General features: G+C 39.3%; 3 protein-coding genes and 1 long non-coding RNA gene across 4 annotated transcripts; all 4 read right to left on the bottom strand.

Annotated features, from left to right (window-relative positions):
- Window positions 1-21,569: 21,569 nt before the first annotated feature.
- On the bottom strand, window positions 21,570-25,059 carry LOC146521650 (uncharacterized). Its single transcript, XM_085141710.1, has 5 exons — window positions 24,774-25,059; window positions 24,568-24,615; window positions 24,073-24,150; window positions 22,816-22,869; window positions 21,570-22,726 (listed from the first exon to the last, which is right to left on the bottom strand). Exons 1-5 carry the CDS (start codon window positions 24,906-24,908, stop codon window positions 22,526-22,528), a joined length of 516 nt encoding a protein of 171 aa, XP_084997836.1. The 5' UTR covers window positions 24,909-25,059; the 3' UTR covers window positions 21,570-22,525.
- Window positions 25,060-25,459: 400 nt separating this feature from the next.
- On the bottom strand, window positions 25,460-26,889 carry LOC146521649 (uncharacterized). The gene is made up of 3 exons (XM_085137942.1): window positions 26,678-26,889; window positions 26,446-26,499; window positions 25,460-26,299 (listed from the first exon to the last, which is right to left on the bottom strand). The coding sequence occupies exons 1-3, from the start codon at window positions 26,792-26,794 to the stop codon at window positions 26,015-26,017; spliced, it is 456 nt and encodes a 151-aa protein (XP_084994068.1). The 5' UTR covers window positions 26,795-26,889; the 3' UTR covers window positions 25,460-26,014.
- An 8,846-nt stretch (window positions 26,890-35,735) lies between these two features.
- On the bottom strand, window positions 35,736-42,337 carry LOC146521648 (uncharacterized). Its single transcript, XM_085138753.1, has 3 exons — window positions 42,170-42,337; window positions 41,580-41,633; window positions 35,736-41,411 (listed from the first exon to the last, which is right to left on the bottom strand). Exons 1-3 carry the CDS (start codon window positions 42,299-42,301, stop codon window positions 41,121-41,123), a joined length of 477 nt encoding a protein of 158 aa, XP_084994879.1. The 5' UTR covers window positions 42,302-42,337; the 3' UTR covers window positions 35,736-41,120.
- Window positions 42,338-50,173: 7,836 nt separating this feature from the next.
- On the bottom strand, window positions 50,174-52,749 carry LOC146521647 (uncharacterized). The gene is made up of 3 exons (XR_014870272.1): window positions 52,037-52,749; window positions 51,524-51,601; window positions 50,174-51,415 (listed from the first exon to the last, which is right to left on the bottom strand). It is a non-coding gene; the product is annotated as an uncharacterized LOC146521647 (long non-coding RNA).
- Window positions 52,750-56,373: the final 3,624 nt, after the last annotated feature.

Raw genomic sequence — 56,373 nt, 5'->3', positions numbered from 1 at the left:
CACCCCTGGCCACTGTACCAGTGTTTTTCCATTGTGGGGGTGTTTACTGTAGGGGGTGGAAATCAGAGGTTACAACTGTAACTGTGGAATTCTTTAGTTCAGCCTTTAGCATAGGACTGCATAGAGATTGACAGACCACGTGACTTTCGCGAATTGCATGCCGGATACTAGTGGCAAAACAATCAAAGCAATGCATCAAACGCATTCTCCGGTTCCAATACCTTCTTGCTTTTTCTTTGCCCCCCAAAAAAGTTATGTACAAAACGAAGGAGAACAACGCCGGTCCGTACAAAGACAGACTTAGTGAAAAATCAAAGAAAAGATACGAGGAAAAAATCAAAGGAGTGAAAGGGTAAGACCCTTACGAGCACACTGAGTGGACAGAAGACGTTAGCGTGCTCCCCAACTTTCACCACTCTCATATTTATAATTATACGGTTCTTGGAGTGAGTGCATACACTCATACACTCAAGTTTTTAACAACAACAAGCCCAGGTACAGTTTACCGACGGATGGGTACAGGACCTTGAAATGCACCGTGTAGAACGAAAGACCATCGTACGAACAAAGGTAAGTTTACCTCACAAATCGGCTTCATAAATACACATTTGTTAACCGTTTATTAATAGGACCTTTGAGCTCAACGGTAATTAATTATTGGTGGAAATAATTTCTGGTTCGCATTACAGAAATGTAGCAGTGACAATAATACTGTATGCTGTAATCGTACCGGGCAATTAGTGAAACAAAAAACCTGTTTTATCCTGTGAATGAAAGTATATGTTTTTGTCAATGCACCATGGTAATAACAGAAGCGAAACGCAATATTGTGTCAGGACAATTCACTATTTATGCACAATAAACAAAGGAGCATAGCGCGACAATTTCTGTTCAGCGCCAGACTTGCTTGTAACCTATATCACCAATTATGTTATGAAAAATAACGTATTAACTACAACAGAAGACTGACCTTTGTGGAAATGCTTGGAGCAGACTAACATGTGAGCTGGAGTGTTCTGGGACGTTATATTTTGTCTTTGAATGGCTGCAATCCAGGCCATCCGTCGCCTCTTTGTTACTTCGGAAACATGACTTGAACAATTTCTCTTCAACGATGTAATCCGATAACAACCGATCTCTTTACCCGTCGGCTTCCCGTGGCTGTCATGCGACCGGCTATTGCAGTTAATAATACAAAAGCTTCTTGCCATTTTTTGTGTTTCTTTTTATTGCTGTGTGACATGTGAGTCTGTGTGAATGTTTTCATGTGAAAACCTGCGTGCGCTAGTACCGCTTGACACTCGTTCCCAGAATCGTTTGCGGTTTTACCCCTGAATGACGTCACATTTTCAATCTCTATAGGATGCAGTGTGCTAATCCCCAGATGCAACTGTAAAGAAAATATGTAATAAAAGGATTGTGTAAAACATGGAAACATCTCTGCGTGATCACTACCAAGACAAAAAGAGAGAGACCGGCGTTGTCTCCTTCCACAATTTGGTGCCGTGACCCAGATCTTGGTAGTTGATCTCCATTTGGACCTTGGCTGAAGCGGAATGGACACTGAGGGTATTGCTGGCAAAAAACAAAGTAAGCAGAGCCTGTTTAATCAAATTTGCATATTGGAAAGTAAGCTAAATTTCACCCAAAAGTGTCCTGAATGCAGAAGTGCGTAAATTTAGATAAGAGATATGTGTGGAAGAGAGCTGGTTTCTTTAAAAGTACGGGTTGGAGTCCTGGAAAGCAGGACTTTCTAAATTACATTGTCCTTGGAAGTGGCTGCCCCCTCGTATGAGTTGATGAATTCATAGGCCCAGATGGCGTTTCTCGCACTAGGACTGAGGCCTAGGGAGTTCAGGAAAGCTACTAAAACGGTTTAAGTCCAAGGGAGTAGATTGGTTAAATATTCCTCCCTAAATTCTACTATGTTGTGAGTTTGCAGTTTGTGAGTTAGGTTTGCAAAATGTGATTGTGGACGTGTGCGTCGAGCAGAGAGTAATGTGTGGCTGAATTTATTTGAGGAACAAATGGTGTGTGTCTCCATGTGGGCTCCTGTAGGAACAAAGGGGGTAGGTGTAGGTGTGTGTGTGTGCACGTGTGTGTGTGTAAGCAAATGGAGGTGAGAGGCAAAATGGTGGTGTGTGTGTTTCTTTGAGGGGCAAAAGGGGAGACAGAGCAGATTACAGTGGATTGTTGGTGAAACAATAATAGCAAAGAAATAATAGTAATAATAATAAATGAATAAAAAATAAACAGTGGATTAGTGGTAAGATAATGATAAACACATCAATAAAATTAACTGAGAATTAAAGGGATCAAGTATATAAGGATGGATGGAGAATGTGATCACAAACTAGATGAGGACAGTTGGAAGAAAGGAAAAGGGAGGTTGGAGAAGTGAGTTAACAGGTTGTGCGGGTGTAAAATAATGGGGTAAAATAAATAAATAATGAAAACAAAGAAAAAAGAAAAGAAAAAAGAGAGTGTGGAAGTGTGAGAGGGGAATTGTCTCCAACTCAGGGGGTGATACTGCAGGTCAGAAAACAGCTGTTGATGAAAATACGCAATAATAATAATAAGAGGGTTTTGTGTTTCTCAGTCAAGAACAACTAAAATATCACTTTCAGAGTTTTGAGACAGAAGAGTTCAAAAACAGAAGTGAGGGGAGATATGTTGCTTCAGGAGTGATGAGAATGATAGCAGTGACAGTGAATGATCAAGCTGTTTCAGTGTGTCACTCGCAGGTAACATCATTAGAAACACCCAGGTCGAATTTTGGCTGAATTTTTTTTTGCAGCTTTACTTCCATGTGTTCCTCATCCTGAGGAGCTCAAGGACGCTATTTTCTCAATGAAGACAAGAAATGCAGGTCAAGAGACAAGGAAACCAGGGTGGAAGAAGGAGCAGGTGAGGACACAGAGGAATGCTGTTATTTAGTGTGGGGAATCAAATTGGGGTAAGGAATCTTGGGTTACAAACGACTGCCTTGGAGTGGAGGTTGAGAAAGTGTCCAGACTACCACCAAAGGGGGTGGGAGACAAGCATAGAGGTATACAAGTGTACTGCTAGACAGAACGGAAAGGCGACACCCCACATGCACACAACATTTACGAGGGGTAGCACAAAATCATACATAAGTGGCACATATCACAAGAGGGTACATGTAGAAGGGGTTAACAACACACAGCCTGGTTGCCTATGTTAACTTGCAAAGCATTAGGATTTAGCTGTGCCTGACTGATAGAGATTTTTTCATTTTTATTTAGGTGTTTCTGAAACAAAAAGGTGGAGCAAATGGAGTTTTGTTTCAGAAAAAAAGGGGAAGGTACGATGGCTGGGAAGTGCAAAGCGCAACAAATTAAAAATCTGGAACAAATTAAAAATCAGGAACAAATTAAAAAACCACAACAGATTCTGCATGTATTATAGTAAAAAATGTATTTTGTTTGACACAGGACACAAACATGGAAGCAAGATATATAATTAGGATTATTTCTAATAAATATGAATAAATAATTGCAATTTCCTTAACCATTGAGAATAACTAAATCCTTCAGGACAATGTCACATCAATGCACTGAACTCACTATGGCTACACTGCTGGTCTTAATGCTCAATTCCGATTTTTTCATTTAAATTTGATTTTTTTTGTCTGCTTGTTCACACTACAAATAAAATGTGACAGCAAACACACGCCTTTGTGAACCCTCAAAGTGGCCCGCATACGCAAAAGGTCACACACAACACGCTCTGTTTAGACCCAGACCAAACAGTATTGTTTGACTGAATATTGCCCTTAATATAAAGACTTGTTTCAGACTTTACGTTCCCCAATTTTGCTTTAACCTCCTAAGACCCGAACTCTTTCACGGCATGCATTTTTAATTTCTCTTTGATATTTGGGCTGATTGAGACCCGATGAATGTAAAAACAAAGAATTACCAGATTAATTTTTTTACCTGATTTTTGTTTCTAAGAAAATTGAGAGCCACATATGAGGATATTTGTTTAAAATTTCGATAGAACAGTAGCAGTATAATGTCCTCGTTAGTGGATATCAGGCCCCTGTATAGCACAATTGAGTATTTTGGTCTAAATAACCCAAAATGTGATGTCCACATATGTGGACGCCAGGTCCTAGGAGGTTAAGTTATTTATATATGGCCTAATAATTATCCTTATTGCCGTTTTAGAGAGGAGCGGTGCTTCAAAGGATATGCAGATTTTTGTCAGAATCTGCAGATTATACAGTATAAATAAAATGTTCACGTTGTCTTACCAACAGTTTCACTAACATCTACACGGGATGGACACGAAGCGCTCATGTGTTCTCAATGTCTTCACGGATGCTTCTCCAGCGCTGATAATTGGCATATGTTTCCTGTCAGTGACATAAAAGACAGATTTAATGCGACATGACCATTCAAACAGCAGTTGCTTTCTAAAACATCAGATATGTATCGGATTCAGTACCACATACGAAAGTGACCCAGATCGGATCTGAAAATATCGGATTTGTGCTGTTTTTACACTGTCATAGCATGATTGGATATGGGCCGCATATGGTCAAAAAAGTCCGATTTGATGGGCTTTTGCCTGCAGTGTGAACGTAGCCAGAGCCTCCACATGTTCTCACTGTAATTTGTCCCTCATGAATGAATTTATCATTGCACTAATTTGAATGGCACAATTTGAAATCAAACGCATTTTACTCACAGTACCCTACAAACGTCACTGCTGTCTAGTTTTTCTGTCTTCATTTATGTTGGAGGTGATAGCAGAGCTGTACGTTTGAATTTGTTTCCAAAATCCCTCAGTTAGGACATGCTATATTGTATTTAGATGGAATCTAGCGAGCTAACGTCCTGCTAATTTCGTTTTCATGGATGCCTGGTTGATAAACTCAATTACCAGGAGAGTCTGTCAGTGGATCTCTCAGTGGAGAGCTCAAAAGGGGGATTGTTGAGAAGATTCCTTAATATACATCAGAGTTGAAGAGAATATAGTTTGGGATTGCTTATAATATTACAATATGGCGGTTAATGGGTATACAGAATAGAAAATAGAAAAGAGTTACTGAGGGTGAGGGGCAGACAAAGGGCAAACGGACACTACCCTAAAAGGAGATGGGGGTCAGGGTGTCAACACCCCTGGCCACTGTACAAGTGTTTAAAATTTGAAATGCATGACCGTGCTTTTTGACATCACATTCAGGAACAAAGCTTTGCAAAAGTGGTAGTAGTAGTAGAAGCCTCAGATATTGCTCAGTTAAGTGATTCATCCCTTGGTATTCCAGTCAGTCCTTGACGGCATTTCCTTCCTTAGAAAAAAAATAAATTTTATACATTACATTTTGTTGTTCTATAAGCATTATATACAAATCAGGATACCTTTTTTTATTTGTGTACATGGCACATACCCTTAGCCTGCATTTAAATCCTGTCTTCAAGTCTTCACTTGCTCTCAGATGAGCTTATGGAACTTTAAACATTAATTTAATTAAACACTCATTTGTTACTTATCAGATTCTCCCATTTTTTTAATGGTTAATAAGAAATGGGAGTCTGTGAACTCATACAAAACAATGGTATAATACGGATATCATTTGCAGTTTAATCGAAACACTTTCTAAGCAGTAGTTTCACATTACAGTAAACTTCAACATGTGATTTATGTGAAAGTGAAACTTCAGCGATGGCTTGAGACTGGTCATGTGCACAGCTCGTGGATATCAGAAGTGAGGTACCACATATCACCAATGTGGTTGCAAGTCTACATAAAACCACTGCGTGTTGTGCCACCTCTTCAGTTTTTTGTTCATCAGCTTCTGTTTACATTACCCATAAGTTAGAAAACTAAGAGTTACCATATCATAGTTCATTTTATAGCTCCTAATTTCTTTTTAAAAATCAAAATGTTTTCTGTTCAGCTTCAGTTTAAAACATTTGGTTTACAATTGTTTAACGTCTCAATTGTGAATCTTTCAGTTAGAATATCTATTTACTGGCATTTAAAAGTTCAGGTTCTTTTTTAAAAATGTATATATTTTTATTTTATTTTATTTTTTATATTTTATGCCTTACAATTTAAGTTTTAATGTTATTTACTCCAAACAGTGATGGCAACAGCAGTTTTGGCCAGAAGCAGAGGGGTGGCTGTTTTCAGCACCACCAAAGGCCTGTTCCTCATGTTTACCCTGCTGTGTCTGGTTTGCCTTTCAACTTCACTGACAAACAAGAACCAACTGGTAAACTGATTTTCCATATTTTAATATGCAGCTGTTATGTGTTGTACTATGAAACTATATGAAAACGTCTGTCAGCCAATTCCAAACTATAACCACATGTTCACTGTCAAGGTGCAGGAAGTGTTCAATGAATGTTATGAGAAAGCACAAGAAGAAATGGATGAACTGATGGCAGTAAAAGTTTCTCACTGCATATAAAACATTCTGAGTTTGTCCCTTGTGTGCGTTAAGAATATTATCATGCATGAGTTTGTTGTGCATTTATTTATTTATTATATATATATTATTTTCATATTAGGAGGAAAAGTCAGACATGCTGAAATTTTCAGAGCTGGTAGATGAGTATCTGGCCATCATGGACCCAATGATAGCAGTGATCAAGAAAACTAATGCATTTGTTGGTTAAATAGTTCCTGACACAGATTTGGTGGACCTTAAGGTTTTATTAGGAGAAGTCAAAGAAGAACTACATATCATAAATGAAGAAATTACATCCAAGGAAAAGCAACTGAGGAAAATGACGACATTGATCGAATACATTGAGGAGCAGTACTCTGAATTGTAACTTTAATGTCTACCGATGAAAGTTACGATTCACGTGCGCTGCACCCCTTTAGTTTTTACTAAAACTTCCTTTGCCTGTTTGACAACTTCTATGGAACTTTGATACAATTTAAATGTAACTTTCATAGCATTTGAAAAATATGTCCATGTATGTCTCTTTAAACTATCACAAAATAGAAACATTTTCCTTCTGTTAATGTTCTATTAGTTATGTCAACAACAGACAAGAATAATTTTGTGAAATCCTAGTGGTATTAATACATTGCTGTTTTTCCCTATTGTAATTTATTGTACTGAATTTAATTCAAGTCACTGAATTGAATTGAATTAATTTCAGCTGTGAAAATGGTCTGCTCATGAATAACTAAGTCAAGTGTTCCTTTTTATATTAGATAACAGAAATGGGAATAAATTTTATTGTTTGTCTACTTTTAAAGAAATTGTTAAGAAATTATATAAATGATTAGATAAACATCACGGTGCTGTGAATAGATGAAGATCTCATGACATTGCATAACACTTTTGACACTGAGATTTGAAATGTAAATTTTAATTCTAACTCGAAGTTAGCATAAGCTATATTTACTTGCATTTTCAGATTCTCTCATAGTGAGAGGGAGGGGGGGGGGGATTTTTGTCCTGTAGAGACATACTTCATTTGCCTGAACTGGAGCCCAGAGACCCTCTAACTGCTTATCCCTCTGTGGCTGACAGAGCATTCACTGTAAATAAATGTATTGAACTTAATCTTGTCCACCAGCTTATCTGTTAGGACACAAAACCTAAAGTGACATAATTATTTTTTATTAGATAAAGCAGATATTGACAAAGTTTAACTTTGAGGACATAATTTTGCAGTTTAAAAAATGATTTTTGTAAATTGTAAATATCAAAAAACTCATCAAAAAACTATGCAATAATATTGCAATAGTATTGCATAGTTAACAGTCAAAAGTTACTTCAATTCAAGTCATTCAAGTCCAATGAATAGCTTGGAATGGTACAAAGGTAAGTGGTGAACTGTCAGAGGTTAAAAAAACAATAAGGTTCAGTTCAGTTCAGTTCAGTTCAGTTCATTTTTATTTCAAACATTTCAAACATGAGCCTTCACAATCATTACAATATATTATTCCATTATTTGTTTGAAAAGGAGTAGGTAGAAGTATTTACTTATTTGTCCCTACCCCCTCACGTTTTAACTCTCATTCATAAATTTTCTTAAATTAAAACAAACAAAAGGTTACCCAAAACTGAAAAATAATGTACATTTCAGAATTATACAAAAAGGCCTTTTTCAGGGAACCCAAACTCAGTTAACAATTTAAAGCTGTTCTGCAGCAATTGAGGTTGATCTAGCCTCAAAAGCTGGAGCTACTAATTCCTACATGGGTTCCTGTTTGGATTACTTACAACCCCTTCTGTCTTCATAAAAGCAGTGTTGGAACACACTGTGGTACCATACCCTTCTGAGCATACGTTGAACACTATTGTACTGCAGAAAGTAGTGTGTTGCTACTAAAAGTGGTGAGAAAAAGGCAATTAACAATGGAAGAGAGACAGACCATCACAACACTTTAGAATGTTGGTATTTCCTACTGAGAAATCGCAAAGAAAGGCAAAGTATCAGTGAGTAAAGTTTCCTTCACCATCAAAAGGCACTCAGAAACTGGAGCACACTGACAGGAAGAGGTCTTGTGGACCCGAAGCCACAACTGAATTAGAGTTCATAATCAGAATAAAAGTTTCTGAGAATTAGCAGCTTGCATTATAGGCGGCTCACGTGACAACAGCTTCAAGCACAGCTCAAAAGTGGTCATAGTAAGCAAGTCTCAGTTTCAACTTTGAAGAGAAGACTTCGAGCTGCAGGCTGCAAGAAAGCCATTGCTAAGACGTCAGAGTAAGACAAAGAGGCTTGCCTGGGCCATGAAACACCAACATTGGAGTACTGGAAGAAGGTAATATGGAATGATTAATCAAAATGAGAAATCTTCAGTTCATCATGCAGGATCTTTATACGGCATCTTTATGTCAAAAATGGAGGAGGAAGTGTGACAGCCTGGGGCTGTTTTGCTGGATCCAGGGTCAGTGACTTGTACAGAGTGAGAGGCACCCTGGACCAAAACGTCTACCTCTGCACTCTGCACGTGAAAATGTCTCAGTCACAACCTGGATTTGATAACAATACAAAATTCTAGATAACTGGGAAACTTTCTGGGAAAAATCTGATCTCATTAGTAAAGACGGCAACCATCCCACTTCTGGATGGAGCAGTACTCATTTCTAGAAATCTGGCCAAATTTATTAAGCACCTTGAAATAAGACTATCCAGAGCTGAGACCAGGAAGCATGTTTGCAGTTGTACACACTCCTCTGCAGCTTCTCTCTTCCTGTCATCCCTCTACTACATTCCCTCTCAGGCATTGGTCTCCCCTGCAACACTCGTATTTAACCTCTCTCAGAATGGATCAGCTACTCACCTCACCTACCTACCTGCCATCCATCCTACCATGCACCACCTGGACTCCTTCGAGTTCTCACTCCCTGTCCAGACACTCCCAAGGCTACCCTCCTGAAGTATCTCACACTATGTGTGCAAGTAAGCAAAATACCCCTCAGACAATATTCACATGTAGATCCACTCTTCTGCCTCTCAGTCAGTAACGGGCCTTTCCTGTGTTTCAGAGCTCCTATCAGAGGCCTCCTTAGTATTAGTGCTGGGTGGGATGTACCTGTACACTGCTGTAATGTGCACAGAGGTGAATTCCCGAGGTAGATAAAAAGGTCTGCATCGAACAGTCATAAACTCTAACAGCGATGAGCAGTAATTTGAAACTAGCACAGAGTTCTTGCACCTTTCCGAGCTTATGTAGACACACAAGCCACCACTGCGAGTCTTTCTGCACAGAGCTGCGTTCTGTCGGCAAGAAATGTGGTGAGCCAGTGTAGCTGAATGACTCTGTTGCTGAGCCATGTTTCTGTAAAGACAAAGACGCAGCAGTCTCTAAATTCCTGCTGTGTGGTCTCCTGGAGTTGGATGTAGTCCAGTTTATTGTCCAGTGAGCAGATGGTTGAGGGCAAGATGGATGGAAGGGCTGGCCACCGGCATCAGGCATGCCGAGGACTGAATGCCTGGTTTCTGTAGCAACCCGAGGACGCTCATTACTTCCGGCAGTTCTGGGTCAGCTTTTGTGTGATGCTTGTAATTTGGAAGTGTTTGCCATTGGTAAACATGAACACCAATTGTTCTGGTGTCCAGAGGTCACGATGAAAAGGTGATAGAAAGCAAAAAACACAAAAATGGCGCCATTCGGTCGGGAGTGGCCGCTGCTTGCTGCTGCAGCACCGCCAGCTCCTCCTCTAAGTCTCTTCACAGATATCTGCCTGATTCACACACTACAGCATAATGTGTACATAAATTATTGTCACTGTGAGACATGAAATGCATAAATGACTACCTGACACAGACTACCTAACACCTTTTTTGGCAAAGGTGCTTTATATTGTAAGTACCCTATGATAATACAAAGAAAACTGAGAAATTGAAGAGAGAATGAAAAAAAGTGCTAAAAAGTGTAAAACAAAAAAGTTTAAGTTGAATCCTCGTGGTCTTGATTTTTACGATGCTTAACTGTGCTTTTTTTGCTTGATAAAAGTTTTGACCTCAAAAAATATTCACTAATCCAGCAGAATGTAAAAAGTCGAGAAAAGGTTATTACGCCATATACACATGTTGTGCATGGCATCCTAAGAAAATGTGTTGTCTTTCACTGCATGACAAACTGTTTTACCTTTTGTTTCACTCTGAGGTCCCAAATACTTTTTTACATCACATTTATAGGAACAAGGCTTTGCAAAGGTGATGTTTTATGGCCGTGGCAACACTCAGTGCTGACAGTCACAAAACCAAGTGACTCACTTGGTTTAAGTAATAAAAATAGCTGGAGATATCACAAAAAGAAAAATGACATTGTTGATCAAAATAAAAAAGATTCTCAGAATCTCCCTTTCTGCTTATTAAAAAAAAGTTGTCACTATACATTAAACCCTAAGACAGTAGAACGTAGAAGGGGGAAAAAAGGGGTATCACACCATATGCACATATTGTGTGTTGGATCCTGAAACTGATGACAATACCTTTTGAGATCACATTCATAGGAAAAATGCTTACATTAAAAAAAATAAATACAATATTAAGCCTTACATTTTGTTGTTCTATAAGCGTTAATACAATACAATACAATACGACTTTATTTATATAGCACTTTTAAAACTAAAGGTACACCAAAGTGCTTCAAAATAATGTAATAGATTAAAATAAATTACATAAAAGGCATTAATAAAATATGAAAATACACTAGCACTAACACTAACAGATGGGAAGCAGTAATTAACCAAAAATGCGGGATAAATAAAGTAGGTATCAGACCACAATTTGAAGACTGGGTCAATTCATACACATAAAATATCAACAAGGAAGCTAAACAGAGATACAATAACAAGATTAAAATGATATGAGGACACTAGCTAGTCTGGAATGCCAAATTTAATACGTAAGTTTTCAAATGTGATTTAAAAGATTGGATAGAGTCCAAGGCACGAATAGTAATAGGAAGGCTGTTCCAGAGGTTAGGTGCAGCTTAGGCAAAAGTACGATCGCCACTGGTCCTCAGCCGAGCCCTAGGTTCCACCAAGAGTAAGTGACCTGATGATCTTAGTGCTCGACTAGGAGTATGCAGGCTGAGAAGGTTAGTGAGATAGCTAGGTGCAATATTATTTCTAATTGTAAAAGTAAGCAACAACATTTTAAAATCAATACAATATTTAATGGTTAGCCAATGCACGTCGGCTAGAACTGAAGTGATAGAAGCAAACTTTCCAGTTCCACTTAGGAGGCGAGCCGCAGCATTTGAACAAGCTGTAATCTGTAAAGGATTGGAGACCAAAGTAAAGGCAATTGAAGTAGTCTAATCTGGAAGTTACAAAGGCATGGATAAGTTAAACAATATATAAATCAGGATACTTTTTTGTATTTGTGTACATGGCACACACTATTACTCTATATTTAAATCCTAAATATCAACAATTGAATAAATTCAACTACTCTTGGAAAACTACAAACAGACTCATCTCATGCACCGCCATTCTGAGATAACAGGTAAGCATTCTTTTATAAATATATCAGATAGCAGACTGACATCTTATGGCAACATTTATAGCACAAATGTCATAGTCCTCCAGTGCTGGCTCATCATTTCTCTCTTTTCTCTTCATCTTCTAGCTTTCACCTTGTGTGTGTGTGTGTGTGTGTGTGTGTGTGTGTGCGCGTGTGCGCAATAATCACAATTTTTACACCTGTTACAGTGGCGGGTCCTCATTTTTCCTCTGAATAGTTTTGGCTTAAAAAAAACCTTAACTCAAGATTTACTTTACCAAAACTTGATCTAAAGGAGCTCAAATGACTTGGAGCAGAAAGTTCAGCTATGTACAGAAGAAGTGACGTGAATGAGACAGAAATCTTCAAGTTTGAAAATGCCGGTTTGTGTATATTATTCCTTTTTTAGAAAAAGAAAATGTGAAATCACAAAATAAAAATACTTTAAATAAAAGTTTCCCTTTGGTACCAACAGTTTGTCATTAACAACCTTGTTTTACAATCGCAGTGGTTACCTTAAAGTCTTACCCGAGTGCACCCTTCTAAATATACAAATCAGGTTTCAGTTCAAAATAAAACAGAGTCTCAGAGTCCAACAGCTTACATCAATTACGACACAAAAAACTAGTGGCAAAAAGTGACAGAACTATATTTTATTGGGTAAAGCAAGTAAAATGATGAAATCTCCATTCCATTGACTACACTGGACTGAGACACCATATATAATAAAAATAACAAAAATAAATATCCCTCACCACTGATTAGCTCTGCTTTTAAACCTGTTTGAACCTAGAGGGCTATAGTGTTGACTAATTTTGAGATGAGATGTGCTAAACATTGTCTTACAATTTTTAGCACACTTTTGGAAACATTAAGCAATGAGTTGCATATTTATTTATTTATTGGTTTAAGCCAGGTCGGAAAGCCTGGGCACGCGTGCCACAGCTGGCACGTGAAGGATTAACTGATGGCACGACAGGTAGTGAATTAATCTGAGAAAGTGCATTAAAAAAAATAAATTGCCGGGCCAGCAGTGCACATCGCAAATTACTTGCGTAGACACACACATTCTCAATGACGGCATCTTAGCTAACAACCCCAACTACCAGATTCAACTTGTAATTGCTACCTAAGTTGATCTATAGTGTTACATCATATTCTATAGGGATGTTATCCGTTTGTATACTTTCTGCCCAGTTTGACCCATTTAGCAGAAGTCAGCCTGTTTAACCCTGGAGAACCAATGGGGTCAGAGCCGACCCCATTGGTTTACTTGGGAAACCATGGGGTCAAATTGGGTGTGTGTGTGTGGGGGGGGGGGGGGGGGGGGGGGGGGGGGGGGGAATGGATATGTCTGTATTCACATCGCTTATGTTAATGAAAGTGTGGGGAGTGAGTTGGAGGGCGGGGTGGGGTGGGCTGCTTTTAACCATGTAAAGCACTTTGTGCTACATTTTTTTTTTTGTATGAAAAGTGCTTTATAAATAAAGATTGATTGAATGATTGATTGAAATTTGACCCCATGGGTTCTCCAGGGTTAAGGCTCTGATATCTATTCTGTATGACTTAAAGCAGTTATGACATGGTATGATTTTCTCACCCAATAAAGGCATATTTAATATATCAGTCTACTCTTCATTCTATCAGACACAGTTATCACAGCTCGTACATTTTCTTTCTTGTAAATATTGAGCCAAATGTAATGTATTGCCAACATATTAAACGAACAATATTTGTCTCTTATGTATAATACATCTATATATACACTGTCAAAGATACTTGTCTTTGAGTGAAGATTTAAGGTGATAGGAAATATAAATAACTGCAACTTGAATCTTTGACCCAGAGTTCAAGCTCACTGCTGTAATACATCCTGTAACACACACACACACACACATATATATATATATATATATATATATATATATATGACAATAAATATAATATTGGCCATATTATATTTACATTACCACAGTGAGATGATTTTAATCTCATGAACAACATTAGCTAATAGTTATTTACTAACCAATATTAAAATGACTGTTCAGTACAGAAATGAAGCCCAACAATCATGTTTTACAGTCCCGTGGTCTCAGCCTCAGATACTCAACTAATCAAAGTGATGTCATGACAAAAATGAATGACCAAAAAAACATTTTTTCTCCTTCATTTCTGTCACACAAAGCTGTATGAAACGTTTCTCGCAGTTAGTATTATGGTTGCTAGGCAACCTGAACAGCCTGACGAAGGCTAGACCGTCCCATTTCACAAGCCTCTCACTTCCGCACTTCTCGTACTTATAGTACGCACCGTACGTAGTACCCGTAGTGCGCGTACTTCAAGCGTGCGGTCTCTTAATTGGGACAAAGCCTACCTTTTCAGGTGAGCATCCGGAATAGCCCAAGTATGGGGTTAACTAATCAAAATGAAAACATAGCCCTCCACACAAAGAAACATACAATAACATTAAAGCACATAACAAACATATACATATTTCCAACACGTACTATAAACAAACCAATAACATAAGCTTCACCCCTTACTATCTAAATTAAAACCCTCCTTAATCATACTCCCTAACCTGGCACACTGGTCTGCTCCAGGAGCTCTTAAGCAAGTGATTGAGCTGCTTTCACTCTTTGCAAAAGGAGCGTTGACTAAAAATAAGACTGAGATGGAAATTAAAAGCAGCGGATCGGAAGCAAAAGGTATTGTTTGGAGGCAGGTTGTTAAGGAGTGGCAGAAGCGGTGGGATTCAGAGAGTAAGGGCAGGAAATTGTATCATCTTAAGAAGGAGGTGGCAGGGTATAGGGGTAATAGGAGAGAAGAGGTGGTCATTACCAGGCTTAGACTGGGACATTGTGCATTAAATAAAACACTACAGATGATAGGAGAGCATGAGATGGGGCTTTCTGGAGTGTGCCAGGAGGAGGAGACGGTAGAGCATGTAATACTGCGGTGCAAGGGTTATGATGTGGAGAGGAGAGTTCTGCAGAATAGATTGAAGAAGCGGAGAATTGGGTAATTTAATCAGAAGAGTGTGTTGGAGGGTATTAAGGCACAGGTGAGGGAACTGGTGGGGTTTCTGAAGGATATAGGTGTTTATGAAAGAGTGTAAGTTTTTTTTGTTTGTTTGTTTTGTTTTTTGGATACAGATTGTAAGCTCACTGTCTGACCCATACTCCGGAACAGTAGGAGGCGGTAATGCTCCTTTACGTTGGTTGCCAACCGCCGTTAAACACAAAGAAGAAGAAGAAGAAGCTTTCACTCTTTTGCTCCACATCCTGCAAGAAGCAACCAGGACAGGTGAGTACTTTTACAAATTCTTATTTTACATATATTTAGGTTACCAACAAATGATTAACTGTCAGCAGCTCTAACTTTGGCTCTTTTCTGACACAGGTAGGATGACCAGTCCCCCTGTCTCTCCACCTTTACAAGCTGTCAATTCAATCCTATGTCAAATAAACCTAATAAAGAATGCATAAGAACTAGTGTGTTTTCTTTATTATGCTATTTTAAATTCCCAATCCATCAATTAATCACTACCAATGCCAACAAGGTAATGGAATCCCTGGTCTCCATTACAAATGGAATAGTCCAAATCACCAAAGTAATCTGGACTTGGGCTTGTTGCAGGGATCTGAAGTTACTAAACATTTTGTGTGTATGCACTCACACTTAGGACCATAAATAAATATGTGCGTGATGAAAGTTGGGCAGCACACTAACGTCCTTACTGCACTCTGTATGCTCGTGTGGGTCTAACTCTTTCACTCCTTTGATTTTTTTCCTTGTACTTTTTTTTCTTTTTTTGCCTTTTCGTCAAGTCTGTCTTTGTAGGGACCTGCCGTGTTCACCGTCATTTTGCACGTAACTGTTTTTGGGGCAAATAAAATGCATGTAGGGATTAAAACCGCAGAATTAATGATTACCGGTGCTGGAAATGCTAGCGTTTGATGCAGTGTTTTGATTTTGTTGCCACTCGTACCCACAATGCAATGCGCGAAAGTCACATGGTCTGTCAATCTCTATAGGACTTTGGAGTTGACGTCACGCCGCAATGCATTGTGGGAGCGCGGCACCATTTTCGGGGTCTACGAATCAAAACAAGCACACTGTGTTGGAACAACGATTACAAGATGCTTAAAAGCAGCTCAAAAGAAAACGGACGGTATAGAGACCGATTTCGTTCAGAGGCAAAGCAGCGGTACTTGCAGAAAATAGCGTGCATTGGAAATGTGGACCCGTATGAAATACGGCCGTGGAGTAGAAACCCTGAAGACCAACCGCTATTGACGTAGCCTGACATATTTTCGTACCTTATCTGTGGAGTCAGCGCGTACAAGTCGTCATTCAAACAAAGGTAAGTCAGCTCGAGTACTGGTGTGAAATGCGTTTGATTTCCCTGCAAACATTCACATTAGTGCAGCATAAATTCATTCATGAAGGGAAATTACAGTGAGAACATGTGGAGGCTGTTAGAGGGAAAACATAGTGAGTTCAGTGCATTGATGTGACATTGTCCTGAAGGATTTAGTTATTCTTTATGGTTAAAGAAATTGCACTAATTTATTCATATTTATTATAAATAATCCTAATTATACATCTTGCTATTATTATTTATTTTAGTTTTATACATTGATTAATGACCTGCAGAATCTCCTTATAATATTAAGTGATTCATAATTGTCACTTTATGCTTTCTCCATCTCTAAAGTGATGACATCCTTGCATTATATACTTTAGGTTCATTTTCTGCAGGCAGGTTTCTGACAGAGAACAGGCAGATTTACACTATAACATGCAGCATTCTATAGATGGACACATAAAGAAATGAAAAATTACATGTATGTGCTAACTTACTAAAAACTTTGTTACATTTATGATAAAGTAGTCTGCCTTGGCTCATAGTTCTTGTCTTTAAATTAACTTTGTGTGTTTCAGGCCCTGCACTCTCAAAGACTGAATGAACCAGCATTGCAGCCATGGGTCACTGTGAGCATCACAGGGAAGGTTGAAGCCGCCCACTGCAGCGGCCGGAGTCGTGGAGACCTGCACCCATGTCACTGCTCTTCTGTTTAATGTAGAAGCAACAGTGTTGATCTGTGGCACAAGGACTGTTACAGATGAACCTGCATACTGGGTTTTGCTGGGTAATGTGACCAAGATACAGCCAGAAGTTGGCCATAAGATAGACTTCTCCTCTTCAGTTGCCCAAAAAAAGGCTCTTGATCAAAACATAAACAGACCATCCGTATTGACAGGTAAAAGGAGCCGTCCTCAAAACAGAAAAATCCCACCTGCTACTGTGGAGGAGTTGTCACTGCTATTGGATACTTTGCTGGAACACAGTAAAGCTGTGGGTTGTGGGAATGACCCATAATGTTTTATCTAGGGGTCTAGATTTATGCCTGTAGTGCACTGCCATGTAAATAATTTGCATTTACTGAATATGTACTGACTGAGTCCCACTGTTCAAAAGTTGAATAAAGAAACAAACGAATTTTTGCCTCTTTTTTAAAAGAATTAGAACCACTTTATAGAACATCACATCAGTTACAGTGTAGAATCCATGTCCTTTATAGTTTACAAGTGACAAAATGTTTACATAAAATCATGACAGTGTTTACATGATATCACCCACTACTAATATTACTTTATTTACTGTATCTTTTGAAAAAATACCGCTACTTATACAGCACAAGACTTAAGCATATTTAACAGGAGCAAGTTTCATTTTTCCCTGGTTTTATTATCACACTGTTCACCAAACGCAGCAAGGGTCACCTCTTCACCCTCACATGGAAGAAGTAATCTGATTGGCATGGTGGTATGTTTGAAGCAGGTCCCTTGTGTAGCGCTGGAACTCAGTCATGATGTTTCATCCAATTTGTGCATGTAAATGGAGAGTCCTCTTCACACACTGAGGTTAATTATGGAGTTCCACAGGGTTCAGTGCTAGGACCAATTCTGTTTACATTATACATGCTTCCCCTAGGCAGCATCATTAGAAGACATAGCATACATTTTCACTGCTATGCAGATGACACCCAGCTCTATCTGTCCATGAAGCCAGATAACACACACCAATTAGTTAAACTGCAGGAATGTCTTAAAGACATAAAGACTTGGATGGCCACTAACTTTCTGCTTCTTAACTCAGATAAAACTGAGGTCATTGTACTCGGCGCTGAAAAGCTTAGAAATATGGTATCTAACCAGATTCTTACTCTGGATGGCATTACCTTGGCCTCCAGTAACACTGTGAGGAACCTTGAGTCATTTTTGACCAGGATATGTCCTTCAACGCACATATTAAACAAATATGTAAGACTGCGTTCTTCCATTTGCGCAACATCTCTAAAATTAGAAATATCCTGTCTCAGAGTGACGCTGAAAAACTAGTTCATGCATTTATTACTTCCAGGCTGGACTACTGCAATTCATTATTATCAGGATGTCCAAAAAACTCACTGAAAAGCCTTCAGTTAATCCAAAATGCTGCAGCAAGAGTCCTGACAGGGACTAGAAAGAGAGAGCATATTTCTCCTGTTTTGGCTTCCCTTCATTGGCTTCCTGTTAAATCCAGAATTGAATTCAAAATCCTGCTCCTCACATACAAGGTCTTAAATAATCAGGCCCCATCTTATCTTAATGACCTTGTAGTACCATATCACCCTATTAGAGCACTTCGCTCTCGCTCTGCAGGCCTACTTGTTGTTCCTAGAGTATTAAAAGTAGAATGGGAGGGAGAGCCTTCAGTTTTCAGGCCCCTCTTCTGTGGAACCAGCTTCCAGTTTGGATTCAGGAGACAGACACTATCTCTACTTTCAAGATTAGGCTTAAAACTTTCCTTTTTGCTAAAGCATATAGTTAGGGCTGGACCAGGTGACCCTGAATCCTCCCTTAGTTATGCTGCAATAGATGTAGGCTGCCAGGGGATTCCCATGATGCATTGAGTTTTTCCTTTCCAGTCACCTTTCTCACTCACTATGTATTAACAGACCTCTCTGCATTGAATCATATCTGTTATTAATCTCTGTCTCTCTTCCACAGCATGTCTTTATCCTGTCTTCCTTCTCTCACCCCAACCGGTCGCAGCAGATGGCCGCCCCTCCCTGAGCCTGGTTCTGCCGGAGGTTTCTTCCTGTTAAAAGGGAGTTTTTCCTTCCCACTGTCGCGAAAGTGCTTGCTCATAGGGGGTCATATGATTGTTGGGCTTTTCTCTGTATCTATGAAGCGCCTTGAGGCGACATTTGTTGTGATTTGGCGCTATATAAATAAAATTGAATTGAATTGAATTGAATCCATTTCATTGGCTCGTTTGCTGCAATAATGCCAAATAATTAGCAACTCTATAAATAGAAGGTAGTTCTGCAAAATCACTCAGTAGGATGTTTGTTCTAATTTGCTATGAGCTCAGAGCGCATCGAAAATAAAACTAATCGGCTATAAAGAGTGATATGAACATATTTAGAATGATAACGTCTGGAGCACCAACAGATATTTGGAAATGGAAGAGAACTGGAGCTCGTCTCACAGCTGCTTTCCAGGCTAGACGCCTTCTTTTGCTAACATCGATACACGAGCTGCCTCATGTTGCTTCCAGGTTGGGAAAGAATGAAAAGATAAACCATTTTCAAGCTTATTCTCTTGCCGGTCGTACGATCGAACATTGCAGCCGACCACACAGCAAATACGAACCATGGCTGTTGTGTGCCTTCGCTCCCTTTTCACTTGCGCTAGACCCCCAAAATGGCGGATCGGGCCAAAATCCTTTCCACGCCCACCCCCGTGACACCACACTCCAAAGCCCTATACCAGGGGTCTGCAACCTTTAACACCCAAAGAGCCACTTGGACCCGGTTTCCACGCAAAAAAAAACACTTGGAGCCGCAAATACTTTTTGAAATCTAAAATGAAGATAACACTGCATATATAGGTTTTTTTTTTACCTCTATGCTTTGTGTGAACAACTAAAGTAAGTAAGTAAAGTTTATTTATTAAGCGCTTTTCACAGACAGGCAGTCACAAAGCGCTGTACACAAATATTAAAATAAACAATACAATCAATAGACATTATACACAATGTAAAAGATCAAATGTAAATAATGTAAAGAATATGAAATACGTAGATCAAAAAAAGGCTTGTTTGAACAGAAAAGTTTTTAACTGCTTTTTAAAAGAATCCACAGAGCAACTAAGGTGTGTTGCTTATGAAATCCATTAAGTGCTACAGAGAAAATTACATTTTATTTATGTAATTAACACATTTTGAACTCTTAAAGAAATATAACAAAAGGAAAGACGCTGAACTAAAATGATCCAGCAAACAAAAACTGTTGTGAGCCGCCACCCTTATATCGCCTTTGGACTTTTGGAGCCTTGACCTGACTTTTAAAAAGTATTTGAAAAAAAAGCACCATGCTGCTAAAAAAGGAAAAATAGATATTTGCAAAATTCTGCCTAAATATGTATTTTACCTGGTTAATGTGTGTGGCGGGGCGTGGTCTGCAGCGCCGCTGCAGGGGAGGCGGACGCACCTGAGCGACACCCGCAATCACGCCTCGCCACCTTAAAGTCTGCGCTCTCTCTGCTGTTGTGTTGTCGGGCTGTGAGCTGAAAAGCTACAGCCGGCTGTGTGTGTACAGCAATCGTGTGTGAAAAGTGGTCAGTAAAGAGGTGCTGAAAAGCGTGTTCATGCAAACATTGTCGGGTCTGCTGTGATATGTTTACGATAAGACTTATGGTCCCGAACCTCTGCGCACAGCGTCTGCAAAACGGGGCTTTCATCTTTACGCAGGACTGTAAGCTGTCACCTGTGAGGCGTGAGCGGTGTTTGTTTTAACATAGTTCATGGTGGAGCTGCTGACATAATGTGGATCCGAAGATCTACCTGGGGTCAAAAGTCTCGATAAATGCACGGCGTTTCGGCGGGTACACCGGCTTCCGCGACTGTGACGCTTATTTTGAGCGGTGAAAAAATAATCTAATATAATTGTATTTTTATATTTCAAAATCACAATAATCTTCCAATTTAGAACTACAAGTTAAAAAAAGAACTAAACACAAATAAAATACACTTCAGCTAAATACTTCTAATTTATTTTCCCAAACCACCCGGAGCCGCAGTATAAGGACAAAAGAGCCGCAGGTTGCCGACCCCTGCCCTATACTCACCACTCACACATGAGGCACTCATATTGTGAATTTGTAAGGTGACATGGCTGTTGTTGGTCTAATTTAAAGTTACAGAAAAAATATTCACAAATGTTTAGATTGATATTTTCATAAATATATTTATATATTATTCAAATTTTACTGTGACTAAAACCTCTTTAATTAGTGAATACAACTGCTCAGTTCATCAGTACATTAAACTTTCATAAAGCCAGAGACTTAGCCAGTACCTTCATGTTGAATTAAATAACTTAATGATTAGATAACCCATTAATCATTCATATATTTCATAAATGATGTCATAATAATAATAATAATAATATAAGATAATGAGCACATTAAAAATTATAATAATATGTTATGCAACATTTATGGGAAAAGACTATTATAAACAATATAATTATATTTCCTAAATTGTAATTGTTTGATACTGATTGGACTTTCATGACAGAGCTGTACCATTCAAGTCTATAACAACTGAATTTTTCTCACCAAGTAGCCACAAATGCTTTATTTCCCCATAAATGTCACAGTTTGCACAGTTCCAAATCCTTTATTGATACAAATCACCAAAAGTTTTATTACCTAACTCAATATATGTTAATATGGAATGGTATATATTGTAGCAGTATTTCTAAAATCAGAATAACTCTTCTAAATAAAGAAGTAAATTAAAACATTGACACACACACACTGTACTATTTGTGCTTAAATATGCTTTGTTTAAATCATTCTTGTTTTGATTACATTAGTTAATATGATCAAAATAATATTACTGTCAGCAGAGAATCCATGAGGTGGGAGCACAACTTGCCAGTAGATCTGTTCATGTCTGTGACTGGTTACATGCTGCCAACACCAGATCATGCACGTGGAAGCACAAGCTAGATTTGGAAACCTCAGGTTTAGCTTCAGAACAGAAAACTGTTCATACACTATGAAGGTCTGCCGTTTTCTGATCTCTTTGTGATAAGGAAGTTAAACACAGCCTAAACAACTGCAACACTGGAACCTAAATAACTGCAACAAACTGACAAGTTGTGCTGCCTACACAAGGATCCAGGTTTCAGTACTGCAGTCATTATTGCATCAAGACTGAAGAGCTCAACTGTGCTCTTGCTTAGGCCTCACACCAGGAGTAAATCTTTTCACTTTATAATACCACTCCGAGACCATTATAGGACAAGATGTTATGCAACTAAGAAATATACAATTAGAGAAAGTCACAAAAACAATTCAGATTATGTCCTTTCACAAATACATGATGTACATCACATAGGTCAACAAACAAAAACAGAAACACAAGTTCAATTTATTGTTTCTCTTACAATTTTCTGAAGCTCATCATTTACTCCTGTCATTTATCTTTTCTGAGTTCTCTATTCTTGCAGCAAATCCAGCTTCTTGTCTATGTAAGTTTTGGTTTTTTTCAAAATGTGAAATGTAATTTCAACTAATTCCTCCAGTGGAGGAAAAATATGATATGATGATATCATTGCTTCTTTCAATTGAGGCATAAGTTCCTTCATTTTTTCATTGTATTGTTTTGAGAAGGTTGTCATTTTGTACCTGGTTTCTTCCTAAAGGAGAAAAATAAAACTTTTCACATATAGTATTTCTACTCATATTATAGACTTTCTGAGAATAAACTGGAGACTGACTGACCCACCTTCAGTCTCTCTTCCTGTTCTATCGCTATTTGAATGGTTTCCTTGAATATTTCCTGAAAGGAAAGGAACAGAACATGGGGAGTGTGTTACAGAATGTAAACAGTAGCATATAAAAATCAAACAGGAAGGTCATATTTATGTTACAATTAGGGATGCACCGATACCGATACTGGTATCGGGTATCGGCCTCGATACCACACTTTCTAAAGTACTCGTTAAAAGTCCCCCGATACCGGGGACCGATACCACGGTCTGAGACCTGTCTATGTTTGAGCGGCATGTAAGGAGTTAATCACAGGCGCCGAGTGCCCGCCCCCAGGCCCCGGCTGCAGCTCAGAGCTGAGAGAAGGGCAGGCGAGACAAGTCAGCCGTGTGGAACTATTTCAAAGTGAACGAAGACGCGAAAACAAAGGCGGACTGCAAATTGTGCTCAGCAAAATTGTCCAGAGGAGGCTCAAAAGGTAGCGCATTTAACACAAGTAATTTAATCAAGCACCAAAAACACGACAACGAGTACAAAGAGTTTACCCACGCTTATTTACCCACGCTTATTAGCACAGAGGAGCATAGCTGATGCTATAGCAGTGGGACGGAAAATAGTTGGGCATTTTAAACATTCCGCCTTAGCCTACTCCCGCCTCGAGAACATTCAGGGACAGCTCAACCAGCCAATAAAGAGACTGCAGCAGGACGTACAGACGCGCTGGAACAGCACGTATTACATGCTCCAGTCCCTCATTGAGCAAAAGCGAGTGCTGGGCGTGTATGTGTCCGAACTCCCCGACTATCTCACCGCTCACCAATGGGCTCTTATGGATCCTCGCCCCCTTTGAGGAACTAACTAAAAAAGTGAGCAGCTACGACACACCAGCCTCTGATGTCATCCCAGCTGTGACTGTGCTAGTGAGACTTCTAAACAGAGAAACAGACGAACAAATTTAAAATTAAATTTTGTTTTTTATAATTATTTATTCTGTAATATGTTGCATACAACATGCTTTTCATTTTAAATAAATGTTCTTAATTCCAAACTAGTCCCTTGTTGTTGTTGTTTTTTGTTAAATTATAGGACTAAAGCTGTTACCTGTAAATTTAAATCATGTTTTTATTAAGTACTCGGTATCGGTATCGGCGAGTACTGAAATGCAAGTACTCGTACTCGTACTCGTACTTGTTTCCAAAAAAGTGGTATCAGTGAATCCCTAGTTACAATATATATTTTTTAAATATTAAGAAATTGGTCAATTTTAATTTACCAGTTTTTCCTTGTTATCCAGTGAATTTGCGAGATCAAATACTTTTGTGATTGCAGCTCTTCTATACACGCCATCTTTCTAATGGAAAAAAAAATGGTACAATTCAATTTACTACACAATACTGAGTAGTGTAGTAAGTACAGGGAAATACTATACTTGTATGACTTTTGCACAATCTGATATTGCTGTGTTGTTGTCGTTGCAACATCTATTTGTCCAGGACCAACATTACAACTGACCAATGACATTGTCTGAGCATTCAGTTAACAGTAGCCAAGAAGGTAATGGTAAGGGTAAAGGTAGGTAAAAATAAAAATTATCACAAGCAAAAAAAAACCAACAAAACACAAATATCCTAAATTTGATTACTTCATAATATGTTAATTATACAGGAATTAATAAAGAAAATACTTTAAATAATGAATTATTTTTGTTTTCTGTCAGCACACATAACAGACTTTCAAAGCCTTTTGAGAAACGTGCAAACTGACCCACCTTGTGTTTGTCAATGTCTTCGCTTACTCTTTTCAGTATTTGCTGAAACTTGAGAGAACAACAGCAGCTTATATGGGTTATACCATTATAAAAAAGGAACAATTCCAACATTTAATGAGCTCTTAATTACTGGAAGAATTTACATGTATGTACAAATAATCCTATAATTACTACCACATCAAGAGATTGGCAAATGAGGAATTTACCACTTGGTCCTTGGCCCAGATTGCCATGAAAATAAGGCACAGAAGAGATAAGATGAACAGAATTATAAAGACAAACAAGCACTTGATGAATCTGAAGCAAGTTCGCCCTCTTGTTCTGGTAGCTGCTTCTGCCATCACTGTTAGGATTAAAAGAATCCATTAGGTTAAGACACCATGTCAATAACATTAATAAGAAACTGACACACACACATACGGCAACAAATTTTAATGTTACACTTTACAAACATCATATTTTATGTTACTGATCTTACCTGTTTGTGAATGGAGGACGATCTGATGTGCTGTGCTGGTAAAGAATGAAAACGCAATGAGGTGGCGTGTTTGAAAGGTTCCCTATACTCTATTGTCCTTTCTTTCATCTCACGTGCATTAGCTGCAGTTTTACTTTCATTTTGACTGAACTAACCTTTTTCTTGTCCACTTTATAGGAATAGAGACCCATTAGTTATTGGTCCCCTATTTTCAGCAGCTTGCAAACATTAAGTTTTATAACATATTAATTTTAGTAAATAATATATGTACATTAGTACATAGTTTGTCTACTTAGATGATGAGTTTTTATAGTAGTAAAATTATTAATTTCTAAATCAAAAACAACAAAACAGCCTACAAAACAATAATAACTATTATAATCATATAAAACGTTATGTATTATTATTTTGCTCATTCTCTTTTCCAGGGTGTCACTGATGATGTACAAGTCAAATAAGATCTGTTGTTTTGTTGTGGTCTACAATGTGATTTAGTGTAGCACTAAACTCTCCCTTTAACACCAGTATAAAACATCTAGTCTGTAGTGTGTAATAACAGTACACACACACACGGCCTACATCAGAGGATCAGGTGATGGGTGTTCTGCATTTTGTGGCTTAAGGAATTTACATTTTGTGCAGTGAGCAAACACTAGAGAACAATCAGCCACAGCTTCTGTCTTTTCTCACGAACATCACAATTTGAAAAAACATGAAAATAATAATATGTCTTTATTCACATTAAAAGGCTTTCATCATTTAAATCATTAACAATTGTCAGTGTTAATATGGTTACTTAGACACAATCTCAGTTCTGTGTCTTGTGTTTGCATTTAAACTCAATTAAAACAAAGAAAATGAAAAGAAAATATGACAAAGTTATTTCTTGACTCAAAACCTGCACAGTATGAAATAGAAGTTTTAGAAATACCGAACATTTAATACTTGAGACAGACACTGACTAATATCTTACAGTTCTTCTTTATGCTTTTCTAGATGTGTTAATTTTGCCATCACGCTGCTTAATTTATCTTCACTGTCCTTGATTTCTTCAGCTATTGTCTCAAAGTATTTAATTATGTACTTCTTGCTGTCTTCCAGGAAAGTCTTTAGGTCATCCATTAAATCCAGTATTGGTGCAAGTAGCAATGTAGAAACGTTCAATGACTTCAGAAATTCGGACAAAGGATCCATGAAGCGTCCAAAACCATCAAGAATAGCTGGAACGTAGGCTCTGTCTAAAATATATTCAGCCTGGAGGACAAAAAGTGATCCTACTTAATATAACAAAATATACAAAAATATGTAGTGAATTACAAATTACAAAAAGACTGTGATATGATGATAATTTTTATGTTAGCCATTACAGATGTCTTCAACATTAATGTTGACAGACTCACCTTCTTTCTCATTGTTTCTTGTTGGAGTTTTTGAATGTTTGCTTTCAGTTCCTCCTGCAAAACCAGAGAAAACATGCAAGCATGTCAGCAAATATGTGCCTAAAATGTTAAAAATAAAGATAAAAATGTATTGATTAATCAGACTGTCACAATTTGAGTGTAAGAGTACATAATTTAAGTGAAATTCATTAAAATATTATTTTTAAAGGAAAAAAGTTAACAATCATTTTACCAGTTCATCGTTGTTTATCACTGAACTTGAAAAATGGACCAGACACAGCAGAGTCAAAATCATGAATGAGCCTTTGGCAGTTGTGACACCACTCATGGCCAAATGTGCTGCTGCCATCGATGTTTCCGAAACAGCAGAAAGTATAAATAAAGATTTAAGGAAGAAAGTTATAAAGTGCACTTTCTAAATTTAAGTTGAGATATTGCATGAAAATCTGCCTGCAATATTTCCTCATGGAGCAATGTTGCTGTTCTTTCCTGCTTTTGACAGGAGAAGTGATGAGTTATAACATGAAGGACTGAAGCACACACACAGTGTCACCTCCTACTTGACAAGGCTCAGCTGTGGGTGTGTCAAACTACCGCTTTAGTTTTAATTCCAAGAAGTCACATTCTGCTGTTTTGCATTACATGAAAATACCAACTTCATTTACAGGAACTGCTGTAATAGGTGTTTGGGTTCATGTTTGCCAACCAGTGACAGACAGCTAGTCATAGTTCAGCACATGATTCCTTCCCTTTCTGTTTAACCAGTGCAGGAAGCAAGAGTTACTGAGGGTGAGGGGCAGACAAAGGGCAAACGGACTCTAAAATGATAAATGGCCTATATTTGTATATCACTTTACTAGTCCCTAAGGACCCAAAAGCGCTTTACACATTCAGTCATCCACCTATTCACACACTGGTGATGACAAGCTACATTGTAGCCACAGCCACCCTGGGGCGCACTGACAGAGGCGAGGCTGCCGGACGCTGGCACCATCGGGCCCTCTGACCACCACCAGTAGGCAATGGGTGAAGTGTTTACAAGACGAACTGCCAGCTCTTAAGCCACAATCACCCCACCTTGCCCTAACAGGAGATGGGGGTCAGGGTGTCAACACCCCTGGCAACTGTACCAGTGTTTTTCCATTGTGGGGGTTTTTACTGCAGGGGGAGGAGATCAGAGGTTATAACTGTAACTGTTGTGTGGAATTCTTTAGATCAGCCTTTAGCATAGGACTGCATAGGATGCAGTGTATTGATCTCCATATGCATCTGTAAGGAAAATGGGTAATAAAAGGATTGTGTAAAACATGGAAACATCTCTGCGTGATCTCTACCAAGACAAAAAGAATCAGACAGAAGGCGTTGTCTCCTTCCACAATTTGGTGCCGTGACCCGGATCTTGGTAGTTGATCTCCATTTGAACCTTTGCTGGCAAAAAACAAAGTAAGCAGAGCCTGTTTAATCGAATCTCCTTTATGTGTGGATGCTTCCCCCCAACTTCCTGAGATACATGCTATATGTGAGAGACATGCTAAAATCCAGCGGCACCAAGGCATAATACAATAAAATGATGTGAATAATACATAAATGAAATAAATTCTTCCATTCATCTAATACACATGTCACTTCAGACACTGTGGAGCATCATTTTGGTTAGCACTGTTGCCTTGCAGGGTCAACTCTACCATCTGGCCAGGCTCTTTCAGTTTGCATTAGTGATGTGCGATACCACTGATTTCCTTTCTGATCCGATACGAGGTAATATTCAGGGTGGTATCGACGATACTGATCCGATACGATACTTTGTACAACAACTTATTTTATTTATTGTATCTCAAATTATAGCAGCATAATGATTACAGGACATCAGATTACTTGTTCTTATCACTTAATAATGTAGGGTTCATCATATACAAATAGAAAAACCTGAAGTTGTGCGCTATTTGAACACCTTGCCTGCCTGCAGCACTAAAGGACACCGTGAGAGACGTCTGTCTCGCCCTAGCAGCACCTGTCCCTGTCCTCCTCTTCAGTTTGCCTCAACATACAGTCGTTATATTCTGTGATATGATTTACTCTGAGGTGTTTGACAAGGTTAGTGATGTTGCCACAACCATACATGCCAACCCTCCTGATTTTTCCGGGAGAATACCGAATTTCAGTGCCCCTCCCAAAAATCTCCCGGAGCCAGCATTCTCCCAAATTTCTCCTGATTTTCCACCTGGACAACAAAATTGAAAAACCATATGGCAGAATTCATAACGCGGCCCAGCCAATTCCAGTTTCCAACAATGGCGGCAGCTACTTAGTTTTAATATTACTCTTATTTCTCTTTCTGGGTCGCAAAAAAACTTTTAACATATTTTCAGGTGAGAATGTAGCTGTGTAAACTTCAAATATCTGAGCCGACACATCGTCTTCAAACCCCCCCCGGTCTTTCGCTACTCGGGTTAAAAATGATATATAAGTCACTTTGATAACTTAAAAATGTTATTGTTTGGCTTTTTCAGTGTTTTATTTGTTCGTGACTAAATTGGTTTGGCTAAGAATAAAGTTATTAGATTAGATTAAATTAAATGTAACTTTATTAATCCCTCGGGAGGGTTCCTCTGGGTTTTCACACAGCTGAATAAACGTCAAACAGAAAATGATTAAACAGAAGAGTTTACGCCAGCGCCCAGTTATATTTTAGATAGCAAGGAGCAGACGGCAGAGTTTCACTCCACCGAGGGAGCTCGTGACCTACTACCCGGCTTTCTTTAGACCGCGAGGGCCGGGTCCTCAGGTGGAAGCAGCCTCTGAATTTGGACACCCCCGCTGTTTCAACATGTAAGAGTTTGTGGAATGTTCTTTGTCTTTGTGTCTGTATGTAAGATGTAAGGGCGGTGGCCACAATTCAGAGATGGTCCTGGTGTTTCATTGGGATGCTCTCTCCACATTGCAATGTGTTGATTAAACCCACTTCAAATCAAGCTCACTGGGTGTGTTGCAGGTTATTGTTAAAATTTCCATAACACTACAAAAATAAATTACTAATCCAGTAGAATGTAAAAAGTAGAAAAAAGGTTATTGCACCATATACACATGTTGTGTATGGCAACATAAGAAAATGTGTTGTCTTTCACTTCATGAAAAACTGTTTTACTTTTTGTTTCACTCTGAGGTCCCAAATACTTTTTGACATCACATTTTTAGGAACAAGGCTTTGCAAAGGTGATGTTTTATGGCCGTGGCAACACTCAGTGCTGACTGCCCTTTTCTTTCATACCACTTCTCTTTTCCTTTATACGTGGTCACCTTTCTTCCTCTTTCTACTGTCTTTTGAGAATGTACATGCGAATGACAGTGGTCACAGTATTTTTTAGGTCTTCTGAGTGTGTGGCATTCCAACTCATTCAATCAGTTACTGACAGGTGCAGATTCTTGGCATCCCTGCTTGATTGCATGACTGTTTTTTTCCTCATTCACTCTTTCACTTTGGATATGCCCTTGACCCCAGTGACTCACTTGGTTTAAGTAATAAAAATAGCTGGAGATATCACAAAAAGAAAAATGACATTGTTGATCAAAATGCAAAGATACTCAGAAGTCCCTTTCTCCTTATTAAAAAAAAATTGTCACTATACATTAAACCCTAAGACAGTAGAACGTAGAAGGTGAAATAAGGGTATCGCACTATATGCACATATTGTGTGTTGGATCCTCAAACTGATGACAATACCTTTTGAGATCACATTCATAGGAAATGCTTTGTAAAGGTGGTAGTAGTCACGGCTTAGAAATATTGTTTACTTCCAGTTAAGTCAGGGGTGGGCAATTCCAGGCCCTGAGGGCCGGTGTCCCTGCAGGTTTTAGATGTGTCCTTGAACCAACACAGCTGATTTAAATGGCTAAATTAGCTCCTCAACATGTCCTGAAGTTCTCCAGAGGCCTGGTAACAAACTAATCATGTGATTCAGGTGTGTTGACCCAAGGTGAGATCTAAAACCTGCAGGACACCGGCCCTCGAGGCCTGGAATTGCCCACCCCTGAGTTAAGTGATTCATGTACTTCCATGTCTTGTCTTCTTGTCCTCTGGTATTCCAGTCAGTCCTTCATGGGTATTTCCTCTTGCTCACTCCCTTAGAAAAAATACAATTCTATGCCTTACATTTTGTTGTTCTATAAGTGTTAATACAATACAATACAACTATATTTATATAGCACATTTAAAACCAAAGGTACACCAAAGTGCTTCACAATAATGTAATAGATTAAAATAAATTACATACAAGCATTAATAAAATACAAAAATACACTAGCACTAACACTAACAGATGGGAAGCACCAATTAACCAAAAATGCGGGATATATAGTAGGTAGGTATCAGACCACAATTTGAAGACTGGGTCAATTCATCCACACCTCCAGTGAATAAACATGAAAGGTACCTCTCGAGCTCCCCTGCTTCTGGCTTTCCTGACCCCATGGATCCATCATCTTCGTTGAATAGGCCGCTGTTTGTGCTGGCCTCATCCAGCTCTGTGTCTAGGTAATGTCTGATGAAGTGGAGACCTGTGGAAAGATGTAAGGTTTTCAAAAGAATTAGGTCTGGTCATTATAGTGCTGTATACACTGGAGATGTTTGTTTGGAGCTAGCCTCCAAAAGCTGGCCATACACTGTGCAATTTTTGGCCCATTGTGAGCCGATTTTTCAGTCCCACAACCGTTTTGGGGATTGGCCCGTGTTTTGCCTTAATTGTGTGTGCATCGTGTAGTATACATGGGGTAACGAAAAGCAGTTAACACCTCACGACCAGCTCCCAATCATCAATCGTATGGTCGCATGATAATCAAACCAGTTTGAAATCCTGTCGCCCCTCAACGCAGCCTCTCACACTGCGCACGCACAAACACAGAAATCAAAGAGAAAAGGTGGAGCAGCCGGCAGTGCAGCGTGTGATCTGGACACAAGAGATGGAGGCGCAACATGAAGGATGAGGCAAGCTCATCCGAGTACGTAAGCGTAAAGCTGCCACCCAGGCAAAAGAAAAATAGAGCTATATCACGTTATAACGTGAAAAGTTTGTTCTAACAATATACTTTTCATATCCGTGCAATATACCATTCACGTTTGTACAATATGATATTTATATTGTACGAACATGATAATTATGTATATTGTAATAACGTGATATTATATTGTTCAAATGTGAAAGGTATATTGTTAGAAAAATATACTTTTCATGTTATAACGTGATATGGCTCTATTTTTCTTTTGCCTGGGTGGCAGCTCTACGCTTCCATATCCGAGGCTTTTCAATGAAGCCTCACAAAATTATCACGACTACAACAACCATGAAAATAGTTGGTCAATCACAGATGCCTGGTCAATGTTTTTCATTAGTAATTTAGCAAAGTTGATGGTGTGTGTGTGTGTCTGTGTGAGTGAAAGACAGAGAGGGAGAGCATAAGAGCTAATAAGCTTCATGTTATGAACGCACAGTTTGAGCACTCAGGTCGCATCAGAGCATCAGGCCGTATAGTGTGAGACCCTGCATTGTGACCTATGAACTTCTAACCCCTGCGATTCAATTGTACAGTTTGAGCAGGAGCTGAATAACGTGACTGAAAAAAAAATCGTAGTGTTTGCCCAGCTTAATGCAGACTGTTTAATCTAAACAAGCTGCTGTTTCACATAATAAACCGTGTCACCCGCAGTATTGCCTTCTGTTTTAACAGTTAAAGCAGTAGAGACGAGCTGTTTGCATGTGCGTGGAACTCTAGCGTCATTAACCAGGCTAGCTGTTAGCTTATAGCTCATGCTAGCTAACCAGCGAGCAGTTAAAAAGACAGCCGACGCTGCACAAAACACCCACAAACTTGTCTCACTACAACGTAGCGCCGAAAAAATGACTCGCAACTCGAGCTCGACACAGCTGCTGTAACATAAGACTGACATCCAGCTAACCACAGCTAAAAAGATATTAGAGAAAACTTACCGTTTCCTCAGGTTACACGAGTTGAGTTGTTTCACGCTGAAAAGTTGGTTTGTTTTGGCTCTCACTGAAGACACCGACACTGCAGACATAGCTGTTCCGGTGGTCCACCGGAGGGGCATCCGTGCCACCCTCCTGGGAAGAGCTGAGGAGAGCCCCAAACGAGGGGTCACCCAGCAGCCACTGAGCAGAAGGCAGAGGGGGCTGCACTGGCGTGCCCGCCGACTCTGCCGGCAGCCAGCTGTGCCAGAGTGAACCGAGCCGCAGGCCCAGATGCCGAGGTCTGAGGGCCCCCTACGCCCCGGAAGAGACCTGACCGAGCAACAGGCGCCCGGCCCTGCCAAGTAGCCACCGGGAGTGAGCTGGTACATACCTGAGCACCCAGCCCCGGACACCAAAAAGCACCAAAAAGCACCAACGCACCGACCCCTGAGGGCATCAGCCACCGGCAGGGAGTGTGGTGAGGGGAGATAGGCCTCCATACTTTGGAGGGCCTTGGAGTTCCCAGAGAGGTGGAGTCTAAGACCCGACCTGACATATAGACACAGACAAACAGGCACACACAGACACAGACATGCATTCCCACCCTCATGCACACATATACAAATACTCAACACTCACCCAACGTAAAGATAGACACAAATGGGCATTGTACACACAATCACACTCCCCAAACATACTCTATACCCCGGGTCCAGGCACCCTCGTCCCCAGAGGGGGAAACGGCACCAAGACCCAGGAGATGTTACCCTTTCCCCCGGGGTGGAGGCAAGCAGACCGCCCCGGCTCTGCAGCAGCAGGTAGGCCCCGCATCCCAGATCCCAGTCGGACGGCCAACACCTCCTCCCAGCTCCCCCGCCCTGATGGACAGCAGAGAACGGGGATGTGTGAAGACCCCATACCTCCCTCCTCCCGCTCATGTGTAGTATTGCTGCATGTTGTTCTAAAGTGCATTTAAAACACAGGAGGGCATGGTGCATGCTGCCAGAGAGCAGCAGGTGTTAGCACCCCTGCCCCCCGAGAACCCTCAATGTCTACATAGGTTTAAAATTGAGAGGTGGGCACCGGCGCCAGAGGTGGGGTTGAACACACAGACGGTCCTCTGAACGCCGTTAACGTGCCCACCCTCAAAGCCCTATATGTATGTGTTATGAGAGTGTGAGTGATGTGAATGTCTAAGTTGTGGAATAAAATTGAAGCACAGGTGGGGACCGGGGGTGGGGGGGGAGGGGATGCCTCCCCTGCACCCCAAGGCCCTACTTGTGTGGGTAGGTGTGGTGGAGTGGGAAGGGGAAGGCAGTCGGGGATGGGGAGGAAATAAAGGGAAATACTTCAAATAAAAGTTTCCCTTTGGTACCAACAGTTTGTCGGTAACAACTTTGTTTCACAATTGCAGTGGTTACCTTAAAGTCTTACCTGAGTGCACCCTTCTAAATATACAAATCAGGTTTCAGTTCAAGCTAAAACACAGTCCAGCAGCTTACATCACTTACGACACAAAAAGTGAGAGTACTATATTTTATTGGGTAAAGCAAGTAAAATGATGAAATCTCCATTCCATTGACTACACTGGGCCGAGACAGCATATATAATAAAAAGAACAAAAATAAATATCCCTCACCACTGATTTGCTCTGCTTTTAAACCTGTTTAAACCTAGAGGGCTATAGTGTTGACTAATTTTGAGATGAGACGTATTAAACATCTTAAGTCAATGTTTAGCACACTTTTGGGAACATTAAGCAATGAGTTGCATATTTATTTATTTATTGGTTTAAGCAAACACACTTTCCAAAACCCAGTAAATGATTAAAGATCTTTTTTGTTGACTTAGGTTTCATTTGCTTCTCTGCTTAGACTCCTGCCTCCCTGACCTGAAACCACAGCAAAATTGGTATGGTCCTGATCTGGCCCACACAATGTGCTTACACATGTCCCACATACCGCAAAGACATGACGGCCCTTTGGTGGCCGAGATCTGGTTTGCCAGATGTGGCCTACACATGGGCCAGCACAAGGCCAGTTGCAGACACACCGCTGGTCCTGTGCTGGCCCAGAACAGTTTCAACTCTGGCCCCAGATGTCAGCCTAATGTGTACCGTAATCAAACCATTTAATAACAACATGTGCCGGAACATATTAGTGCAAAAGTAACATGACAAAACTCTATTTAAACACTGAATGGACTGATTCTTATATTCCACTTTTCTACTCTCCCGGATTACTCAAAGTGTTTAGCAACCCTTTCATTTGGGTCTTCTAACTAAAATAGGAAAATAGGAACATAAACAGTGCCGGTGTATCAGAAAAACTCAGGAGAGTTTTCTCCAAGCACGACATCCCAGTGCATTTCAGACCCAGCAACACACTCAGACAAAAACTGGTTCACCCATAAGACAAAACTCCAAAACACAAACTTAACAATGTGGTGTATGCTGTACAGTGTAGGAATGCCCAGACCTCTACATTGGAGAGACCAAACAGCCACTTCACATGCGAATGGCACAACATAGAAGAGCCACCTCCACGGGACAAGACTCAGCAGTCCATCTGCATCTAAAGGACAAAGGTCACTCTTTCGAGGATGACAATGTTCACATTTTGGACAGAGAGGAAAGATGGTTTGAAAGAGGAGTGAAAGAAGCCATTTATGTCCACTGTGAGCGACCATCTTTGAACAGAGATGGTGGCTTACAACACCAACTGTCTGCCATCTATAATCCAGTTTTGAGATCCCTTCCCAGACGCCTTAATGCCCACTCACATCCTGGGCCATCTGACCTCAGGAAAACGCATGATAGGGTGGGGCCAGGTTTCACAATGAGCTCACCCAAAACCCTGGCTGATTGTGACCCACACCCGTTTTCGCACCTTGGCTCATGTGATTAGGTAGAGGATCATCAGGGGGTCCTTTGTCCCTCTTTGGGGGAAACTCCCACTGGGTTTAAATTTGGGACTCTCCACCATTTGACCTTTGAACTGAAGAAGCTTCTCAGATGAGAGGTGAAACATCTTCAGGCAACTTAAAGAAGTCCAGACGCTTTTCTTTCCAAGCTCCTTAGACAACATAAACAGTGCCATCATTGCCAGAACTGGCCCACATCTGGTTGACATACACTCTGCCATGACAGCAGTCAGAAGTGCCAGCTTCATGCCAGATCCGGGCTAGACCTTTTTCCTATGGGCCTGGGCCAGATAAACAAAACCATAATTGGGCCAGTTGTGGCATGCCATCAAATAGACAGTGCCATCTATGCCAGGCCTGGCCCAAATCTGGATGACATGCCGCTTACCATGCCAGAAGTCAGAAAGCGGTACCGGTGTTCTGGGAATCCATCTGACCTGACCGACCATCGTACCCGTTGTTTCTGCGAATGCGCACAACACAAAATTAAGTGGCAAACCGTCCAACCTTTGTGAATATTAGCTAGAATAGGGCGATCGTGGCTCAAGAGTTGGGAGTTCGTCTTGTAATCGGAAGGTTGCTGGTTCGAGCCCCGGCTTGGACAGTCTTGGTCGTTGTGTCCTTGGGCAAGACACTTCACCTGTTGCCTACTGGTGGTGGTCAGAAGGCCCGGTGGCGCCAGTGTCCAGCAGCCTCGCCTCTGTCAGTGCGCCCCAGGGTGGCTGTAGCTACAATGTAGCTTTCCATCACCAGTGTGTGAATGTGTGTGTGAATGGGTGAATGACTGGTTGTGTAAAGCGCTTTGGGGTCCTTAGGGACTAGAAAAGTGCTATACAAATACAGGCCATTTAGAAAAATACTCTGACGGGTAAAATTAAGTGCCAAACAATCCTACCTTTGTGAATGTGACCTACAAGCATACTTTAACAACTACAACTTAGTGGCAAATTGTCCAACCTTTGTTAATCTGAGCCAGAAGCACACTTTAACAGCTAAAATTAAGTGGCGAACCATCCTACCTTTGTTAATAAGAGCTAGAAGCATACTCTGACGAGTGAAATTAAGTGCCAAACCATGCTACTTTTGTGAATGTTACCTATAAGCATACTTTAATGGGTAAAATGAAGTGGCAAACCATCCTGGCTTTAAGAATATAAGTTACAAGCATACTCTGATGGGCAACGTTAAGTGGCAAACCATCATACATACTTAAATTTGTGCTGGAATTACTCTGTGACAGCAGAAATGTGCATAAACTACCTACGGTAGGATGGTTTGTCAGAACACCGGCTTGGTACTAGATCTGGGCCAGACCTGTCTGCTATGTGGGAGCAGTAGAAAAATGCATGAATAGATGGATGTAATGTAAACGTGCCTGTGTTAAAAGCACTTGTTTTGTTTAAATGTACTTTATAAATAAAACAGACTTGACAGTAAACACAAAAAGGTTATTATATTCAGATAATATATTCATAGTTCATGTTTGAATACTTTATTTATAATTTATTTAGTGGGCTGTTATTCCTTCTGTCTTCGGTTCTTTTGCCAGATACTTTTACACACCTCTACTGACAGTACTTTGTTTATGCTGTCTTTAAATTAGACACTATACCACCATCATCAGCTTAACTCCAAATTAATCTCTCCTACTCTTTATGTAACCTAACTCTTACCATGAGCACCACATCCATTCTGCACTAGTCACACACTTCACTGAAAAGGGTGTAATAGGGAAAATTCTAGTTTTCACATTGTCATACATTTAGATGTAGGTGTTTAGAATCTCATTTTAGGATTTTTGTATAACCTTTGCATGCTTAGATGAAGTATGTGGATGTGTCAATATGACCTCGTGAAAACTGCTTAGCTTTGCTTAACAATGTTTCAGTATGTTATCTGTTAACTGTTAGGTAGAAGGACGAAACTCCCTAAATGACCAGTGCCAGGAGCTTCCTGAGAAAAGATAGAGGGAGTTGCTCTTTGCCCAGCAACAGCCCGTGGGACAAAAACCTGTTGTAACTAAAAAATATAGAGAGTTGAGTGTGAGGGTATAAAAGGCCAGAGCCAGTATGACTGTGAACTGGTATGTTTGATGTGTTTTGGCTCTCCTGTGTAACTGGTTTCTGCTTCACCCCGCTGCAACAGGTCGACCCAAACAAACTCCTTGACTCTGCGCTGTGTTGTATTTTTCTTTAAGAAGGTAAGGAGTCGTTGCATATTTATTTCCTGAATGGAAACATAACGGTGCAAATGGCTCCCCACACACCACTCCGCACGGCACACTACAGCAGAACTTCCTTTTAATACATTGTTTTACATAACATTAATAAACAAATGGAAAGTACATAAAACTTGTGTCAGACACGTGCCCACTAAGCACTTATTACCCTCTGTGTCCATCAGTTGAGCAAACAGGTTTTATGTATCTTTAAAACTTAACTATATTATGTGTGGAACAACACAACTCAACTCTCCTATGACTACGGCAGGCTGACAGTGATTACTTTAGCCAGCCACACCAAGACGCGTGAATACACATTAAATACTGTTACATCTGCATGGAGTAATTAAAAATAGCTTGACCACAGCTGACCGTGTTGCAGACTTTACCCACAGAAAATTCTGTGACAAGAGCCGCTACTGTACTTCGGGCCAAACCTGCTGTGAAGATTACTGGTTTTAATACAGTCAGGAACATATGTATTTGAACACCCTGCGATTTTGCAGGGTTCTCCCACTTAGAAATCATGGAGGGGTCTGAAATTCACATTGTATGAATTTTAAAGATTTTATTTGTATACCACTGCTGCACACAAGTATTTGAACACCTGGCAATCAGCAAGAATTCCAGCTCTCAAAGACCTGTTACCATGCCTTTTAAAAAGTCCATCTCTACTCAATTTATTAATCTGAATTTGTTACGTTTCTGGGTCAGTTTTGACCAGGTATTTTTATTTCTTATGTTTTGGTTTATTTTTGCATCATGGAGTGTTTTTGGTTTCTCTGGCGTTTTGATTATTATGATAAATTATATTTCTGTGATTCTGGTTTAGGGCTTTGTTCTCAATTTTTATGTTCTCATATTTTGTGTAGGGTTAGTTCTGTGTCTAGCCTGCGTCTTGGTGTAGTGATTTCTTGTTCCCTGTTTTATTGTGAAAATCCATGTCTGATGTGAGTGTATTCAGTTTTGCCTCCCTTATCTTGTCTCGTTAAGTACTTCCAGCTGTGTTCCCCACCTGTGTGTAATCTCCCTGTGTTCCTCTGAGTGTATTTAAATTGTGTCTTCTGTTGTTGTAGTCGCTGGTCTGTCTGTGTATCTACCATGATTCATCCGTGTGTTCTCCCTGCTGTCCATCGTCATTTGCCTCTCCCCACCCTCCTTCATGTTTGTTTTCTGGTTCGTGTTTAGTAGTTTAGTTGTTCTCAGTTTAGATAGACTTCAGTCCTGTTTGCCATTTTTCTACTTGTGGTTTGTGTTCAATAAACCTCCTTCACACCCTCACCAGTGCCTGCGATTGGATCCTCCTTTATTTTCTTCACACTGCTCACTCCACTCGTCGTGGCAGAATTAGTAGCATCTGTCTGAGCTCTTTAAAGACACTTGTCCTCCCCACAGTCAGTCAGACTCCAACTACTACCATGGAAAGACCAAAGATCTGCCAGAAGACACCAGAGACAATATTGTGGACCTCCAGAAGGCTGGAAAGGGCTACGGGTCAATTGCCAAGCAGCTTGGTGAAAATAGATCAACTGTTGGAGCAATTGTTAGAAAATGAAAAAGTTGACTGTCAGTCTTCCTCGGACTGCGGCTCCATGCAAGATCTCACCTTGTAGGGTATCACTGATGATAAGAAAGTAAGGAATCAGCCCAAAACTACAGGGGAAGAGCTGGTCAATGACACAAAGAGAGCTGGGATCACAGTTTCAAAGGTCAGTGTCGGTAGAACACTACACTGAACTCTACCGACAGGGAGCCAAAACTCCAGTGCCAGATCTAGAGGAGATCTGTGTAGAGGAGTAGGCCAAAATCCCTCTTACAGTATGTGCAAACCTGGTCAAGAACTACAGGAAGCGTTTGGCCTCTGTAATTGCAAACAAAGGCTTCTGTAACAAATATTAACACGGATTTTCTCAGGTGCTCAACAGCAGCAGTCCAATACAAATATTTTCTTTAAAAATCATACAGTGTGATTTCCTGAATTGTTTTTAAAATGCTGTCTCTCACAGAGGGAATGCACCTACAAGGTGAATTTCAGACGCCTTAATTTTTTAAGTGGGAGAACTTGAAAAAACGCAGGGTGTTCAAATACTTTGGTTCTTTACTGTAGAATAGTTTATAAGGTGAAATACTAGAACATGAAGTATGAATAGATTAACACCGCAGCCTGATAAATTATGTTAATATAGTTAAAGAAATTAAAACAAACAAGAATTAAACCCATAAATTTGCATATACATGGTCTAATCTGAGCTAGTGATGTGTATATGGATGATAATAAAAATAAATAAATTAAATGAAGAGATGACATAGAATAGCTACAAAGAACAGGGTTCACAGGAATTGTCACAGTCTGAGTGACAATGGCTGTGGTTGGTGGTTGTGTCGTTGGGGCTGTCAGCAGTTTACCTGGGTCCTCCCTGAGGCGGAGTCAGGGAATCTCCTTCACCTGGGACTAATCAGCTGCAATTAAGAGGCTGCATTTAAACCTGGTCTTGTCAACTCTCTGTGTTTCCTGTAGGTCAACATTTGCCTTACAAGTTTTCTCCCTAAGCTTGCAGCTTGCCTCTCTTCTCACTCGCTCCATTGGCAGCCTCCAGCTGGGTATCCTCACCATTCACAGCACACTGCTCAGCCAAGATTCGGATTTCCTCCATTCTCTGCCTGCCCCTTGCCCGCCATATGCCTCAAAGCACTGCACTTTCCGGAATTTTCCCTGCCACAAAACCACTCACTCGGATCAGCAATGCCTCCCTAAAACTGAGCATCCACTCAGTTACAAGAAGCTGCACCTATTATTTAACTCATTGGTCTGCCTGCCTTGGTTCACCTCACTAACTTTGTTCTTGCTGTACCGTAGAGACTCTGTGACCCCCGACCTGTCCTCCATGCCCACCCCGCATTCCCAGTGTTCCCTGAGAAACTACCTATGTCCAATCCCCGACATGTCACTGCACATTACCCTTTGAGTACATTTATGTAGTTATGAAATTATATTAGGTTTCTGAGGGTTTGAGGGTTTGTAATTCACTGAAAAAAATCACATGGGTAGTCATTGCTGAGTTTACTGTGTCTCCTTTTGGGTCCTTTTCCCTCGTGCTGGCCTCCGGAAATGCTATGGGAATATAAACACTGTCACTTTGAGACATATGCAAATTCCTAAATAGCAAAATGAGAGAAAAAAAACTGTATCAAAAATTCTAGTAGTATAAGAAGTAACATTTAGCAATTGTAGATCGTTTGACAACAAACAATACCAGTATATACCAGGTATATCTCTTTATTATGTGTCAGTTCATATAAACATTGTTTCCACTTCTGAAGATTCGTCATGTCAGAAAAAGATGTAAGTACCAAAAATGTATTCCTTAAAAGTTATAATCAACCCATAATATTCTCTGGACACTTGTAGCTAATAGTAAAATCCTAGGTCACTTTATGTGAAACAGTAATGAAGGATGGCACAAAGAGTTAAGCCATAGTTTTTACAAAATACTGTATGACAGGGGAACTAAACAGGTACAATAGATGCTAATAGAGAAAAGGAGAGAAAAAGGAAATACCTTACATGGAAGTTACAAATGAGCTTCCTGTTCCTCAAGAAATTCAATTGATTTCTTAGTTTTCTTCAATTTCTTTTCATTTTCCTCAATTATTCCACTGAACTCGTCTTGCTTCATGTCAATGTAAGCTTGAGTTTTCTTCATGTAATTTTTAACGCCCTCCATAAATTTATCTAGTGGAGGAAAATCATCATCGCGTGATGCTTGCATCGTTTCCTTCACCAGTACAATCACTGGGTCCATAACATGACTGCATTTATTCATCATCTCTTTAATGGAGGCCACTTCTTCCTCATGCTCAGCCTAATAGGATAACATTTAATGAATTTCATAACATTCCACAAATTCTGTTTACTAAAATATAATTTACTATTATATTTTGTCATATGTACACAAATCACTTTTTTCAGTTCTCTATTACACCACTACTCTTAGACAATGTTTGGCAAGCATGTGAGAAAATGTACTGACCTTCAGTAATTCTATTTGTTGTTGTGTTTTCCGATAGGTTTCTCTGAGGTGTTCCTGAAAATCCAAATTGAACATTGACATGGTTATAGTTTGGAAGATATATATGCCTAACATTGTACTATATCGTATAATGTACCAAATGGCACATGTGGTACTTATGTCAAGTTTAAATGTTAGTTTAAAAAAGTATTTAAGAAATACATAGTTGATTTTTTTGAAGTTAATGCTTTGGTAGTTAGTTAAACTTTGTAAAATACATGAGGAGTAGGTGCACAAATGCCATTGCTTTGGCTTCCACCTTTTCTGTTTGAAATACAGTGTTTTTTGTTTGTTTATTTGCTTTGTTTTGCTTTGTACTGCTTGCATTGTTATAATCGGATAGACATTCAAAAAAATTCTGAATAATGTATATAAATAAATTAATACATAATTTAAAAAAAACACTTTTCATCAGAAATGTATTTATGTTCACGCGCAAAGTCTCTTGACTAGCAAATTATTTCAATAAAAAAATCACTGACTGTTAAGCAAAAAACTTTACTACATGGTCTCTAAGTCTAAAATTGCTGACTAAGCAATGTTGAATGTACCAGTTGGTTTTTGTTTGTCAGTGAAGTTGAAAGGCAAACCAGACACAGCAGGGTGAAGATGAGGAACAGGCTTTTGGTGGCACTGGAAAAAGTCACTCCACTGCTTGAGGCTAGAGCTGCAGCTGCTGCCATCGCTGTTCTGTTTAAATCTGTCTCTATGATGAAAATGTACATAAAGTACATAAAATGTGCATAAAGAAGTAAATAACAATTTTCCAGACTGGAGATTTTTAAATTGTAGTTTGATTATTCTTTTTATATAAATAAATACAAATATTTATTTATATATGAATTTACATATAAATCAAAAGATTTAGAACACCAAGATGTGTAAAGAACACACAACTTACAAAGAAATGCTGAAACTACTGAAATGCAACACATTTTGTACAATTTAGTACAATTTTCAAATCATTTTCTTAGAATAAATATAAATAAATATAAATGATATGGTGAGTTTTAATTTTCAAACTTACCTTCAATATGAAAAGAAGCTGGTGAATGAAAAAATGATCAGAGATCACAGTGTCCTATTATATATATACTGCTGTTTCCACTTCCCATTTTGCTCATCTCCTCTATGTGTGTGGGTGTGTTAAGATATGTTCCAGTGTTGTTCATATTATGCGGACTGAGGCAATGAGACTTTCATTTTCGCTTGGGTTTATACCTCTGGCTTTCACTTTTGCTTTATAGATATTTGCCTGTTTTACTTTCCAGGAATTCTATGTGAAATGTAATGAATCGCAGCCTCGATGTTGATAAAACCCCATCCATTTACTGCTGCAACATCATCTGAAGAATTAACTTGTTCAAGCTGAGAAATTCACATGAAATATATTTGACTCATGATGGTAGTCAAATATCTGTCAAACCTAAGTTAAGCTTTTTGTTTTGCAAATATAAGGAGTACAAAAATTGTTTAAAAAGTTGGGGAGTAAAGGTAAAAGTTGCCAGAAAAATAACTACTCAAGTACAGACAAATTCTACTTAAGCACAGTAACAAAGTATTTGTACTTTGTTACTTCCCACCTCTGCCTATCAGTAATGAGTTGTAACAACGTTTATTAACATAAACATCACAGAAGTTTTAATAAATCAGAACCAGCATTCTTTATTAATTCCTAAGGAAATTATGTGGGTTACAGTTGCTCCAGGACAGTAACAGTAACAGAAACAGACTAAACTAGTTAACAATACAATGCAATACAATACAAATTTAAGAAATAGCACAATATATACAAATCACTTAATCATAAATCTCAAGGAAAGACAGAGGTGACAAATAATTAATGAATAAATATCAAGAATATTGACAGCAACATTAGAAAAGAGCATGTGCCAAAAGGGTGTAACTGCTGCAGTGTTTACAGTTTATACAGTGTGTTAGATGGAGGAGTTGTACAGGGAGATGGCCACAGCCAGTAATGATTTCCTGTGTCGTTCCGTGGTGCTTCCTGGTAATCTCAGTCGCTCACTGAACGTGCTCCTGTGGCTAGCCAGCACATCATAGAGTGGGTGGGAGGTATTATCCAACATTGTCTTTATCTTGGACAACTTCCGCCTCTCTGACACCACCCTAAGGGAGTCCAGCTCCATCCCCACAACATTACTGGCCTTGGGAATCAGTTTATTTAGTCTGTTGGCGTCTGCGACCTTTAACCTGTTGCCCCAGCATGTAACAACAGACTCATAGAAAATCCTGAGCATTGTCCGACAGATGTTAAAGGTCCTAAAAATAGAGACGACTGTGGCCTTTTCTATAAAGTGCAGTCGTGTTTTTAACCCAGTCCAGTTTATTGTCCATGTATACTCCAAGGTATTTATAGTTCTCCACAATGTCCACGTTGACTACCTGGATTGAAACAGGAGTCAGTGTTTTCCTGGTCTTCCTAAAGTCCACAATCAATTCCTTGGTTTTCGCCATGTTGAGCTGCAGATGTTTCTGCTTGCATCACATGACAAAGGAGACAACCACAGCCCGGTACATCTGACTCATCAGCCTTGCTGTTGCATCATACCACCGCAGAGTCATCAGAAAACTTCTGAAGATGGCAAGTCTCTGTGCAGTGGCTGAAGCCTGTGGGGTAGAGGGTGAAGAGTAAGGGGGAGAGGACAGTCCCTTGTGGTGCCCCTGTGTTGCTGATTACCTTGTCAGACACACAATGTGGAACACACACATATTGTGGTCTTCCTGTCAGGTGATTAACAATCCAGGACACCAGAGAAGAATTCAACTTAACTGCTGTCAGCTTATCACCCACCCACTGGGCCAACCCTCCTGTATAATGCATATAAATAGAGCAACACAAAAATATAAATAAATAAATGAAAAATCTGCAGCTGTTTTGTTTTTTGTTGTAAATTACAGTATTTGTTGACTTGAATATTAGTGCAAAATCACTCGAGATTATTAAGCGGCCATTTACTGTTGGCCATATGATCTTAACAGGTGAAAATTAAAAACAGTCATCTGGTGGTGCCACAGAGAGACAGACAGACAGACAAGCAAGAATAAAATCCATAAATTAGCATATTAAGCACATGGTCTAATCTACCTCTTCTTGAGTAGGTTGTTTCTAAGTGTGTTGCACTGTGTTTTCTGCTATCTATGTAGATGCAATAAGACTTTTACCATACTTGCCTTTGAAGCTCAGGATTTCACATTTGGTTCACAAATAACTTTAAAAACAGATAACTAGGTGTTTGTTTGTGTGTGTGTCACAGTCAATTTCATGATATGAGTTTAATGTTGGGAAATTATTGTTCATCACTGTTTAATCCATGTATCTACTAGATCATTGGGAAGTAATTATATAGAGTGCCTCAATCAAAAAAAAAAAAGGCAATCACTAGGTTTAAGTTACATTAGTGTTTTGAAGTATATCTTATATTTGAACGCACACTAAAAATATTAAAACACTTGCAATAAGTTACACACAGATTGGTGTATCTCACATAATTCATCTCACATGTTTAGGTGTGTTAGGGGCATGTGTAGTTAAAACAGTATGTTTGTAAACACTTTGTAAGAAGCACTGAAATGTCTGTCTGCATCCATGAACTCAAAGTCAAGCGAGACAATAGCAAAGTCCTCAGAAAAGATTTAATAGACTAACAAAATCCCAGAGTTATGATAGAAGGAACGTAGCCCAGGGAACAAGGATGAAGGCAGTGAAGGACATAGTGCCACCTAGGGGTGAACAAGCTGCCAAGATCAAACACAGGCATGGGTAAAGTCATACATGGATGCAAGCACCCACATAGCAAAATTGGTATGGCCCAGATCAGCCCACACAATGTGCTTATACATTGCCCACATACTGCAAAGAATGACAGTCCTTTGGTGGCCCAGATCTGGCCCACACATGGGTCAGCTGCAGACAAACTTGAACTATGTTCAAATAGTGAATGAACTGCTTTATAATGCTTTTCTGCTCGCCATCTGTGAAGGTTTTCTGCTCGCCCAGACTACTCTATACAACGTGCCACATTCACCCAATCTCTCTCAGCTGAGTGCTTCCTAAATACATCCATACTCCTGACATGCAGACTGGAGGAGCCTGGAATCAAACCACAAACCTCCTGATCAGTAGGTGACCTGCTCTACCTCCTGAGCTATAGCCACACACTAATCCCTCACTAGGTATTATATAAAGTGTACACTCACAGTTGTCTTTTGTTTATTGTTGAGTCTGTGTGATGTGGCTTAACAACCTGTGACCCTTTGACTTTGCTGTACAATAAACTCTCTTTTCCAACTGAATTAGCTCTTTTCTTTTCATTTCTCTCGTTTCTTTGAGTGCCCCTTTTGACTCAAATAGAACAAAAATGATAAACTAATTGTGAGATCTTTTGAGAGAGAATTAGGCCTCCCAGCCCCAAGTTTGAGTACAGCAGAAGCACTAAGACTTTTACCTTTTCTGACCTTTGTATCTCAGATTGTTTTCTTTTTCTTTGTGTGAGAGACACAAAAATTTCTAAATGACAATGTGAGAAACAAAGAAAAACTGTAGCAAAACAGAATAAAAAACTGTGGAAGAAGCCACTAAATTACAAAAGCGATGTTTATAACAAACAAACAAATCTTTTTACCAATATTTAAATTGGTTATGTATAGTCTAGCTAATCATCTTGATGAATGCTCAATCACCCAGGTAAGTAAATCCCAGAAGGTTGATTCTGATTCTTGGAGTTCAGTTCCTTGATCAAGTTGTAAAAATGTCTGACAGAGGACTAGTGGAAACCGGATGCACATGAGCTCAATGTTGAGTGTAATGGAAAAGGTTAAGAATACTTGTGTACATTTTACAGCATATTGTAGTTTTAAAAAAAAAACTTTTAAGCAAATTTTTTCTCACTTTGTCATTATCGGGTATAATGTGTAGAATCCATTTTGAGATAGAGACTTTAACATGACAAGATGTGGAACAAATGAAGCGCTGTGAATGTACAGTATGTCCAAAATCTGCTATCACTGCCATGGTGTGACAGTTACACATGGAAAGCAGTTTAACACAACAACCACGTTACACTGTGTAGATGCTAACTGAGCAAGCTGGTACATGTACTGATTTGGCGCTGGCATTTTTGGTTCAGGCAGCCAACCATGATTATCATACAAACCTAAATAAAACCAAACTGAATTAAGTAAGTGTACTTCATCAGCTAACTGAAATTAGATAAAATACTCATTTTAACAAGGGCGTAGATTTCATTTTGGCATTGGTGGGGACGAATGATTCAGTTTTTTGTCTTTGCTTCTTGATAACAAAAGGAGAAATGTACTTGCCTACATATGCTATTCTACATGCTTTTAAACCATTTAAAATTACAATTGATAGTTTTATATGTGAGTTATATAATGCTAAATTACAATTAAACAAATGACGAAGTATTTTAGGCTTTAGTTTACTTCAGCCATATTCAATATAAATCAGGTATCATACAAAAATAAAAATAACTTCAAATTCAGCAGGGCTGGACTGGGACAAAATATCGGCATTTTGACTAGTGACCGGCCCACCATGGTATTATAGGAAAAGTCATAAATCCTTTAAAGCCTTTATAATAACCTTAAAACTACACCACCTTCCCTATTCGTGGCTGAAGAGTTGGGAGTTCGCCTTGTAATCGGAAGGTTGCCGGTTCGAGTCCCGGCTTGGACAGTCTCGGTCATTGTGTCCTTGGGCAAGACACTTCACCCGTTGCCTACTGGTGGTGGTCAGAGGGCCTGGTGGCGCCAGTGTCCGGCAGCCTCGCCTCTGTCAGTGCGCCCCAGGGCGGCTGTGGCTACAATGTAGCTGCCATCACCAGTGTGTGAATGTGTGTGTGAATGGATGGATGACTGGATATGTAAAGCGCTTTGGGGTCCTTAGGGACTAATAAGGCGCTATATAAATGCAGGCCATTTACCATTATTCTGGTATTCTAAACAGTAACACCTAATTTATAATTACATATACCTATAACTAAAAGGGTTGCCAACTCGCAGCGAAAAGAGAAAAAGTAGGGAACCACTCCCCCACCCTCTGCCTCAAGATGCTTAACTAACAAAACCGATTTAAATTTAATGCACGTATAAAACAAATGCACATAAATCTATTATTTTTCTCCAGTAATTAAATAGATTCAACATCTTTCTTCAACGGAATTGCAGACTGCACAGATGGTACCTTCCACTATGTGAAGGAGCCAAACACATGCCTGCTCCTCTCGTTAACTGAGATAAACTGCTGGCATATTGGTTTTACATCTATACTGTCCAGTCTCTCCTGGTGGACATACAGCAGCATTGTTTAATCTCATTTGAGTCATTGTTAACTTTAGCCATGTTTTTAATCTTCTGAGAGCACTGAAGCTTCTTTCAGCCTCAACTGAGGATACTGGGATGACTAAAAGCAGCCTGACAATTGTCATGATAATAAATACTAGTTAATCTACAGCACCAAATCATCAGTCAGTCACCTGTGACCTCGCCTCTTCACCTCTGTCTGAGCTACAACATGGCAGAGCTGCCTCTTTCACCTGATAAATAACAGTGAGACAATCCAAATACATGCAGTCACACGTGTGCTTCAAATACAGTCACAAACCACCAAGTCATCATCCAATTTCACCTGTGATCTTGTATCACCATTACTCTCTGAGCTTTGTGTTGGTTCTTCTGTCAGCTACACATCAGTAATGTTTGTAGAGTGAGCGCATTTTTACAACAATTTGTGCAAACTGCACTACAAGGTGGAATATTTGCAAAATCGTGACTACCTCATGATATTTTGTCTCAAAAATGAACCCTATGAATAAGTCAGTGCCATTAGGATGAAATTATTGTCACCAACATTTTGACGTTAGACATATAATTTTAACAGCCTCTGTAAACTAATATCCTGGCTTGCTCAAAGCTCTTTCTCTGACAGTTTCAATCAAAATTAGAAATGCTGCTCTGAGACTGAGAGAACTAATAGTGCTGCATGTTGTGCAGTTAGTTTCGAAAACACGTTATTCGTGGTTACATACAATTTTAGACTGATGTGGGCCAAAACCTAGCATAGCCTGTAACGTTGTTATGACGGACACATTTTATGAGTGAACTTGAGTTTAAGTGACTTACAGGTTTCTTTGAAAAATACTTTCTTATATCCAGGTTCTTCCTTTTTCCTGCCGTCCTCTCCTCCTCGCAGCGCAGGTTTGCCGCTGCTAAAACTAAACAGAGCTCCCTGAAAGGCTCAGCCAATCACATTGGCCATATTTGTCACATGACTTAGGACTCCAGTAGAGAACGTAATTTAACTCTTTCTGCTCCGCTGGGTGAATGAGACGTTGACAGATCGTGTTTTTTCTTACTATCGGGTTGTTTTTCTTTACTCGAAGAGATCAAATTATTGGTGGGGACAATTCAATAATCGCTGAATATTGGTGGGGACACGTCCCTTCCGTTCATGCCAAATCTACGCCCTTGCATTTTAATATCAAATTTTTTAAAGCTCTACTACTATATGAATTATAAAGTAATCTGCTGTTTGGAGTTCATGTGACGCTGAGAGAGCACATCTATTTTCAAACTGATTGGACTGGTAAGTTCTCCCTTTGATTTACTTCAGAGGGTAAAGTCTGCGCTTAGAAAGAAATCGAAGCAAAATCAAGCACAAGAGTAGTTACAAAGAGTGACCAGCAGGTGTCGTTCTTTATCAGGTACTCTCTCAATTGGCTCAATTTTTTTTTTTTTTTAAAAATATGATGTTGCCAGTAGCAGCAAACATCAACATCGTGGCATTATGGTCGCCTTTAACATAACACAGATATTTAATTTCAATTGACTAATATTCACATCCATTTTTTTAATACTGAATTTTTTTTTCATAATTGGAACTAGATTGAGTGTTACGTCTGCAGTAATTATCACTTAGATTTAATCACTAACTGGACTCTGGAAACAGACTCAGCTCTCAGATATGCAAATATGTCCATCCAAACTTTCAAGCATTGGACAGTTTATCAGTGTGGCATTTTATTTAAAATAAAACTTTGACTATTCTTGCTTTACATTCTGTGGCTGAATCTGAATGTAAAATAAAGGTAAAAAAAAAAAACATTTTGTTGTACACATGTACAAACACTGTGCAGGGTGATTCAGTAAAAGGACTAGATGTTACAATCCCTGATAATGCATTGCTTTATGGAGAAAGTCTTGAGGGATGGCTGTTACGAGGAAAGGCAGCCCAGAAACTTTACCAGCGGGACACATCATTGTGTGCCTCCACTTCTCAGGGTGTTTCGGTCTTTTAAGCAAGCTAATCTGCCATTTTTTTTTTTACCTTCCTTGGTTAGGTTTAGGGATTAGAGATCTGATCTAGATTATCATGTTATAATTTGGGACACATCGTCAGTAGTGGACCTTGGATTCATCGGGTGTTTCAGCCATTATCACTAGACACCATCATTCAAGGAGGCCCTGCCAGGTTTGATCAGGCAGTGCGTGTCTCACTTCTACAGTTTTTTTCTCCTATCAATTCACTGCAACTGAGAAGCAATACTTACCTCTTTAATATTTATGACAGGACAGGAAAATTATAATATTTTAGCTGAAAGTCTAAACTTTAGTCACATCTTGACTGTTTGGTTTCAAATCTTAAATACATGGAGGCAAAACAACAAAATGCAGACAAGCACAATACAAAACTTAAAGACCTCATTGTATAAAAAGTAGCTGCATGCATTCATTATATTTGTTATACCAGAGGCATTTTCAATTCACAGTCTACACATCAGGTGAATCCTTAGTTTGTTTGCCTTTTGTTTTGTTTTTTGCTTTTTTTCTTGTTGTTGTTTGCTTGTTTTTAAGCTTTCGTGCTTGGGGAAATTAAATCTGCACATAATATAATCCAGATTCCAAAGCAGAGATTTCCTAACCTGGATTATTAAGCATTACTCAAGACTTTAAATAGTATTTAGGATGTAAAATGATGTGTAATATTTTAAGCACACACTTGATTTACAGTAGAAGAATCATTGGTCAAGGATGTCATAATGTAAAAAATGTGCCAAACATTAACTGAAAGAATTTAAATATGTATTATTTGAAGGAATATGTTTGATTTTACTTGGAAACAAAAAGAAAAAAAAATAAGAAAATTGCATTTCATGAAATGTAATTTCACAAAAACTGAATATGCACAACACAGATGTACAGGGATACAGATGGAAACAAAAAAATTCAGATTGTTGTTTGACAGTTTTATGAAGCTCATCATTAATTTCTCTGCACCATCTATTCCTCCAGCAGAGCCAGTTTCATGTCTAAGTGAGCTCTGAGATTCTTTAATAATCGCGTCCCAATTGCAATTATTTCCCGCAGTTCTGGAAAATCAGCTGATAATGTTTCCAGTAATTCCAGTTTAGGAGTAAGGAGATCAACTTTTTCATCAAAAACTCCTGAGAGAGTTACCATGTAGAAGTAGTCTTCTGCCTGAAAAAAACAAAACATTTAGCACAAATTAAAATGTGTTACATTCTCCTTTAGATGCTGCTGTTTTCAATAGTTACAAGAGTTACAGTTCAGTGTGTGGTGTAACACATTAAAGGTATGCTGATGTCAAATGAAGTGCTGTTTTTAATTTATAATTTAGAATCTACACAAACGGCATATTTTCTCAGCCAACATGTGAGTAACATGCAGACTGACTGACTTACCTTCAGTCTCTCTTCTTCTTCTACTGCTGCCTGGAGGAGTTTCTTGAATATTTTCTGAGGTTTAGCAGAAAGAAGCAGAGCATAGTGAGAATGCCAGCTGCTCAAGAACACAATGAAATTAAAGGAAACAACAAATAATAATCAAAGAAAATATTAATTTACCAGCTGGTTCTTGTTGGGTAGTGAATTTGTGAATTCAAATAGCTTTGTGATGGCTGCATTTTTATAGTTTTCTTCTGCCTAATGAAAAACAATAAAATAACATTTTTTGAAACATTTGAAACAATTTATTACAGTATATTGTGTTGAAACGACTGTAGTCATAATATTTGCATGACTGTCAATGTATCACAGATAGATATTTTAATCTGAAATGTAGTTATTGATACTTTATATATATATATATATATATATATATATATATATATATATATATATATATATATATATATATATATATTTCTAACTGCTTACACATGACAAACTTTCAAAGTTAGCTTGTGAGCAACTTGGACCCACTTTGTGTCTGTTTGTTCTTTTGCACTCAGCATTTATATTGGAATAAATAAAATAACAGCTGCTTAAGCTTCTATGAAAACCCCTTTTAAGTACAGAAACAGTTCAGCAGTTAAGAATTATTTGCAGTGTTTATGTGCAAATAATCATTAAATTTACCAGTTTGTTCTTGGCCCAGCTCGCGATGTAAACGAGAGACAGCATCGAGTAGATCGCCAGTAACACGTAGAGAAACAAGCACGTGATGACACAGACTCGCCCTCTTGTTCTGGTAGCTGCTTCTGCCATCACTGTGAGAATTAACACAATATCACTAAGGACTGTGGCAGACAAATTATAAATTTGCGCTGGTTAGATCTGGCCCAGTCTGTTCCACCACGAGTGAGTCTACCTCTGGTTCATGTACACCACGACGTGTCTCACTGAGTAACATATTTGTCAAATATCGCAATTAAATCTGCGTTATGTGCTAAATTAACGTTGTTTAGTTGAAAAGTCAAAGCAGACCAACTCCCCCTCATCCCTGTTTCATCGCAGTCACCAAAGGAAGATTGCAACTGACTCTCATATTTGCACCCCATTTTTGAAGCAAGTGAATAATTGTAATGTAATCCTTGATTGTATTCAGTAAAAAAACATCCAAAGGTACAATGCTGAGCTTACCTGCCGTTGTGAATGAAGGAAGACCTGCTGCACTGTACAGGTGACGAATGAAAACAATGAGATGACACGTTGCAAATGCTTTATGTACTCTGGTTATGAGCTGCCCTTTCACTTTTGTTTTCAGAACTTACCTTAGACTCCTTTGGTTTTAAAAATGTGTTTAGATTTAAACTCAGTAGTTCTGCTACTATGCAATAAACAGTAAATGTTGATAGGTAATTCTTCATATTTAATTTTCCAAAATGTAAACAAATACAGTGTAAATGACACATATGTTGTTGCCACAGTTCAGCTAGGTTTAACACAGTATCCTGAACTGTCCATCAAAGTGAGAAACACTCCAAAAGTCAAAAGTCAGTTGATTCAGAAGGATTCAACTTTGAGAGCAGAGAGTTACCCGCGACAGTGTAAACCTGCTGAAGCAAATGGTGGAGACCCTGTAGAGGCTGGGCAGCAGGATCATGTAGGCAAAGGTAACAGAACACCTCAGGGGGCTTGGCTGACAGTCCCCGGGAATATTGAGAATATAGAGCCCTTCAGGACACCAGAAGCAGTGATGGTGAAGTCCCTCAGGGAGTGCCAACAGAGACACGTTGGAGACTGGTGACAAAGTAGACCCCCCCGGTGGTCGAGGTGAGATGATTTGGCAGGTGATAAACAATGACAGAGGGGTGTGGAAATCCATAGGTGACAGTAGTAGCTTGGATTTCACAAACAGTGTTGAGCCCTTAGAATCTACTCTGCTGGATGTAGTGGTAAGACCACACACCTTTGGAACGGAAGTCGCAAGTTTGATTTCCTCCCAGTATCCAGTAAGGGTCCTGGCTAGGCCCCTCATGCCAAAAAAACACTAAGCCCTGGAATGGTGCGGCTACGTCTGCAGCCTTTGCGCACCTCGGGCAAGACACATTTCACATTATGTTGTACTCTGTATGAGTATGAGATGTGTATGTGACCAATAAAGCTTGTTTCGTTTCATTTCGTTCGTTTCGTTCTATTCACAAGGGAAGAGAATTCCCAAGTTCAGGCTCTGTCAGCACAGCACTCTCAGGGGACATGGAAACTATCGGCTTGGGTCCTGTCAGTTGAGGTCACACCACTGGATATGCAGTGACTTCAAACTGATCACCAGCACTGGACTTCACATCAGATCACTGTCTGACACCTCGCCCAGAAGCAGTCACATGAATGATCCTGCCAACAAAGCCAAATGTTGTGGAAATCTACAACAAATAAGGACTGAGAGACTCTAATGGTGTCTTTCTATCTTATTTATTGAACATCTGCCACTGAACCACACAACCAAAGAGTGATGGTTAGTGCCTGCAATGAGGACAGAAATATATGATTTAAGGAATACTTGTTTTTGTGTTTATTCCTTAACCTTAGGATTTTCCCCCAGGGCTGCTGTTTATCACAATGTACTAACAAAAGAATTTCATGCCTACATTAGTAGCACACCGAGTAGAAAAAGACTCCAACATGAAAAGAAATTACAACTGGATATTTACACAACAGCGATTAACTGTATTAAATTGTCTTGATCACAAGCCAAGGCTTTGTGCAGCTCTCATAGTGATACCAATACTGTTTAGATTAGATCAGATACTGTCTGTATAAAGTGATACAATATGTACATTACCATCTCCGTCTAAAACTAAAATGAAAAAATATTGTGCTGTAATTACGCTTTTTTGAGTCAGAAAGTGGAATGCATGATATGATCAGGAAGTATTAATCTAACATGTTTTTAATGGTGAGAGACACTGAAGCAAATCCCCAAGGCCATGTGGAGACTCCACACAGAAGACTCCTACCCAGGTTAGAACCCAAGACCCTCTTGCTGTGGGTTAACCACTGCTGCCAACAAATACAACTGTGTGTTTGTATGTTCTTCGACAATAGTTAGTGACCATACTGTATCATGCAGACTGTGTGGAGGTAAAGTATGGGAGCACATACGAAACAAACACTAATCCAATTTATGTGCTACAAAAAATAGGGTTGCACTATTCCTTAAACTTTCTGCCTTAAAATGTTACCATTTAGATGATCTCAGCACTGCAATGAAAATGTACAAAGCACTAAATAATCTACTTCTAAGCTGCTTTCAGAAGTTGTTTGAAGGTAGGGAGACAAAGTACAAACTGTGGGAAAAGGCATGCTTATCAAAAGTGAGTGTCAGGACTAATACTAATAAAATATGTATGTCTGACAAGGCCGTAAATTTCAGTAGTTGTGATGAAAAAGAATGAAAAAAAAGTTTAAACCAAAATAAAATGCAAGTAATTATCAATGACTATAAAAATAGATGATATAAATGTAACTATATATAAAAAGTGTCCTGTCTTTTAATGACGTGAGTGTTATAAATAGTTTTTTGAATGAATGCAAACAGGCAAACTGCCCACCTGATCACTGTCAGTGTCCTCATACATGTCCGGCATCACTCTCACATTCTTCTCTGCCATTTCTGACTTCCTTGTGCAATATTACAGTTCCTCCCTATCATAAGCTTTCTCTATAATCAACAAAGACAGAGTTCAAGTCTTTCTGGCATTCTCTATACTTCTCCATCAACACTCCAAAAGCAAACATTGTATCTGCTGTGCACTTCCTTGGCATGAAGCCATATTGTCATTTATCCAAATGCCAAGGTTTTTTATATTCAGTAACTTTTTGTCAGCTGATATAGTTTTCTTAAAATCAAAAAGAAAAAAAAAACGAATTTCATGTTATTATGCAGGTGTGGAGCAATGTGACAGGCACCACTTTAAATGAACATTCAGCACTTTATCCTCTCAGTTTGAGCTGCTTCCACCTGGCTGGAGATACAAATTGGAATAATGTGGGACTAAAGGCTTTAAGAATTCCTTCGCTACTGAATGATGTGAATGAGAGACTGTATAGATGTGTTGTTGTTGTTTTTCTTGTGTCTGTTTGATGTTAGGCATTGTGTGCTTGTTTGCGCTTGGCTGTAGTTGCCAAGTTACCCTTGGGGAGAAAAAAGCTTATCTTCACCTTAACCTTCCTACAAATATGTTCAAAGATGGCCTGTAAAATGGCCTGTATTTATATAGCACTTTCCTAGTCCCTCAGGACCCCAAAGCGCTTTACATATCCAGTCATCCACCCATTCACACACTGGTGATGACAAGCTACATTGTAGCAACAGCCACCCTGGGGTGCACTGACAGAGGCGAGGCTGCCGGACACTGGCTCCACCGGGCCCTCTGACCACCACCAGTAGGCAACGGGTGAAGTGTCTTGCCCAAGGACACAATGACCGAGACTGTCCAAGCCGGGGCTCGAACCGGCAACCTTCCGATTACAAGCCGAACTCCCAACTCTCGAGCCACGATCGCCCAGATGACTTAACATTAATCACTTCTACAATTTTAAATGCATCTCTGTTAACAGGCTATCTACCAAAGGCTGGTGGGTGTAATAAACCCCAAATTAAAAAGCCTAATATACAGTCTTACTCTCTGCAGCTTCTCTTCTCCTGTCATCCCCCCAAACCCCCATCCCCTTAGAGACTGTGCCTGCTCTCAAACAGGTAAAAAAAACAAACTACAAATTGGCAAAAAAACAACTTGAACATAAGAAATCATAAAGAAAGAATAATAGAGTATCCATGTCTGCACCAAGGTGTAAAACTGTGTGATCATATGCTCCTCACATACAAGGTTTTGAATAATCAGATCAGGTTGCAGCAGAGAGCAGCGAGCACTGCAAAGTGTCAGCAAGATCTGTGAAACTGACAACACAGTCATTGTGAATAAAATAATATAAAAAGCTGAAAATGAGCACTCTGAGCCTTGTGAGATCCT

The sequence above is a fragment of the Neolamprologus multifasciatus genome, chromosome 3, assembly GCF_963576455.1.
Source record: "Neolamprologus multifasciatus chromosome 3, fNeoMul1.2, whole genome shotgun sequence".
NCBI lineage: Eukaryota > Metazoa > Chordata > Actinopteri > Cichliformes > Cichlidae > Neolamprologus > Neolamprologus multifasciatus.
Note: the sequence above shows the minus strand (reverse complement) of the source record. Positions and strands in the feature narration are given on the sequence as shown.

Coding starts and splice junctions, on each gene's coding strand:
- LOC146521650 (XM_085141710.1), bottom strand. CDS start 24,908: ATGGCAGAAGCAGCTACCAGAACAAGAGGGCGAACTTGCTTCAGATTC. Junction 24,151..24,567: donor AAGACATTGACAAACACAAG/GTGGGTCAGTTT, acceptor TTTTTCCATTAG/AAAGATGGCGTGTATAGAAG. Junction 22,727..22,815: donor AACAGGAAGAGAGACTGAAG/GTGGGTCAGTCA, acceptor TTTCTCCTTTAG/GAAGAAACCAGGTACAAAAT.
- LOC146521648 (XM_085138753.1), bottom strand. CDS start 42,301: ATGGCAGCAGCTGCAGCTCTAGCCTCAAGCAGTGGAGTGACTTTTTCC. Junction 41,634..42,169: donor TGACAAACAAAAACCAACTG/GTACATTCAACA, acceptor TTGGATTTTCAG/GAACACCTCAGAGAAACCTA. Junction 41,412..41,579: donor AACAAATAGAATTACTGAAG/GTCAGTACATTT, acceptor TTATCCTATTAG/GCTGAGCATGAGGAAGAAGT.
- LOC146521649 (XM_085137942.1), bottom strand. CDS start 26,794: ATGGCAGCAGCACATTTGGCCATGAGTGGTGTCACAACTGCCAAAGGC. Junction 26,500..26,677: donor TGATAAACAACGATGAACTG/GTAAAATGATTG, acceptor CTGGTTTTGCAG/GAGGAACTGAAAGCAAACAT. Junction 26,300..26,445: donor AAGAAACAATGAGAAAGAAG/GTGAGTCTGTCA, acceptor TTTGTCCTCCAG/GCTGAATATATTTTAGACAG.